Source organism: Nannospalax galili, unplaced genomic scaffold, assembly GCF_000622305.1.
Source record: "Nannospalax galili isolate Female #2095 unplaced genomic scaffold, S.galili_v1.0 scaffold200, whole genome shotgun sequence".
Lineage (NCBI taxonomy): Eukaryota > Metazoa > Chordata > Mammalia > Rodentia > Spalacidae > Nannospalax > Nannospalax galili.
In genome coordinates this window covers 29,624-94,596 of record NW_008345373.1, presented here as the reverse complement: position 1 = coordinate 94,596, position 64,973 = coordinate 29,624, and the positions used below count along the sequence as shown (strand labels likewise).

The 64,973-nt window shown below is 51.5% G+C and overlaps 1 protein-coding gene across 1 annotated transcript; it reads left to right on the top strand.

Annotated features, from left to right (window-relative positions):
* The first annotated feature begins 6,288 nt into the window (after positions 1 to 6,288).
* Wdr1 (WD repeat domain 1) lies at positions 6,289 to 41,819 on the top strand. Its single transcript, XM_008841589.2, has 15 exons — positions 6,289 to 6,451; positions 6,690 to 6,811; positions 15,792 to 15,882; positions 19,129 to 19,276; positions 20,215 to 20,395; positions 26,308 to 26,385; positions 26,560 to 26,640; positions 26,945 to 27,178; positions 29,402 to 29,489; positions 31,350 to 31,506; positions 32,800 to 32,887; positions 35,322 to 35,432; positions 38,049 to 38,222; positions 38,499 to 38,643; positions 40,740 to 41,819. Exons 1-15 carry the CDS (start codon positions 6,436 to 6,438, stop codon positions 40,844 to 40,846), a joined length of 1,821 nt encoding a protein of 606 aa, XP_008839811.1. The 5' UTR covers positions 6,289 to 6,435; the 3' UTR covers positions 40,847 to 41,819.
* Positions 41,820 to 64,973: the final 23,154 nt, after the last annotated feature.

Here is a 64,973-nt window from a genome sequence, read left to right as displayed (position 1 = left end):
CTGTCAGTTCTAGTTTTCCACCTAGGGACTAAGTAAAAAGTACTTCATGTAGCATGTACGTATAAACCGTTGAAAAGCCAAGTACTGGTTTTTATGTTAAGGTAAAGGCCTTTCTGCATTTGAAGAGCAGGGTTTTAATCTATTTTCTAGAACTATTAAACCTGGCTAATTTGCTCTCCAACTTGAATTTTGATATAGGGAGAGGATACAAGCACAGCAGGCTTCTGTTTTGGGAGCCGCACTGGTTCCTGGGCCATGCAGGGACAAGCTGCATCAGATCTCAGGAATTCGCTGGCACCTTTCATGAAGTTGGGCTTCCTGAAGCCTAGCCCTTGGAGGCAGTCACCAGCCCCTCAATCTTGGTCTCTGACTCTGCTGAGCCACCCCATGTTTGGACCCGAGTCTAGGCAGGCTGACAGCCTGCCACTGAGACCTGGAAGATGGTATCCAGGCAAGAGCCAGGTCCTCTGAGGGAGGGATGTGGATGGAGATCTTTCATCCTCCCACTTAAGTCGTCACCCAGAGAGGTTCATGTTTCACCTCAGGCAACAGAGGCAACAAAGTTACTTGCCCCTACTCATTGAGAGTCGGATGCCTTCTCATGTAACAGCTGTCTCTTACCAGGTAACTTCTGAGAATCCCTGCAGGTGAAGGCCCTCACCCACTCCAAGGGCCTTAGAAAAACAATCTAGGTCACCATGTGAACCTCCTTAAATTTGGAAACAGTCTTTCCTTGGTCAATTTATTGCATAGTTTGGGGCAAGTTTTTATGGCCTGGCCCTCTGAATAGTATTAAATTTTATGAACACCAAAACAGTTGTAGATAGAATCTCACAGAAAACCTGTCCTTTGAGGACTTGGATCATTTTGGGGAGGTTTGTGTTCCTGGGGCACTGGTCACTCTTGGGTTAGCTTGGAATAAACTTAGAAATTTTCTTCATTAGTAGCCATTGTAGAAACTTGGAAACATCTCACCCCTAGATAGGGCTTGAAGTATGATTTCACTGATGTCCAACCTGGTGAATCAATGAACTTACTTGGGCTTACTTTACAAAGCATGGGCAAGTGCCTATTACAAGACCACTGATGACTCCAAAACAGCCATACCCATTGAAAAGCCTCAACCGCTTCAGGAATCACTCCTCCCTCCCCCCTTCAGTTAACCTTCCACTCAACTCCCGAGATCATGAGATTGCATGCAGCTTGGGCAGAATTATATACAGCAAATAGGACAGGGAATGACTGAACTGTCAGGGTCCCCACCCCTTCCTATAAGGTACATCAACAGGCCTGGATCTAGAAGGTCTCTTGCAGATAGAGCTTCTGAGAGCATGAAAAATGAATGTGCTTAGGAGACAGCTTCAAGAGTTACAATCCAACATTTCTAGTGTTCTTATAAAGGGAGACAACTGTGTATAACATCCAGTGCAGATTGAAGCAGATGATTATGCACTAAGCCATATAAGCTTGGGAGAGGCCTGAACAGATAAATTCTGCCTCAGGCTCAGAAGATCCCCCCCCCCATCCTGGGCTTCTATTCTCCTAAACATGTCATCTATTGTTTAAGCCACCAAGTTTACAGTGTTATGGTGACCCTAGTCAACCTATATTCCATATCCACATGCAGACCTACAAACAACCCTCTGCTGGTGGGGAAAGCCACAATTTCAAGAGCAGATCAGTACCCACCATTAGCAGAGCTCAAATGGAAGGGCAAAACTACACCCATGCTATTCCTTAGGGTCCATCTAGGGGACAGTTCGCTCATCCCTTCAGGGGGCAAGAGAAAGGAGAAGTCTATGGTGTCCAGCACATCAGCCCTTCTATGGAGTCTAAGGGGTGTAAGCCTGTGCCAGCATCTACCTGCTTTGTGCTCTGGAAAGCAGGCCTCTGTCCCATATTCAGAAGCAGACTAGAGAAAAGGCTAACAGGCCTTAGAAGCAGCACCCAGGGGACAAGAGCAGAGGTCTATAAGTGAGGGGTAGGCAAGTTGAGGTGGGTTTCTAGAAGCTTCAGGACCCATCCCTGAGATCCTCAGCTTTCCCCTAGGAGAATGCAGAACTAAGGCTTGAACAAGCATCCCTCGAAGCATGCTGATACCATGAGGAATAGTTTCTCCAAACAGGGTTGGGTGAGGGACCCAAGAGTTGATCAGAAGTCCAAGTCAAGACAGGCTAAATTCTCCACACAGGCAGACTAGCAGAGCCTCCATGTCACCAGTCACAGGCATGGGTGTGACTGAGACCAGACACTGCCACAGGGTACAGAGGTACCACAAGGCTGGGCCCTCATACAATGGGCACAGCCAGGGCATACACCAGGGCCAAACAGATCAGACACAAGTGACTACACACGTCTGGGAGCCAAGAGAGTTGGCTCTGGCCTAAGGGAGAGGGGTAATTTACCTTTCAAGCTACTTGGCTAGGAAAAAAAATGCCCCCAGCTTTTCCCACTCAAATGGTTAAGACGAGGGTTTAAAAATCACTGCCCTGTGTCTTGGGCTCTGAAGAGGGCAGACCCAAACTTGAGTCCTGGTTGCACACCACTTACTGGCTTCTGAACCTGATGCCTGTCCTGCCCTAAAGCGAGGGCTGAATACAGCTTGGCTCCCTTTAAACGCTCAATGCGTAAGAGATCAGAGAAATGTCACAGAAATAGCCCTAGGTAAACAAGGGTGAAGGTGAGGCAGGACTGTCACCTGGCCTCAGGCTACCATTTACAGACACACAGGACAGCGCACAGGTAAAGGCTTCAGCCCCTGAGCTGCTCACAGCTCAACATGCAAAAATAGTACGGGAGTTTTCACCATTCCTGGGTAGGTGGGCCTGCTGAGCTGTACAAGTCAGCTAGGCATGAGCCAGAGTGACCAGGAAGCAGTGTTCCTCCGGTTTCTGCCCTTCCCTCAGTAATGGGCTGTTACCCTAGCAAAGCTGAAGTAGACCCCCTTTCCTCCCAAACTGCTTCTGGTAATGGTATAGTAACAGGAAAACTAGAACAGCCAGCTCAGAAAATTGTTATTGAATTATGTCAATGCTGTTGTAATGAAATAGCTTCTTCTAAGTATGCGCTGATTTTTAAAAATCCACCCCCCCACCCTGCAAAAAAAAAGGCTACGTAACCAAGGGCCTTGCAAGGCTGGGATCAAGTGTACAGCCATGTTCACCATGGTCAGACCTCTAGCATCCCCACTGGCAGCCACATGAATGTGTCTTGGTACAGATTAGAGATGGCGCAGTGAGGTCGGCTTGGAGGGAGCGGACCAGCCCTTCCAGAGATCAGAGGTGGCCTCTCTGAGCTCATTTACAGAAGACAAAGACTGGATGGAGGCAGGGGTACCGAAATTCCTTTGGGGGCAGGTGATAAGGCAGTGACAGGAAGGACTAGGGAGACCCAGTCTACACAGCAAGCTTCCAGAGGATGGGGTGGTGGGGCACCAGCCTTGCTCCCCGACTCTGCAAGTGACGCAGGGCCCTTGGGCTCATAAATCAAAGACAGGGAAGAGAAAGCCCTCACTCCTCAGGTCTTGGACCCATAATGAAGGCTGTAAGGAAACTGATGGGCCTTGGACGTTCAAAACCATCTCATTGCACCTTTCTGTTCCCAGAAGTACAAGTCTTACAGCTCTGGTGTAGTCTACATAAGCAGGGAAACAGCTTAAAGAGACCTCTCAGCAACTTGCTCAGGACATGTGTCCTGAGCCCCCACTCAGTCCATGAGAAAACTCAATCCACCTGAAACTCATTTTCCCTCTTTCCAGCTGGGAGCCGTTAACACAAAAGGCCAATTAAGGGGTTACTGTCTTGCACGAGTATTTCAGAGTTGCTCGTTTTAAGAACTTAAAACTTTTAGAATAGTTTTTGGCATTTTATGCTGCCCATTTCCCTCACAGCAACATATTATATCTTGAGAGCTCCACACTAAATGTTAGAAACAAATGTGGTCTCTGCTCTCAGAGGGTGAGGGCAGGGAGAAACTCCAGTGAATACATAACAGCCTGTGAAGTATAATCTGAAAGCACTGGCCTTAAACTGAAGCATCAGGAATGGCCTAGAATCAGCAAGTGCAGAGGCAGGTGCTAGGCAGGGCAGAACTTCCCAGGGGATTTGAAATCAAGAATGGAAACTCCAGGACTTCATGGGCTAAAGAGTGGCTTGCGAAGTGGTTAAGACTAAGCCTCACTTGCTGCAATGGACTGGTTCCGCGCATGGAAAGCTGAGGGACTCAAGTAGACCCAAGAAATGTGACTCTTGGAGCTGGGTAGTGCTAGTAAGATGGGAGCTGAGGTGCAGATTTTCAAAAGGTCTGGGTTTGGTGAAGGGTTGGATGTGGGGGATAAGGGCAAGGTCACTGTGGGGAAGGAACATCCCAGAAGCCTGGTGAGGGATGGGAAGGCAAGGTCATCATCATCTGCCGGCCTGTGCTTTGGCTTGTAAAGGTGCTCCAAGACACTTTCAGACATCATGGGTTCAAAAGGGGGCGGAAGTAGCCAGGCTGATTTGTAGAAATGGTGACTTCTATCACCATCTGGTTAAAGGTTTCCATGGAGAACACACAAGGCAGATTGGCCACACCTGACTGCTCTCTAAGGTTAAGAGAGCTCAGCTGATGGCCTGGGGAGGAGCCAGGTGAGCACACACCTGGATGCCCTCTAGCATTCAAACCCTGAAATCTACAAATTCCTTGAATCCCCTAAGTGATTTTTATTGTGAACAGTTGCCTATAGATACATGTTGGCCCTCCAAAAAATGCAAGTTAAGCTAAAAAACCCAGAGACCACATCCTGCCAGGTTTAGGCACTTGATTTGTTTGCTTTGTAGTGTCAATGCCAACGCTTTATGCTCGAGCATACTATAGGGTGAGCTTGAAAGTTTGAAGAGTTACCCGAGTAGCCAATTAAATGCCCATCTTTGTATTGCTTACTAAGTAGGAACTGAAACATGGTTTAAAACATTAAGAATTTCGATTATCTAAAAACGTTTCTGATGAACTCACAGCCTACACTATCTTCTGTCCCAGAAGCCTAGGAATACATCTTGCTCTTTGAGAAAAATATTGTTAGCACAGCCTTAGACCGGCACCATCTGACACAACTTCCCACACAACCACAGAAATGTTTTCTGTCTGTACTGTCCGTTATGGTAGAGCTCAGAGGAAAAGAGGAACTGGTTTTTTAAAACGTAATTGTAAGGAAACTTAAGATAGGCCCAGGATGCTGGTGGGTACAGCTTATGAAACCGTTTGAGCCTTGGCATATTCGTCAACCAGTACCACAGGAGTTCGGACCACACAGTGGCAAGGTTGCAATTTATAGGTGGGGGCAGGGGAATCTCATTCAAAAAGCAATGAATGAGCACGAAAGTACTTTCGGAGTTAACCAGAGTGATCCCTTCATAGGCAGACCCAGGAAGGCAACAGAAGGTGTCAGAGGCTGAGGATAGAGTCCTAGAACTTTAAGAATGTTGCGGTGTCAGAGGCACGAGATTAGCATAACACAGTCTGAAGTAACAGCTAGCATTCTTATTCAAGAATCTAAGAGCTCCTGTGGGCTTTAACTTGATAGTCTACCACCCTGTTACCGAGACGAGACAGGCAAGATTAGGCTAGAATCCAACTAGATAGGACACAGGTGGGTATCCAGGCGAATCAAGAGCCCTGGGCTGCAGGATTGAGTAACAAACCTGCCCAGGCCTGAAAACAAACCCGGCTACAACTTCCAGAGCAGAACCCGACATTTTCCCACTTGCAAAGCCCACTCCCAGGTTTCTACCTAGGCTTACGCGCTTTCTACGCGGCCTTGGTGAAATTTGCTTTTCCCGAGAAGTACGGACAGAATTCGGCAAACTGCCCCTGCTTTCAACTCCATCCCCCCGGATGCTTTACTTTAGAAGGTTTGAGAAAGCAGAGTAGGTCTAGTTAGGCACGTTTAGTTCCCGCTTCTAAGCACTGCTAGCAAAAAAATGCTTCAAAAGAGCCACGTGCACCAACACTGCGTTCAAGGCTTTTCCAAGCCCCAGGCGCAGAACCCGCGGAAAGCCAGAGAACACCGCTCAGCCCCAGAAAATACACAACCTTCAAAACCCGCTCCCTTCCTGCCGAGAGCGGTCTAGCCCTCCCGGCCGCCCGCACCGCCTTTTATCAGGAGCCGCGCCGTGCGTCACTTCCGGGGCTGCCCCGAGGGCGGGGCCACGCCCGCGCAAACTCCTAGGGCCGCAGCCGCCGAGCCGAGTGCTTGACTATATATGGTCAAAGCTGGGGGCGAGCCGCGCCGGGGCCGCGCTTCCGGGTTGGGGCGTCCGCAGCGGCAGCGCGCAGGGCAGGCGCGAGCCGGCCAGGGAGCCCCGGCCTCGGCACGCCCGGCGCCGCCTTCCGCGCAGTCCCCGGGCTCGGTCACTGCCAGGTCCCCTTCGAGCGCGGCGCGGAGACGAGTGGGCGAGGATGCCGTACGAGATCAGTGAGTGCGCGGGGCCGGGCAGGCGCTGGGTGCGGGGCGGGGACCCCGAAGTTGGCGCCGCGGGCCCCGCGCCTCCGGGGGCCCGGCCGACCAGGAAGTGGCGCTGGGCCCTCCCGCGGGCCGCAACAGGTGACGGTGCGGACCGGCCCGGGACGCCGGGTCGGGGGGAGAGGCGTCCTCCTAGGGAGGGGACCCCGGCCGCCCCCCCCATGCACCCCGCTTGTCTGTGTCCCCGCAGAGAAGGTGTTCGCCAGCCTCCCGCAGGTGGAGAGGGGCGTCTCCAAGATCCTCGGCGGGGACCCCAAGGGCAGCAATTTCCTGTACACCAACGGCAAATGCGTCATCCTGAGGAACATCGACGTGAGTACTCCCTTCGCCCCGCGGGGTGCTACCGTAGGAGCCCCGAATTCTTCCCCTGCGGCCCCCTCAACTCTCAGCCCATTGGCCTGGGGAGGGGGAGGTGCGCCACGCCCCTTGAAGCCCTGGAGCAGCTGCTCCTCCCCAGATCTGGGCTGGGCTGTCTGGTTCATCCAGCCAACCCCCCCATTAATGAGGCTCCTTCCAGTTCAGCCCTTACAGCAGGGGCTATTTGAGTTTGGGGCATCAGAGAGATAGGTCTGCTGCTGCGTGGTCTTGGGGTGCTTGGTGATTGGTCTTCCCTCCCTAAGCCCAGTTTCCGTATTGGGAAAATAGAGATAGTGAGTTGATCTCCCCACCCATCACCACTCGCTTCCCCTGGCTGTCTGCTGAATGGGCCAGCTGGGTCTCCTCCTCGAGTCGACTGTGCCTGGCACAAATGGAGCGTTTCGTACATGGCCTTTCCGCTTAATCATCCTAATGCCCTCGGCCTCCCAGTGTTCCAGAGCCCAGACCAGCCGCTGTGGCCCAGCCTCTGTAGAAACAGGAACTAGAGTGTTCCTGAGTCCTGTGCTGGCACCCTCTCCCTAGGTCACCTCTTTGGGACACTCTTGTTCATGTTGTTCTCTGATTGTTGAAATGAAGCCAGTCTGCTTGCTGGGACCGCCTCTCCCTTCCAGGATGGCAGTTTACTTCCCCCTCAGCCTAAGGCATGGGATGGAGTGGCAGCTGGGGGTGGCAGTCTGGGATTGTGTGCTGATTGTGGTAAGGGGCTGGTGGAAAGGTGTAGACTTTTGATTGACTGGCAGGGCTGTGGGCTTCAGCCCCTGCAGGCTGGGAGCACCCTTGGTGGGTTGAAGATGTGGCTCATCAACATCCATGTCCTGGGAGAGCTTCCTAGCTGGCCGAGGTCTGGCAGGGAGCTGCAGGCCTCAATTTGTAAGGGAAGCCACACTCTGGACTGCCATGGCTGACTGCTTTGTCCCTGTCTCTGGTAAAGCTAGCCAGGTTCCAGCCCTGTGGTGGTTTTTGCCCTGCTAGGATTACAGAGTAGCTCATATGAGGGGGAAGGGTTGGGTTGTGAGCCTGTCTTGAAGATGCTAAGAGCTAGTCCTGTAGATTCCTAGAAAGCTGATCCAGCCACCATGGAACTGGCCAAGTATCACCAAGGGCTTAAAACTGAAGTGAGGTCCTGAGATTTTTAAGAAAGCAAAAAATGGGGATGATCACAGTAGGAGCTCTCATGGTTAGACCGAGAAGATGACTAGAGCATTTTTGGGAACACCAAGCAGCAGCAAGTATCTGCTGTCGTCCACCCCCCCCCGCCCCCCAGAGCCTCCTCAGTCTGTAGTCAGGAGGGCTACGCAGCTATGGGGAGTGCTACCCTTTCTGATGCTATTTCAGGGGCTCTTCCCCTCGCTGTGTCCCAGCGCCAAGGCCCTATACCACTTCCTGTGCTATTACCCTCTATTCCCTGGGTTTACTATACCCCCTGAGGGTGCAGCCTCTTCCCACCTGGGTTAAGTTCCTGCCATGCCTCTCTATGCCGAATGACATCAGGCGCTTGGTAGTTGGCTGATGGGCTAGTCCTCAAACAAAGATGGGTTAGATTTTTATTAGGGCAGTGTTCCTGGGAGAGAGTGAAGTGTAAGTTTTCATGAACATGTAGGATGCAGGAAGGAAGATGGTCTGCATAGGATCCAAGCTCAGGAGGAAGCAGGAAAGAATGGGGCTGGTGCCACTCCGCAGGCCCGCTCGCCTCCTCGCTCCTCAGACTCTACCACATACACTTGGACCTGCTGGTTGGGTGACCTTTGCCTGGGTATTCCTTCCTCCAGAGGCCACAAGGCTCGCTTCCTGTCTTCTAGGCTTCTGTGATGTCACCTTTCTAGAGGGGCCCCCCTAAATGTCACTTGTACAGAGTCCAGCCTTCGCTTTTGCTCCTGAAGGCAGTAAATATGCAACATTGCCCCTTCATGTGCCAGAGGTGCTCTCTTGTCCCTAACTGGACCTTGGCTCCAGGAGAGCAAGGCTGTCCTGTGCCGTTGCAGGTCTCTATACTGGAGTGCTGGCACACAGCAGCTGCTGCCAGAGGTGATCGGTGTTACTGAGCTCACTGCGCTTACTTTTTTTTTTTTTTTAACCTGATACAGGGTCTCACCATATAGCCCAGGCCGGCATCAAACTCAAAATACCCCTGCTTCTGCCCCCCAGCAGCTGGGGTGTCATGTGCCACACCACATGTGGCTTTGCTGAACTTAAATTGTTACTGAGCTCACTGCGCTTTCTTTTTTTTTTTTTTTTAACCTGATACAGGGTCTCACCATATAGCCCAGGCCGGCATCAAACTCAAAATACCCCTGCTTCTGCCTCCCAGCAGCTGGGGTGTCATGTGCCACACCACATGTGGCTTTGCTGAACTTAAATTTTATGGAACCACCTTTTGAACTTGTCAAGAGTACTTTTGACAACATTCTTACTGGCCTGCCTGACTGCCACACTGCTTTGGAAACGTGGCTTGTAGGAAAGGGATATTTCTTTTTTTAATGGGTACTATAAATTTTTCAGATTGAATTTTTGTGCATTTCATACAATACATCTTGATCATATTTAGACCCTCTATCTGTGCCTCTTAGAGTCCCCCTGCCGGATTTCATGTCATATATGTTAAAACCATCTATGTTAAGACTCAATAGTCAAGTTTGTGTCCCCAAATGTCCCTCAGTGTAAGTCCATCCCTGGAGCGTGGTCAGTCTATCTAGCATCACTCCTTAAAGAAGACCAGCTCTCTACCTCACGATCAGCTGCCAATAGTTCCTCAGCTAAGGTTGGGGCTTCCTGCCCATTTGCCCAGTTCTGTGCTGGGGTTTCGTTTAGTTTGAGTTTGCATGGGTTTTGCGTGTATGCCATCACCAGTGCTGTAAGTTCGTATGAGCAGGTTCCCAGCTGCCTGGAAAGCTCTTTCCTTATGAACATGCACCACCTCTTAGTCTTCCCACCCCTGTTTTGCAATGGTCCCTGAACGTTCACTCCAGGTGTGTGAGGCTTAACAGGAGTCCTGCCTAGGGACCTGCACTCTGCAGTCGCTTACTCTCTACTTTGTGGTCAGTTAGAAAGGGATATTTCTTATCTTCCCTTCACCATGTCTGGTTGACTCATGTAAAGGGGAAATTCTCTTCAGGGTTAAAGTATGTGGCAGAGGCCCTCTAGAAACTAACATTTGAGAACTCCAGAACTGAGACTTAGGAGAGCGGTTCGCACCTTGACAGACAGACGTGAGGAACACTAAAGACGACACTGGGTTCCTGGATTATAGAACTAACGTAGACACTTGGGAAACTTGGTTCCATACAATCAAATTTCAGGGAGTGAGATGTGTAGTAATTGGACAGTTCACTGATTTGTCTCTTTGGACCAGTTGAAGGAGGTTGAACTCAAACCAACTTTCACATGATTCCATCTGTTAGCAGCACATGCACAGGTGGGGAGTGGGGTGGGGCTTGAAGACTGACAACTCTGCAGATGCATGCTGCTGAATCCCGGGACTGCCAGCCTGTGGAGGTACAGGTTAGAAGGCCTGCCCCATGGAGCACACTGTCATGGGAGCAAAGTGAGCTCCACCAACAGAAGGAGCGTCAGGCAGGGTCTGTAGATGTCAGTTGGGTGAAGCTAGAGTAGCGCTGTGACGTGGGTAATGGAGGAGACGTTGCTGGGAGGTCTCTGGGCAGCTAGTGGCAGTGTGTGGCTCAAGGCTGCCCTGCAGTAGCTCAGCCCTGTTCTTTTTTTTATTTTTTGAGAACAGGCCTCCTTATGCAGCCCTGACTGGAACAGAGATCCCCCTGCTTCTCAGTGCTGGGATTAAAGGCACCACACCCCGCCTCCCAGCCCTGTTCTTAGAGCCACTGGAAGCATTCAGAAGTAGGTAGATGGATGGTAAGGTGACTGCAGTGGACGTTGTGTCTGTTTGCCAGGAGGCCAGGTGGGAAGCTGCTGGGAGGTAAATGCGTTGTTCAGAAGCTCATCAGCTAGGGCAGCCATCCCTGGGTTCTGGATATTTCTAGTACACATCCACTAAGCTGGGATCTTGATGAACTGTGAGTCAAGACTCCCACCACTGCTTCCTGGGAGGGCAACTCGACTCCACTCTTCCCCTAAGAGATACTTGGCAACATATAAAGACATGGTTGCTGATATTTAGCTGGTAGATGTTGCTGAGCATTCCATAGATCACAATACTCTCCTATAACATACCCAGTCCAAAATGCCAGTAATGCCAGGTTTGAGAGCCCTGTTTGGTAACACTCACACACCGAATTAGCCATTTTATAAGACTGTTCAGAGTGCTGTGGTGCATGAGGGAACCACTCACATCTGAGTGGTAAGGACAGCTGCTTACAAGGTGGCACATTTGGGATTTCAGAGGAGGAGCAGGAGTTTTTCCAGAACAGAATTTAAACAGGTACAGGGTGCAGGGAGAGTAGTAGTCAGGAAGCAGGTGTGAGCTGCACGTGGCTTAGCTGCGTGGCTTTGGAGAGGAGCAGGGAGGGCTATCACAGTCAGCTTCAATGTAAAAGTGCAGTGCAGTGCACGCATGAGGCTAGTGGGGAGATGGCCATCCTTCCTGGTTTGTTCTCAGTGGGCTGTAGATAGGAAGGTACAGAAGCAAGGTGTGTATCTTGACATTGCTGGTGATGGGGACTGACTGAAGCTTCCAGATCACACCAGAGTGCTCCAGCCCCGTTCCAAGGTGTCCTCAGAAGTGACCACCCTACCCTTGCTACAGGCCCTGGCTCCACCCAGCATGACAGCCAGATGTCTGTCACCATGGCAAGCTGATTCCTGGTATCAGCCGTGGTAGGAGAATGGAACCAAATGGAGGAAGAAAGGGTCTTCCTCCCAGAACAGGTCTGGGTCACATCTAGCCAGTATTGCTGTGCCTTGACTTTTCCAGCTGTGCATTAGGGTAGTGTCAGGCGCTTTCAGAGCACAGGTGGACGGCTCCGCCCAGTGTCTGTGAATACAGGGTCTTCATGGTGATGGTGAGTCATGTGAGTCCTGCCTTAAGGTACTCCACTTAGTACAGAAGATAGGTGGGGTACCAAAAAGATGTCTGGCCCAAATAATGTGGATGTTGGGGCTGGGCAAGATCACTTCAGTGTGGAGGAGTTGACCTTTGCCCCATCTTAGGCTACAACTATGAAAGGGCTGTTGGGGTTTGGGAAGGAGGAACAGGGAGACTTTCCAGCAGTGATTGGTGAAGGATGGGCCACATGAAGGGTGGAACAGGAAAAGACTTTGGACCCTGGAGGGCTGGTGATTGTGGTGTGGAGCAGGAGCTGGGAAAGGTGTGCTGTCTCCTTTGCGCAGTCCGGTCAGTCCGTACACCCTGAGTTCTTGGATCTTGGCTGGTCAGCCTGTGAGCCACAGCGGATGTTCACTGCTGGGGCGGCACAGCATTGGGGTGGGGGTTCTGAAGGAGGGAGCAGGTCAGACTCAGTTCTGTTGTTAAAATGGTATGGTCTAGGGCCAGGCATAAGTTCTGCTCTGGAAGCTGGAAGGCTTGTGTACCACTTTGGAACTGTGTTACTGCCGTAACGGGGCTGCCCTTGTCACCAGCCCTGCACGTGGTATACACAGGCCTGGCCATAGCAAGATCTGCTCCTAGGCCCTGCCACCTCCAGCCTGGGCGTGCTTGTGTCTACCTTGCCCGGGTGAGTGGAGGGCTTCCCGGGCGCTTGTGGTTTCCAGACCTGTGGCAATTGAAGAAGCATTCGAGAAGCCCTCTTTTCAGCACAGCACTGTGGTACAGTGACTTAAAGGTTTAGTTTGAAGATGCCCTGAACTGTTTGCATGTGCCAACAGGTTCTGACTGGGCTGTCAGCTGAGTTAAGAGGACGGCTTGGGCTTACCTCAGGTCTGACCTCATCCCACCCCTTCCACCTCCTGAAGGCTGAGGGAGCTGTGGCAGGCCGTGCTGCATGTTGCATCTCCTGGGAGCTTGTTCCCAGGATGCATTTATACACAGTATTCCCAGAAGAGAGGCCTGTGGCTCCAGGGCACACAGGAGGCTGACTGACATGTCTGGGTGTGGCTTAGTGGAAAGTAGAGGGATTGGTTGGATAAGTGGTTGTCACTAATGCTACAAAGGACAGGAAGAACTGGATTGAAGGTGTGAGCAGTGGGAAGATAAGGTCTGGAGCTGTGAGGAACACTGAGCAGCCCCAGTGGAGAGCTGCACCTGGGAGGACTCAGTTTCCATGGGGCGGGTAGCACCCCCTGCTCTGCCAGGAGTCCTGTGTCCTCTGACTGCTGGACACTGTTCTGAATAATGATCCCAGACCCCTTTGGAGGCCTGGACCCTCCACACAGCAGTAGCCATTCCCTGATGCTCCTGACATTGGTGCTAGAACTCTTCCTATCTCCTCGTCCCCATTCCCAAGACTGCAGGAGGGGTACTGGGAGACAGTGCCTATCGGGGCGGGGTAAGGGGTGTGTGATCCCTGGCTTCTGGTCTGGATGGAGCCTCATACAGAGGGACCTGGGGCATCCTGCAGGGAAGCCATCGGTTTCTAGCACTAGGAGTGGCTCCTGTTGTGAACGGAGGCAGGTGGGAGGCGGCTGCTGACTCAGATGTAAGTCATTATCTGTAATTTGGAGTCTCTCCCCCAGTTGTATTTAGAATACAAACGGGAATGTTCCATGAGGGAGAGTGAGTGATTCATCCAGCCCTGGGGTGAGCCCCTTGGGGCTTTACACACCCCTTGCGGGGCCCTGACCATTTAGGGTCAGGAACGGTAGGACAGAACTTCCTCCCTTGGCCTCTGCGTCCTCTTCCTCTATCTTGGGAATGCCATTTCCCACCTGCTTTTTTTCTACCCTGAGAAGGCGGTGCAGCCCCTGAGGCGGTCACCCCATTTCAGACCTAGTGAGGGGTTAGCAGTCCTGTCAGCTGTAGGTGGGGATAGGCCTGTCCATAGTGTAGGGGAGACCTGCACTCACCATGGAGCCTGTCTTCCCAGGTCAGACAGGTGCTGTGAGGGAGAATGTTGTGAGGGTGCTGGTCAGAATGTTAAACATGAGCTAATTGGAGTAGGAGGAACCCTGTTAACCACATCATTGTAGAAATCCCCTGCTGGCCTCTGACAGGCCTGTGGTCCCTCCAGGCCAGCCCATGGCAGTGCCTCAGCTGCTCTCCTTGGGGCTGCCTTTTCTAGAATGCCTTTGCTGTGTAAGGGTCAGGTAGGGCGTGGTCTTTCGCTGCTTTTTCATGACTGGGGCCTGGAGATCCATCTTGTTAGGTGTTAGTAGTTTCGTCCTTTCTGTGACTGAGTAGTGTTGTGTTGAAAGCTGGATGTACCCACGTAGTTTCCCTGCTCACCTCTTGTCCTGGGGCTTTCCTGGAGGCCTTCTGTGGATGTGCCTTTTCTTTTCTCTTGGTGAAGTACCCAAGTGTGGAATTGATCCTGAGCATGTTTTTGCCCTTACAAGTAATGCCAAGCTGTTTTCCAGCTGTGACACTTCACATTTCTACCCTCCATCCTCACTACACTGTGTCCCTGTCTTCTCATGGACTTCCAGGGATGCAGTGATGGATCCATTCCCCCAAGTACTTGTTGTCATGCTTGCTTACCATTCACAGTTCCTTTGTGATTTCATTAGCAAGTGCTTATTCCAAAATGGACTACCAATCACATTTAATGAATAATGCTGTGTTCAGTCAGTGAAAGACTGCCAACTTTCCGCACCCCACACCATGTATAGCACATTGTTTGCTAGGTGCTGTGATGGCCTTCGGGACGGCACATTAAGCAGGTCACAGAAACGTGGGAGAGGAAAGGGCATCGGGGCTGCAGTGTGTGAAGGGGCGGGCTGACCAGCTTTCCACACAGGCCCTAGGGGTGCAGTAATTGCTTTGGAAACTTAGAAATATCACGGGAGGTGGCTTGGGAAGCATCATAGAGGAGGTGCGTTTGAGATGGGGATGGTAGTAGCAGGCAGGGGGATGTGGACTGTCAGGAGAGCAGTGCACAGAGATGAAGTGTGTTCAAGGCACAATGCCCTGCTGGAGGTCGGGTGGTCTTACTTTGTGGAGTGGGGCCAGTGTGGCATCCCATGACAGGAATAGACAAGCCTCTGAGGTCTTGGGAGGAAGACAGGCAGGACCCGCAGGGAAAGCTACTCAGACGCACGCATGCACGTACACACCCCACATACACACCCTGCTTCTAGTCGGGAAGTGGACTCTTCCCAGAGAGCACTGGTCTATGGAAAGCTGACGGCAGGAATCAGGACAGACAGACAGCCTCATCTTTACTCCTTCAAGAAAGCTTGACTGAAGAGGCTAAAAGCATTTGAATGTGAGGTGATTGCCTGGCTGTGTGTGTTTTGGGAGGGGGGTGGGGTGCAGACATCTACTTGTAGTAAATGGCATGGCCAAACCTCATGATGAATGGAGATGTTTCTAGTGCCATTGCTGGCCCCATTCTTTCCTCAGAGTCCAGCCAGCTTTTAATCTGTGCTATGGGAAGGTGTGGGGTTTCTGTCAGAAGTCCTCAGCCCCATACCTGCTCTGCTCCACAACATCAGGGCCAGGAGCTGTCTTGGAGCAGATCCCAGGGGGCTTTTGGGTAAGATCGGCCCTGCACAGAGGAAGCAGCTTGGGGGTCAGACGTGATGGGCTAGGTGAATTTGGTATCAGCTGACAGCTTCCCACACAGACCCATGGAGTTTCTCTAATGAAGCTTTGTTTATGTGATGTCCCAGAAGTCTCTGTTCACAGTGGGAGTATGGAAAAACAGGAGGTAGAACCTGCCTCTCCTTCCATCACCAGTGGGCTGGGGTCAAGTGGGTAGGTAGCTTACGATCTTTTTCTGTGCCAGTCTGATGTATTGTGTGTCCTTTTCCCCTGATCATGGGTTGGGGAGCTCGCTGCTCCTGGTGCCTGTGCATTCCTTCTGTTCATCCTGCACCCTTCTCCCCACAGAACCCCGCCATTGCTGACATCTACACGGAGCATGCCCATCAGGTGGTAGTGGCCAAGTATGCACCCAGTGGATTCTATGTCGCTTCTGGAGGTAACTTCACGAGCACCCCTGGACGTGTGGTGTAGCCTCGGTGGTGCCTGGCACTAAGCTGCCTGCTGGCTTGGGAAGGTGGGGAAAGGAAGGCTAGTTGAAGGCTCAGAAGATCACCTTTAGTTAGGGTTGAAGAGAAAAATATAAACCACCATAGAGCCCATTGCAGACCGAGAATGGGCACTGTAGTTCACAGTGTTCCAGTAAGTTCCAGCTCAAAGTCAACAGAAACTCTCCTCTGAGAGGCCAGGGGCCTCTGGGTACCTGTCCTGTGCTGTTAGAGCGTGGTGTGAGTGCCTGCCGGAGTGTCAGTATACTCCCTGCTCCTCTCCAGCCAGCCTCGGAACTGGAACTGCGTTGGCATCGTATTTGAGGACTGGCCTGTGACCCCTGCAGCCTGGGCTTCTTTGTGGCTCAGTGGACGGCTGGGGCTGTGAGGGGGACCGTTGTTTACATTTGTAGGAGTGTTATTACGTACAAGATGGAGGTGGAGAAGATAGAGGGGTGCACCTCACTTCATTCATTCAGACACTCCAGCAGATAACTTAGGGCCTTCTTAGCCTTGCTTCCGGTGCAGGGAGGGTCATGTGACGAGCGACAGTGGGGACTGAGTGCCCAGAGCCTTGCCCAGAACAGGGAGGACCAGGAATTTTAGGTGCTGTAGCCATCTTTGTTGCCACTGCCCTCGCACCCTTCCTGAGCTGTGTGTGTAGGAGATGGTGAGCTGAGGCCTGGGAGGGATCCTGGCTCAACCCCTTACCAGCTGGGTAACTTACCTTCTTGTACCTCGATTTTCTTTCTATAAACTGGGGCTACAAGTACCTCCCTTCCAGGGGCTGGGAAGGCTCCAGTGAAGGGATATGCGTATGGTACGTAGTAGCACAAGTCCTGCTGGGTGACCATGGCGACTGTCACTGAAACTGCAGTGCACTTCAGAGAGAATGGGGTCCTGTGCTGGTAGGACAGTAGGTTGCTGTGGGCATTGGCATTACAGTTAAAGACTGAACTGGGACATACTAGGCTTGATGGCTTTTGTGTTTAGACCTGCTCCAACTCTGTAAAACCTACTCAGATCCCATGATTTATTATAACTTTGTGGGTTTGGTTTGGTTTGGTTTGCTTCTGGTCTTGTTTGCCAGAAAAATGTCTCTTACACTTAAGTCCCAAGATTTGGCTGAAGTTCCTTTTTAAATTTTAATATAGAACAGGGTCCTCTGAGAAATTTCTTCTCAAGAGGAGGGTTGCTGGTGAGAGCAGCCACCCAGCTTGACATAGCTGCTACCTTGTCAGCAGCATGCGGAAGCTTGTGGGCCAGGCCTGCCTCCCCCATCCCTGGGGGGGCTTTTGAACAGGACTGAAAGTGATGGCCTTCAGAGAATGCAGGACCACGTAGAAGGCTGGCGCAGATGCCGTGGGAAGGGACAGTCGCAGAAGTGGCTGGTATTGGTATGGCTTTGATGGTCTCTTAAAGCACCCTGGTTTGGTGGCAAAACCAAGGGAACACGTGGGTAGAGATCACATTTCCACGTCTCCAGTGCACTTCTGTGAGTAGAGCAAAGTGATTAAGGGTTACAGTAGAACATTTGCTATAGTAGTGAAGGCCCTGAGCTAAAAATAGTGTTTGGTTTAAATTGAGAAGGGAGTAGGGAAGTTTAAGAAAGCCTGCTGTACCCGGTGTTACCCGGTACTGGTGTGCCCAGTGGGTTTAAGACCCCACTACCCCATGAACCTCCACATCTCCCTCCCAGCTGGGGCTCCAGCTCCCTTCTAGATCTCTGGATGCTGTCAGTCTGTTTGGCCAACAGCTGCTAGAAGCTTCTGCAGGGATACTGTGGGAGGGGTCTGTGTCTGTGGGACCCCTGTGGGAAGGTCCTCTGAGCACAGGTCATTGCCAAGGCAGCCTCCATTCTCTTCAACAGCATCTTCCTGATGCTGACCTGTCCCTCTGTCCCCCGACACTTGGCAGCGATTCCCAGATAATCCTCAGGGTGGAGCAGGGGCCATGAAGCAGGATGTCTGATTGGGCCCTATGCCCAGGACAGGCTTTCTAAAGGAAGACCTATCTGCCTAGTGATGAATGTGGGAAGCGAGACTGCCATGAGCTGAGACCTCCTTGGGGACTAAAAGCCACTCCACTCACCCCTCCTCCCTCTGTACCACCCGTGGTGTCTGCCGAGCAGCTCTGTGCTCAGCACTATACTTGTGGGGTGTGCAAATGATGCAGGCACGTGGGAATGGCTGCTGTATGAAGTGCTCCCTGTCCTATGTGGAATGGCTGCTGTGTGGTTTATATGTCCCAACTGATCTTGGTGGTGGTCCTCCTGGGTATTTCCAACCCTTCATGACCCTCCTGGGTCTGGACATTAGCCCTGAGTTTACGTGTAGTGAGGGGACTCCATAGTTCATGGCCCACTTGTAACAAGGACTGACTGCACTCTGAGACTTGACATGTGTGACTTCTTTTTGCCCTCACAGCAGTCCCACAAGATGGCCCTGTTCATTCCCCCTTATAGGTAATGCTTTTACAAAGAGGCCATGTGGCCCTAGTGAGGCCCATGGAGCCTCTATCTGGCAGAGGCCAGATCTGATCCCTGGACACTACTGGCTGCTGCCCTCCCTTGGCTCTGTTGAGCCCAGAAAGCAAGGCTGTTTTCAGCCTCTGCTACTCTCTCCAGTACTCCCTGAAATGACCTGGCATCCTTGGGCAAAGCTGCACCCTACCTGCCTGCTTAAAGCCAGGTGGGGCTTGTGAACTCAAAGAGTTAGGGTGAAGCATCCCACGGCGCAGGCACTGCTCATTTGGGAAGGGCTGGGTCAGGGCACGTACTTGGCAGGGTTATGGTAGGCCCCAGTATTGCTTTCTTTGCATCTGCTGGCAGCGCTCCAGGGAGAGTAACCTGCACCGCAGTCTGTGCCATTCACAACGCCCACCTCATCTGTCTCACAGAGCATCTTAGCCCCAGCTCGTACGCATGGGGTGGCCCACATTTGCGGGAGACTGAGACTGCGAATCTTCCCCGACAGCTGCCGCGCTGCAGGAGCCAGGTGGCCACAGGCCATTGCAGCATCGCAGGTTGCTCAGCTCTACCTGAACCTGACAGGAGAGGCAGGCCCTGCCGCACACAGTCAGTCGACTCCGCACGTGGAGGGTTCCGTGGAATGCCGTGGAGGCTGTGTGTATGCTCCTCAAGTCATAAGGGAAACTGCGTCAGTGAAACGAGGCTCACCCACCCTGTTGTCCTGCAGATGTCTCTGGGAAACTGAGGATCTGGGATACCACGCAGAAGGAGCACCTCTTAAAATATGAGTACCAGCCTTTTGCTGGGAAGATCAAGGACATTGCCTGGACTGAAGACAGTAAGAGGATCGCCGTGGTCGGGGAAGGAAGGGAGAAGTGAGTTGTTCGTCTTGGTCCCTACCCCGCCCCCACCGTTTGACCCTTACCTGTCCCTGGTGGGAGGGGACTATGGTAAGGTCTGTGTCAGTGTGGACGAGTGTAGCTCAGCTGACAGCTCTCTAGCTGCCTTCCGGTGATGTGACAAGCTGGAGCCCTTGGGTCCCTTAGAGTTGTGACAGAGACTCCACATCAGGCAGGGCCTAGGCACCTTCTCTCTCCCCTCCCTGATGTCCTGAGCCCTTCACCCCCTGAACTCAGTTGTTAAACCCATATCCCAGATGACAGGAAAGGGCCGGATCTTGAAAGTGTTGCTTTATTGGGGGAACACTTGAAGGTGCAAGAGGGTCTGGATGTGTTTTTTTTTTTTCCCCCACTAGCTAGGCATGTCACCTGAGGTCCCCTGAGTATAACAAAGGGGCAGACAGATCCTGCTGGGGTGGGACTTGTGGCCCACAGGGTCAGTGCTCCAGCCCAGGTTTTCTCAGTGCTCCAGCCCAGGTTTTCTCATTCAGCAGCAAATCGTAACTACAGCAGTACATGGTTATGAGTGCCAGCACAGAGTCGGGCAGTTCTCGCACCAGGAGATGGTGCACTGTATTTCTTGGTTCCTCCAACAAAACTTAGAGCAGCGATGAGGCCGGAAAGGTGGTCAGCTGCAGCTGCTGCTCAGGCACCTTCCTTGTTCCCGTGCTGGCCCCGCAGACATGGACAGGCGGTTCCTTCCCTAATGGTGTTTGGTTGTCCTACTGTTCTTGTATGCCAGCGGACATACAGCTTGAAAGGCCAGCACCACAGACTTTCAGGCATGTGCTCTGAGTCTCCTGAGCTAGACATGCAACGTCAGCCCCTGGCCTGTGCCCCAGCAACCCTGCTGTCACTCCTCCTCGACTTTCTGGGATTGACTTTTTTTTTCTTGACTCTTCTCGTGGGTAAAGGTTTGGTGCTGTCTTCCTGTGGGACAGCGGTTCCTCTGTGGGTGAGATCACAGGACATAACAAAGTCATCAACAGCGTGGACATCAAGCAGACCAGGCCCTACCGGCTGGCAACAGGGAGTGATGATAACTGTGCTGCCTTCTTTGAGGGCCCCCCATTCAAGTTCAAGTTTACAATCGGCGTAAGTGGACTCTTTTTTTCTTGCAGTGGTTTTTGGGTCAGCTTTGTGGTTTATAAGAAGTGTCAAGGCAGATGTGTTCAGATGCTGATGCAGGAGTGTCACAGTCTGTGCTCAGTACTGTGATGTGTAGAAAGGACGGTTCAATGGAAGAAATAGAGGTGAGGTTGTTCCTCTGCCCCCAGCCCTCATAATCCTGGCCCCAGACTGGGCACGAAGGGTCTAGCAGGAAAGGTGTGTCCCAGGACTATGTGCTGTGTGTGGTATGAGGGTAGCAACATCTCCAGCATCCTTGGCTCTGTGAACCTCAGACCTGAGCCACTATATGAGCAGAAGTGCTATTTCTAGGACGTCTGGATGGGTCTCCAAGGTGCCTCTGCAGAGGCTGTGAGAGCAGAGATGGCCCTGGAGTAGTTGCACCTGACTGGAGAAATGGCTTCCATCCAGGGAAAATGCACCCTATGCTTTGTGTAGCATTGTTGGTGTTGGGTAAATGGCACATCTCAGGGTCCCTGTTCAGCAGTTGCCCTGACTTGGCCAAGTGCCTGGCCTCATGTCTCCCATCGCAGAGTGATGGTGTGTAGGGCCTCAGCATCTGAGCTGACCTAGTAGTGCTCCTTGCCCTGTCCTTGCTCCCAGTAGTCAGGCTGGCATGCTGGAATAAGGGTGTGTGATGGGGGTAGTGGCTGTGCAGCCCCAGGCAGCCCTGCACCAGTGTGCTGGTCCTGGCTTCCCAGTGCCCCTGTGCACAGACCGTGGGAAAAGCAGCCAGCACCAGGCTGATAAGAAAAGATGAGTAACCACGTTAAACCAGGAAGGGCAGACATATCTTTGTCCCTTGGAGGTAGTTGAGTTTGGGGCTCTTCCAAGCTCCTTAGACTCATCCTTCAGGAATGTCAGGAGTTTCAGTGCCCGAGCATCACAGGGGATTAAATGAGATAATGTCCTTAAAGTGGCTTGCTGAGGAAGACTGTTTATTTTAGTAACGTAACGCAGCAAGTCATAAATAACAGGCCCAGCATCCCTGGCAAAGGCAAGAACAGGACTCCTGCAGTGGGCACTTTCCAGAAATGGCTTTTGGCCTGGGGTACAGACAGCTACCCAAGGGATTCCCTGTTCGTAGTGAAGTAGGCTCTGTCTAATCCTTGAGGAAGCTCAGTGAGGTCTGGCCAGCAGTGTGTTCCTTCTGAGCACCCTGTAGTTCTGAGGCCCTGACTGCCGCAGCTGCTGCCTAACTGGTAGTTAGTGGAGGCCCAGCTATTTTGGGAGCTTTGTTGAAAGATATGACTCAAGGTCAATGTTTCTTGAGCAAGGATAGATGCTCTGTGGACTGTGGGGTGAGGAATGCTGATCCAGCCAATTGCTGAGCTCTGAACACAGGGAAGGGACGAAGTAGTAGTTTCTATGGCAGCCAGAGGCTGTCCTGGCTGTTTCCAGTGATGCCGTCTGCCTTCCCCAGGCCTCCCACACACACTGTTTGAACTCTTAGCCTTGGTCTGGCCTGTTTGTGGGTGGGGGTTCCCTGCCCTGCCCAGGGGTGATCTTTACTTTCACACTTGGGTTAGACGCAGCATGAAGCAGCTGAAGGATGCTCAGTGGACCAGGGTTTGTTCTAATGAGCAGCCTGTGTCCATACTCTCCAACAGTGTCCACTCGTTAGAGGCCTAGCTCTGATAGTCTCCTGTCACTTTCCGACCCTGGTACATAGTTCCCACACAATCCTGGTTCCTGGGGAGGCCTAGGAGAGGCAGAAAGGGCTATGAACTGAGGTGGAGAGCTCCTGGGTGATACCTGGCTCAGAGCTGGCTGGCACTGCAACCTTCAGGCTGGGTGTGCCTCCGGGTTCCCCCCGACCAGGTGCTGGCCCCCTCTCCAGAGCCCACACCTGTAGGGAGAAGTACTCAAACCCTAGTGACTGCCTACGTGGTCATTACCAGAGGTGGTTCAGGCTTCCATCTAAAGTAATTACTACAGGCTTGACTGGCCATAAGAGACAGGGCTCTTTGACACACCTCTGCCCAGAGAGCCTGGTAAGGTACTGGCGACTTGAGTCAGTAACTGCAGATATGTGTGACCTTGACCTGCTTGTTGGCAAGAATGAAGCTGCCGTTGTGGTACTGGACAGTGGCTGGCTGCCCTGCTGTGACCTCCCCCCTGCTGTGACCTCCCGGCTTGTCGGGTAGAGTAGGGTAGACTAGACTCTCTGATTTGCCCCAACTGAAGGGCAGGTGTGAGGTAGGTGGGAAACAGTGGGGGACATAAAACAGGTGAGGCTGTGTGGTAAAGGTCCGGGCTGAGTACCTACATGTGGGTTCTAATGCAAATCTGAAGCTGGGTGTGGAGGTTCAAAAGGATTGACCCTTTTCCTAGTGAAAGTTTTAAAAATTCAAATGTGTGAAGGGTTTTCCTTTTTAGAGGAAATCAGTTCTTTTTACTGTGAAATCCAAATTGCAGTCTTTGGGCCCCAAATCTTTCGTAGCCCATGAATACTGGGCATCAGGGTTACCTATCACTTTCTCCATATGTCTGTAGGCCAAGTGGCCTGTGCTTGCTAGAGCCTTCATCCAAATAGGCAGCCCACAGACCTCTCTGTCCTTGTACCCATCCATCCAGACCCACATCGGCCCTCTACCCCACAGCCTGTCCAGGTGAGAGACCTTTGGGGCGTGAGGTGAACAGAAGCCCTGTGGGAGCTTTTCTTGGGCACCATGGCAAGAGAATGCATGGCATGTAGCTAAGACAGGGCATAGTCAGGGGGAGAGTTGACAATCCTGCCTCCAAAAGAAGTTGCTTGGAATTTCTGTACCATGTGTTCTGCAGCCGCCCTGCGATGCTCCAGCCGCAAGGAAAACACCCAGAAGGAAGCACAGGAGGAGGCAGAGGCCACGTCTCCACCTTCCACCTTGTTGGCTCAAGTCTGGGAGTCATGTTGCTTTCTCATTGTTAGAGCTGGGTATAGACTCAGGCTTCTCTAAACTGAACCGAACCTGGGTTCTCCTGTAACTAGACTTCCCCTGTGCCCTCTGACACACTTGGGTGTGGTCCATGGTTGAAGGTGGGGTGGAGAAACATCTTTGCTGGAGTAGGTCCAGTTTTACCACCCTGTGTTAGATGCAGTAGCTAACCCTTCAGGGTCGCAGGAAGGCAGGAAGGAGGTAGAGGAGGTTGCAGCCCCATCACATTCTGCCAACAAAGGACAAAGGCTTAGGTTCCCCAGGGGTCCCACCGTGGGCATAGGGGCAGGGTGGACTGTTTCCCGGCTGCTGGCCTTGAGGAACTTTTGATGCCACATGCATTTCTCTGGTAGATGCATCTGGATGTGTGATAAAGGCTGTGGGTCTGCCACTGTTCCTCTCCAGCTTCCCACCACCACCTACATCAAGTCAGTCTTTGATTGCTTGGGTGACCAAGATTTTTGCAGCTGTATCAACATCATGGTTCCAGGTGTTAGCTGGATGGGACAGTTGGTCCAACCATGGCCTGTGCTGGGCTAGGCCAGGAGGGGCTACTGGGCACACAGGTCACATCAGAGTCGGGATAGGCATTTAGGAAGGCTTCTGCAGAGGACATGAGCTGACCCAGGTAGTTGGCATGTCCACAATAGGCCACCTAGAGCCTAAGTCCTGTAAGTCCGTGAGCTTGAATTTATTCTTTATTCCCTAATTGTTTCAAGCCTGTTTCTTTGGTAGCTAAAAGAAGATGGTGATGGGGAAGTGTAGACAATGGAGGGGAGCATAGTAGGAGGTGGAGGGAGGGTTCTTGGGGTCCTCATTGACACAGCTTACTCCTGAATTCAGTGAGCGCTGACCACAAGGGCCTTGAAATAGTCACAGAGGTCCATCCACACAGGGACTCCTGAGACTGAACCTTTGAGGGTACAGTGTGATCCATCTGGGTGGCTGAGGCAGAGATCAGGAGTTGAGTCTGGCTTAGTAAGTGGCAGGGGTCAGACAGCTACATGAGGCAGCGAAGCCTCTGGGCTGGAGACATTTTCCCAAACTCCATACTGCTGGGCCTCCCTGTGGGAAATGCTATTTTTAGCCCTCTTTTTCTTTTGACTAATGGGCTACTGCTGGCTGATCCCTGTCTGCAGAGGGTCTATTTCAGGAGCAGATAGTCTCCTGCCCATGTGGTGTCTGTATCTGGAGAGCTGGAGGAAGCAGCTAGTGGGCTAAGGCTCTAAGGCAGATAGGATGCTGGTGTTCACGTAGGCCCCACCACACAGGATTGCCTGCGTTGTCCAGCCTTCACGTGGCCCCGTGCTTATAGCCATGCGGTCTCTTGGACATACAGCATCGACTCTGCCAGCTTGTGCATTGGATAAGAGAAGTTCCCAGAGGTAGAGACTTTGAAGCTCAGCCACAGACTTCTGTTTGAGGCCCCGCAGCCTGGGTGTCCAGTCTTGCTTCCCAGGAACATCCTGCTTCTGGCCCAACTAGGCATGTAATGGGCACATCCATGTCTGATCTCAGGGAACCAGTGACATTGGAGTTGGTTAGAGGCTGGAACTGAGCAGTGGCTGTGTACCTTCCTCTAATTTGTGGCATGCTCCTTACAGTGACAAATGTCAGTGCCTCCCTGAACCACCCTGTCATCTCCAGGCTCTGCTCCACGGGGATGAGTACTTTGGGCCTCCCAATTCTTGAGCACCATACTCCCCTTGTCCAGGCTGATGGGTCCAGAGATGAGCTGATTCCTTTATCCCCTTTCTATAGAATAAGCAGTACAGGATGCAAGGAGCTAGTAGTCTGAGATCCAGGAGGAGAGTGAGACACGTGCTTGTTGAGGGCATAGGGCTAGCTCAGGGTAGCTGAATGCTCTGGTCTAGTTGTGGTGTCATCAGTAACTCCAAGTTGTTTGACCCAACCCAAAGGAGGTATATATTCCATCCAGCCCCCACCCCATGGTCAGTAAGGGTTTTGACTCTGAGCCCTCCTTCCACCATCTTTGAGCCCTATGGCTGATAGGTCCGTGGCTCTGGCCCTCAGTGTACAGCTGGTTCCTTTGTACCAGAGATGGATTCCAGAATGGGGTGTAGTCGACCTGCAGAGTTAAGGGTCTGACTGTTCGTGTGGCTCCCAGCCAGAGCATGCCCAGTCCGGCTAGTGTAGGGAAGACAGTGCTGGGCAAGAAACTGGAGCCCAGATTTTCACAACTGACGTAGCTTATGTTACCCAGCTTCTGTGGTCCTGGTTGTCCCTGTGGCCCCTATATGTGGACCAGTGACAGGTGGCAACAGTGTTGGAGCTAGAAGCAGTTAGGGCCTGTGAGACCCTAACTTGGAAAGACTCTGGGTTCATGCCATGTGGTAGGTTGTGCCTACTAGAAAATATAGTGAAGTGGGTGAAGTTAGGCCCTAGAACAGGATGGAGGTATGAGAGGAACTGGAACGCAAAACAGCAGGTGAACGCAAGCAAACACAAGCAAGAGGTTCTCTGGCTTTAGAGCTGGTTCCACAGTGCCGTCGGTGCCTCCTAAGACTGGGTATAGCCCTGGCTCACCCAGGATACTTCTCAGCCACTCCAACTCTTGCTCCTGATGAAGGTCACAGTCACTGCTTAATTTCTGTGAAAAGTCATTTGTTCTTCATCCAACACCCGCAGAGCTGGGCCTTGACTGGGCCTTAGAGGAGAGGTCTCGTGGTCTTGGCTGTCTCAGAGCCCAGCAGTCTAATGTATACGTTTTCTGGGGGCCCCGAGGGAAGAGGATGCATCAGGGGACACTTGATAAGGGTGGCAAGCCTGGCTGAAGAGTGGCCTCAGACAGCAGTCAGCAGGAGCAGCCAGCAGGCTAAGCTGACCCCTAAGGCAATGCCTGGGAGTATTTGTGCGCTCTGGAGGTTCCTATGGACTGATGATGTTTCACGGAGAGCTTTGTCAGTCTTGTCAGGTATGTAACAGGCTTTTCTCCCACAGGACCATAGCCGCTTTGTCAACTGTGTGCGGTTCTCTCCTGATGGGAACAGATTTGCCACAGCCAGTGCTGATGGCCAGGTAAGGATTGGGGCAGAGAAGGGAGTAGTGAGCAGCAAGTTCATGGGCGCTCTCCCTGCTCTCCACATCCCAGGGTGTCACTAAAGCTCACAGAGACGCTGGGTTATATGGCAGGCTAACTACTGAGGGAGTTAACGCCACACCTGGTATTCATATCCATTTGTTTCTTGGAAGATATACATCTATGACGGGAAGACGGGGGAGAAAATATGTGCCCTTGGAGGCAGCAAAGCCCATGATGGAGGAATTTACGCTGTGAGTAAATTGTTTCTTGACTTGCTGGTTTTAATTTGGCCAATTCCATGTTTACAGCCATCAAAGCTTTGAAATTAGATGTAAACTTGGTGTCAGCTGCTGAGTGTTGAGCCGAGGCACAGAGCCTCAAGGCCAGGGTCAGGTGGGGGAACAGCCAGTAGCTAGAGCAGGAACCCCAGGGCTGGGTCCATCCACCACCTCCTGGGCTTTTTCTATTGGGCTATGGTGGCCCCAAGCAGCAGCTCTGGGGGGCCTCGTCTCACTCTGAAACCCTCTGACAAGAGATACTGTTTTACTGGAGTAGATCAGTTGGAGTCCTGATAGCACCCATTTGCTCTCTGCCTCTGGAGACAAAACCTCTAAGATTTGGGATGTCAACGTCAACTCTGTGGTCAGCACGTTTCCCATGGGCTCCAACGTTCTGGACCAGCAGCTGGGCTGCCTGTGGCAGAAGGACCACCTCCTCAGTGTCTCCCTTTCTGGATACATCAACTACCTGGACAAGAACAACCCCAGCAAGCCCCTGCGGGTCATCAAGGTGCGTCTTCCCTGGGTAGTGGGCAGGGAAAGGACCCACGTGGCCTGCTGTGGAGATGCCAAGCCTTCTTGATGAGCCCAGACACAAGCCCCCTGTGCACTTGGGATCTGGGGACTTTAGGGCAGTGGCCGTCGCTCTCTGCTGCTAGGAGTCATTACTTCTGAGTGGCTTGGCCTTCCTCCCGGTTAGGAACTCTCACACTGTGCCTCACATGCCTGCGGGGTAAGACGAGGAACATTCTGGGTGCCAGGGCTGGTGATAGAGCATTGAGGGTGAGGCAGGGGACTAAGATGGTTGGGGTCCAACTGGGAGTGGAGGAGATGGTCTTGGGTCTGGACCATGGTGTGATTGGAACACGGGCATAAGTGTAAAGGGGACCCGGGACTCACATCAGTGGAGAATAGAAGCAGATAAAGTTGGAGGAGCTGCCAGGGCCCAGGTAGAAGCCCAAGGGCCTGACACACAGCTGAGCTTCAAAGGCGCTCTGGAGCTCCCTCTGGCTAGGTGCTGTAGCCACATTGTGCTCTCCTGGCTAGGTGGGCTTTTGCCTTCATCTGCCTCTTTGCCTCTCAGGAGAGCTACAGCCAGGTGGGGCAGAGGCAGCTCAGGATTGCCTCTGCCCCATCTTTCTGGCCAGGCCCATGGATAACGCCACAATTTTAAGGAAAGCTTTCCATAGCCAGCCAGCCTCCATTCTCCTCTCCTCTCTCCCCTCCCCCATCCTGGTGGCTGATCATTTCTAGGGCTTCCGTTTTAAACTGCTCCAATGGAAACCTGAGCCCAGCCCTTCCCTCACCACTGTAGCAGCTTACTGCTTGAACCTGTAGGGTCAGTGAAGGAAAGGGGCCTTGCTGCTCCCCCCGGCCCCAGCTTGGTGCTGGCCCTGAAGAGAGAATAGGCATATGACAGGGAATGGGTATAGCCTTGGGTGGGGTCGGTGGGAGGGGGGGTTAACACCGGAGCTCCCCAGAGACCGGCACTTGTATACTGGGCCTCCATTGTGATGGTGAGAAGTCATGCATGAGCTACATAGCTCCCCACCAGCACCTCTGCCTAGGAGAACACTGGGCATCGAGAGACTACCCATAGGTCTTGACCTGACTGCTGCTGCTCTGGGCACATCCTACCGCCAGTCATGTGGAGCCCTGATAGTGCTGCATGGTTAGCTCAACTCTGGGAATACGCTGGGCTTTTAGGTTCTCAGAAGGGAGACCTGTCCTAGCTCTCCCTTCAGCTGTGTGCATTATACCAGGTGGTGGCTGCCACTCTCATCCTGTGGAGGGCACCCAGCTATGCTGGAGGCCCAGAAGGAATTTGGGGTTGGAATACGATTCCCAGCCCTGGCTACCTGGCCTCCTCCCTGGGGAGTTTAGAAAAGGGCTTCTGCTTCCCAGAGGGGTTCACTCACAGTCACTGGGCTAGCTTTTAGGGTGCTCCTTCTGGCCTGTATTTTCTCAAGCTTGAGGGTACGTGGAATCCCCTAAGAGCACTGGCTTGTTAGATAACCCAGACTCAGGAATCTGACACTGGGGGCAGGGAGTGCCCACTTTCATGAGTTCCCAGGCAAGGCTGTTGCCCACAGGTCCCCTAGAATCTTGCTGAGCACAGGCTCTGATTCAGCAGACCAGGGCAGCCTGTCAGGTTGCTGGGTTGACCCCCTGGCTCAGTGTCTCTTAGGGGGTTGTGTAATGAGTTCCACTGAGAATTGTCACTGTTCTGTAAGTGCCATATTGTAGGGGCAAATGGGACCCACAGAAGCCCTAAAAGGCTGCAGGGAAAAAGCCCTGAGCATGAATAGGCTGGCTGGCCATCAAGTGTGAAAAATGCATGCTCACAGGGGTCCAGGGAAGGGTGAAGCTAGTGTTCTCTAAGCCCAGCTGCAGAGGTAAGAGGCCCCCTCTAGAGGATCCTGTGTCGTACACAAGGTCCCTTACCCCATCAGCAATGAGTAGTCATGGAAAGTAGGAGCAAGGAGAGCCTGAACCAGGATAGACCAGAATCCCACACCTAATCCCAGTCTGGCTGTCTCGCTCCTCATTAGGATCATAGGTGACAACAGGGGCAGTGCTTCCCCTGCTAGTGACTTGACTTGGTTTGTCAGCTCAGCAGACTGGGAGACAGTTAATTGTAGCTCATGACTTATTTGTGGGTGTTGTAGCTGCTGGAGCCCCAGAGGGCCAGGCATGCAGCCTCAGCTCACTCTGCCCTGTTGTCCCCCCACAGGGTCACAGTAAATCCATCCAATGTCTGACGGTGCACAGAAATGGTGGCAAGTCCTACATCTACTCTGGAAGCCACGATGGACATATTAATATCCTTTGACTCAGGGAGCTGGCACAGGCTGGCAGCAACTTGTTCCCACAGTACTAGAGGTAGGCTGGGCCAGCAGGTGGCACAGGCTCAGCTGCACACACTGGGCAGTGCTGGCCTCTGATACATCTGCCTGCACCTTGCGCCTTGACCACGCCAGGCCTTCCGCCACTCAGCCCTTCTTACCGCTAGCTTCACCCTTCCTGGACCCCTGTGAGCATGCATTCTTCACATTTGATGCGTGTTGCTTGATGTCTCTGAACTTGAGCTTCTTTCCTCCCTGGCTGGGGCCATCCCTGTGCCCAGCCTTTATCACAGCAGTGAAATCATTGAGTCTTAGGATTTGGGACGTAAGAGTCCCTCAGCAGAGACACTTTAACTGGGAAACTGAAGGCAAAGAAGAAAGGCGCCTTCTCAGAGCCACATGGCCAGTCGGCTGCAGAGCTCAGAGTCTCCGTGGCTCCTGATGCCTCCATCTGCCTTAAGAGGTGTAACTGGTGGGTGTATGCCGTGCTTACCCTTTGAGTGTTGGGATGTGGGTACAGAGCCTGGCACCCTCACACATCATGAGGGCAGGAGCTGTGTGTTACGCTCCACTGCCTGTTCTGAGCACACACTGTGAGACTGACCTCCATGTTGACAGCCTCCTGTCTGTGTGCCGCTCAGACCCTCCCAGCATGCCTCCCAAACATACTTTGTCTAGGGTTTCACAAGACCTCCCTGGTCTAGAGAGGATGGTGGAGAACGCCCCCTCTGCCACGAACCAAGGAGAGGTACAGCTGGTGGCCAAACAGGACCTAGGACTACTTGCATTTGCCTAGTCTTCAGCCGTTGGCACCACCAGTGTCCCTTTCCCATTGTTCGTGAACCCTCACTGGAGCTGCCTCTGTCCATGGCTGGCTTTCCATCCCAACAGCTTGTCAGCTTCTAATACACAGCGAGCTTCCGAAGGAAACAGTATCAGTCATCTGAAGTGAGATTCTCAGTTGTGTACTTAGGCCACACCCCATCCCTGAGCATTTCAGGCTGAGTCTCCCGACCACCTCTGGAAGGTGAGTCTCCCATGAGCTGTTTCAGTGTCACCTGACAGCAGTCAGCTGAGGAGTGGGGCCCAGCCAGCTCCCCAGGGTCATAGGCTCAGCTGCTGTTGCAGGAGAGGCAGAATGAACATTGGCTCGCTTGTAGAGTCCCAGCAGACGTGTGAACCATGGTGCTTCCTGGTCCCCCGTACGAGCCCTCCTCAGACGGCCTGTTCCAGAAGTGGTCAGGGATGATAGAGCACCCGAACTGAACTGCAAGGGGCCAGCAGTATTTGGGATTTGGGTTTTGTTTTTCCTTTCCCAGAGTACCTACATCAATTAGAGAGACCCATCTTGGAGTTGGGTCCCACATCTAAACATGAAATTCATTTGTTTCATGTGTGCCTTACACAGGCCCGGAGATGATAATATATAGTGTGTTCCGTGTGCATGTGTTTTTACTGCAACTACCACATGATGTCATGGAACTCCTGTCCACCTGTGGCATCATATCAACACTCAGAAAGTTAGGTTTTAGAGAGTTGTGGATTGAGGGTACTCAACCTGTATCGGCTATCATCGATTAATATGGCTGTGACCTGACACATTAGCCTGTCATGCATTCTTAGACCTTGTGGGTTTTTGCCTTGGCCCTCTGGCTTACATCCAGGCCATCCCATTGGCTCACACTGCCTTTGCTTTCTGAGACCCTGAGCTTGGCCATCCATGAGGAAGCCTGCGGTCCTTTCTGCAGTATCTTGGTGTCTGAGTGAGGGCTGGCCATGGCTTCCCCAGAACAGGCACCACCCATGAAGCCAGGCTTCTCCTTAACCACACCCCACATTACTGGGATTCAGAGACAGGGGAGAACGACTCCTTCTCTGGGAAAGGCCACACGAATCAGGTGTCCAGGATGACTGTGGATGAGTCTGGGCAGTTGGTCAGCTGCAGCATGGATGATACTGTTCGGTACACCAACCTCACACTGCGGGACTACAGGTAAGTAATACCGAAGGGAGCCAGGCCCAGAATGAGCCATGGGTGCCCATGATGGCCCCAGGGCAGGGGCAGTTTCTGTTGGCCCTTTCTGTTTGTTTTGGGGACATCGTTCTGTTGTCAGGTGCTGAGCTCCAGGACCTAGGTAACCAGGCTTGTAGGTGAGACTAGGTATACACCCTGTCCCAAAGCAGACAGCAGACTACAGTCCTGAGTCACAAGCTGGCTAGTCTCTCCTATCTCTTTTCTCCAGTAGAGGAGGTGAGCGGAGCCTTGGGCTGTTGGGAAGGTCAAGTGAGGCTCTAGGAGGCAGGTAGCCTGCCAGGTGCTCTGGATTGGAGGTGTCCTGTTTAGTTTCTCCGTGCCGTCCATCAACAGAGCTGAGAGTAGGAGAGGGAAGGATCTGAACCCTTGACTCAGAACACAGACTGTGGCCCTTGACCTCCATACCTCACTGTCCCTACACCAAGGACTATCCCTCCTTTGTCCTGTGCTGCACTTCTGGTAGAACCCATCATGACCCCATCCTGCTAGGAATGAGTCTGACCTGCAGGATGCTGGGCTGCCCGAGGGCATCTTTGTGAGACCCACCAGGGTGGGCCAGTCCTTGCTGTTTAGTCCTCACTTGTGTGGGTAATAGGGTGTCAGTTGTGAAACTGGGTGCTAAGGCTCTCCACCAACTGTCTGCTTCCTACTACCTTGTGACCCTGTTCCTAGCATGCCCCTCCTGAAGGAAGTACTCTGGCCAGGCCATGGTTGCCTGCTTCAGGAGGACTCGGGCACTCTGGGACCCAGCTATGTGGAAGTCTGCTAGTTTTACAGTTTTCTAGAAGGTGTGGATATAAATTATTCTAGATGGGTTTTAATAGCATTCAGCTAATACAAAAGGAAAATTGAATTATTAAAGATACTGAATTCTTAGTTTTCCTCCTGAGAGGAGTGGCTGTGGCCAGCAAGTAGGGCAGAGCTCAGTTTTGTGTCCCTGGGAAACTCCAGTCTTGGGCCTACAGTAGTGGATACAGCAGGTGGAATGGTGGTCTGTCAGCACTTCACATAGATGAATGAAACAGTCGGTCCCTCCGCTTTTCGCCCACTCCAGTTTACCTTCATGATACTCCTCAGAGCCCTGAAGGAGTGTGCCATCTTGTCGTCCTCTTATGTGTCAGCAAGTTGGCTCCTTCAGGATAGATTACAGCAGGGTTCCTTTTCCGCAGTCAGGTGAAAGGGTTTTGCAGTAAATGTATTGATAGCCACTCAGGTACTTGAATGTGGAGGTAACGGGTTCTCTCTCAACAGTGGACAAGGAGTTGTGAAACTGGATGTTCAGCCAAAGTGCGTCGCTGTCGGTCCTGGGGGGTATACCGTAGTCGTGTGCATTGGGCAGGTATGGCAATGTGGTAGAGGGTGTGCTGTCTAGTTTCTGAACCCCACCCGTGACCCTTGTGCTTTCCTTTTCTGTTGCTGTGATAAAACCAACTTGGGGAGGAAAGGGTTTTTTGGGCTCACGGCTCCAGGTCACAGTCCATCACTGAGAGCAGTCAGGACAGGAGCTCAAGCAGGAACTGTGGGGGAGTGCTGTGTGCTGGCGCGCTCTCTGGCTTGTGCTCCACCAGCTTTCTTAGAAGTAGAAAGCCCAGATGCTGGGCACGGGTGCCCACACCTTTGATTGCAGCATTGAGAGACAAGGCATGCCCGTGTCCCAACTGGGAAAATTGTCGGTTGAGGCTCCCTCGTCCCAGGTGGCTGTCGGTTGTGTCACATTGACAAAATAACCAGGATGACCCACTTGACATGACAGCTGTGGCCAGCGTAGGTACTGCATGCCCATGGTACTGCATGCCCATGGCTTCACGCGCACTCGGTGACGTAGTCCTTCCCACCGTCCTGCCAGCTAGTCAGAGCACTGTTCCCTAAGTGGGGGCACAGGAAGTAAATGCAGACCCTAGGGTCTGCCTGTAAAAGAGCTGGCCCCATCTCTAAGCACGAGGCCACGCTGCAGGCCCATCTGTCGACAGGTCTGAGGAACTCAGCAGTGCGGCTCTGTCGTCGTCACATCATAATCCTGCCCTGTGGAGTGGCTTGAGTCGCTTCCTCCCCCGTTGAGCTCTGGTATTCCCCCTGACAGAAGCATGATTTTTGAGAGTAAACTTAACATGCTCCTCACACAGCTTAGAGCTGTTCGGTGGTATTACCACAGAAGGGCAGGATGGGCCCAGGCCTCAGTTCTCATTCCCGTGCTGAAGTCCCTTCCTACCTTTTCCTCCGGGATGTTTGGAACAGAATGTCCTCTCTGAGATTCACAGTCGGCCTGCTTTGTGCTAAATTGTGCTCCTCCACACGTCCTCTCTCTGTAGGTTCAGGCATCCCGGCATGTGGTCAGGGATAGCAGCTGACTGGGGAGCCCTATTGGCATGAGTGACAGACCCTGCTGAAGAAAGGGCTATTGAGGGCCCACCCGCCCCTCCCTGGCTTGTGAAGCCAGTTGCTTCAGGGAGAACGAATTCTGTGTCCCAGATAATCAGATGTCCCTGCCAAGTAATTACTGCACTCAGCCTGGGGAGCCACGGGGTACAAAAGGGAGTGCACAGCGTGGGCCCTGGGCGTGCTACTTCTCATAGCAGAGCTGCAGGCCTCATCAGAGCACCTGACCTTGGTGGGCCCAGGGGTGGGCTTCCCTGTGGCAAGGCCTCAAGACAGGCAGTTCCCCTCCCAAGCCTCGGTTTGGTCTCTGCGGTTAAGTGGCCATAGGTTGACCCTGCTCTTCAGGCTGGTTGGGAAGATAGCGAGGCAGGTGAAAATATATTCAGCCTCCCTGCCATTCAGGAGGTGCTGGTGAGTGACCCCCCACGATGTCCTAGCGGGCCAAAACCCTAGCTCCCAAGTAGGTGGGGAGGAGGGGCTCTGCCATGTGCACTATATCATCTGCTGGTGGCCAATGGTGGAAGAGCTTTGGGCATGGACTGAAAGCTCTTTGTACTCCATCTTTTCTCATAGGGAACTTGGGGGAGCAGATCCCTGTGCCACCTAGGTTTAGAGCCCTCCTGATAGGTACACAGCCCTCAGTTGGTGGGCGTGAGCTGATTTTGCTTTCCGTTGCTACCTTGTTTATCACAGATTCCTTCTTCAGGAGGTATGGGCTCCTGGGTACAGACCGATACCCATTTGTGAACCCTCCCCCTAGCCTGTAGGGACTAGTACAGGATCAGGTCCCCATCTGTCTCCAAAGTCCTGTCAGTGAACACATGGAAGTGTCACCACTCAGGCTGGTGTGCCTGGGCTCAGTGCGGCTGTGTGGTATAACCCTCCCCAGACACATCTTCTGACTCTTCTAGAGTCTAGAGCAGGGCAGGACCCTGAGAACTCATCTGGGAGTAATCCCCTGTTGTACTGCCTACAGAGCTCCACCGCTGCCCTGCAGGACTGGACAGACACTTGGTGCTAGGTGTTCCCTGGGCTGGTAAAAAACATACACTAGACAGGCATTAACTGTTTCCTGTGACCTAGGATCTAAAGCCTGAGCCCTTGTGGTCATGCTGCCATCCCTGTGGGTGAGAGTTAAGTTCCTCCCTGATGCTTCTGCCCTTTGCCCTTCAGAGATTGCCACTCCATAGAGTTCAGCCACTGTACCCACAACTAACAGTAACACAGTCCTGATGAGGGTAGTAATGCTATGCCTCTGAGGCAGGAAAGGCCTCAGTCAAGATGAAGATTGACCCAGGGTGTGGCTTTGAGGCCAGAGCCCCCACTAGGGCTCGCCTCTCGTACCAACAAGCAGTGTCTTGGGCCACTGCTCTGACTGCTTCCTCTGTGTCTCACAGCTTGTCCTCCTGAAGGACCAGAAGAAGTGTTTCAGCATCGACAGCCCCGGCTATGAGCCTGAAGTTGTGGCCGTGCACCCTGGTGGGGACACAGTAGCTGTCGGAGGCACGGTAAGGCTCAGCCCTCCTGCCCTGTGACCGTGATATCTGAGCACTTTAGGGAAGTGATGGTCCTGGGGTATGAGGACTGCAGCTCAGCATCTCCCCTGCTGGCTGGGCACACCCTGCCTGGGCTCCTACCATTTGGTGTACTGCACAGGGCAGGGCAGCAGCCACGCCATCAGTGGTCAGCCAGCTGTCCTAACTCAAGGTGTCTGGGTGAGAGAGAAGTTAGGGGAGGCGTTTTCCCCGTAGTCACTCCATTTGTAGATCCTTACTGAGTATCTTCTACAAACAGCACTGGCTAGGCCACAAGGTAAGCAAAGCATCTACAGCCCTGCAGGAGGACCCTGCAGGCCCTGGATAGTGAGGATGGGTGAGTCATAGCAAGAGCACTCCTTGGCCACAGAGTTGCAGTTTGCTCTGCAAGTGGTTAGGGGCATGAAGGCAGCAGGTCCAACAAGGATGATGCCAGTGGGCTTCAAGGTGGTAGGACAGAGACAGGAATCCTGCTCGCACCTTCTGGGTACTGAAGTAAGCTGATGGCATCACGGTTTTCCTTGAGATCAGCTTCTGGTGGTCTACTCCAGTGTGATCTCCTGCCCCGTACTACCTGCAGTCTGTGTGTACAGCACAGACACCATCTGCTGGAGCAGGTGCTTCACAGACAGCTCGCTTCCTCTCCTCTGGCCATGCTGGGCTGGGGCCTCCAACTGATGGGTCTGGCAGCCGAAGTGAAAACCTTTAACTCTTGGGCCAAGTACCCACCCCGTGTCCAGAGTGCAGGGAGGTCCAGCCTGTTGAGTACAGCCACTGAGGCTCTTAGGAAGCTGGCGGTGGCCAGAGAGAGACATCAGGGACCTTTCTCACAGAACTGTCAGAGTTGGCAGACTAATCTCTGAAAAGTTCTTTCCTGGTGTGTGGAGTAGCATTAGATCTGTATAGAGCTGACCCTGCCTGACCACCAAGCAGCCACCTTCAGCCTCATAAACTGTCACTGTACCTGCTCCTGAAGTCTGCAGTGTACAGAGCCTGGGTGTCCACAGGATGGTGTGCCCCTGAAGGCCTGAGTAGCACCCTACCCCCAACAGCCATTCTTAGCCTATAGCCTGTGGCCACAGTTTGTACCAGTTTCTCATTCGGGCCATGCCCTCACTCCCTTCACCTCCTAGAGGAGGCCCCTGGCCCTGTGGCCTGGGTATACCTGTCATTACCAGTCAGGTTTCCAGGGAGACCCAGGTTTTCTGTCTGTGATTCCACTCTGGGACCTGCATCAGAGCCTTGCAGTCCTTGTCCCCAGGAGACTCCTTCACTGCTCCTCTTGGCTCTGCTCAGCAGTCCCACCTGTCGGTGCTGTCCCTTGCCATGAGGCTGTGGGACTCCCCCCCCACCACCACCGCCTGTTTTCAGACTGTTCTGGGGGGATCTCAGCCTGTCAATTCCTACCTACCCAGCCAAGCTCTGGCTGTTGATGAGGGAAGCACTGCCAGGGTCCTCTGTGGAAGGCAAGGCTGTGTTTGGGTTTCGGCCTGGTGTCCCAATTTCCTTAGACCCATGTTGCTGTGGGAGGTACGCCTTCTAAACAGTGGTGTACAAGGCATCCAAGGCTGGTGACAGGCCTTCTTCCAGGCCCACCCCAGGAGGCATCGGCAGTTTCCACCTTCCCTGCTGTCTTTTGATCCCAGGCCTATACCTTCCTCGGCCACAGCTGCCATCTCGCTGCCCTTCCTCAGTGCGCCATGCACACTGGACTGCGTTCCTTTCGGTGATGTGGTGACACTCTGGCTTTGGATGTCCCACAGCTTTTTGGCCACAGGTTGGACACTGATGATAGGTTTCCATGGTCTCGTGTGCTGCTGCAGCAGCCTGGCCACCCCGTGAGCATTAACTCCAACCACCGCCTGTGTCTGCACACTGTCCCTGTGGGTAGTATCAGCCCGATGCTTCGTGTGGGCATCAGGAGAGCCTGGCAGGGCTCTGCCTCTGCAGGGAGGACAGTGCTGGGGCTTTTCTCAGTGGAGACTGGCAGGTGTCCACTGCCCTGACGAGCCTCTACACATCCTGTTTACTGTCCTCGGCAGCCCTCAGTGCTTTGTTTCAGGCGTGTGATGCTTCTCCAGGGTAGGTCCTGGATGGAACCGGCAGTGACTGAGATGTGAGAGCCCTGGAACTGGTGACAGCCCTGTTGTAAAAGACACAGGCCTTCAGAGAGTAGGTGCACCCTCCCCTAGCTGTGCCTAAGAACATGGTGATGGGCTTCTTGCAGGAGATGGGCACAGTGCTGGTCCCTTCGGGAGCTCACAGTTGCTGGGAGCAGAGCAGTAGGCAGAGGCCCCCAGGAAAGCTGCTCAGCTGTGTTTCCTCCAGTTCGACATCCCAGGGAGCAGAGCAGAGTGCTTAGAGGAGGCTCCTTGGCAGCCAGCCAACACACAGAATCACACGTTGAGGGCTGGGATCTAGTCATTCTGCCTGGGTGAGGAGGAAGCCCTGAGCACTGGTGATGCACTTGAGGGAGTGTGTGAGGAGGAGTGAGCCTCTCCTGGCAACCAGAGGCCAGGGCACATGCTGGTGCCAAGGAGCAGTGGCAGAGTACTTCCTCGCTGACACCTGACCTGTCTCCTCCTGCAGGATGGCAATGTGCATGTGTACTCCATCCTGGGCACCACGCTGAAGGATGAAGGCAAGCTCCTAGAGGCCAAGGGGCCCGTGACAGATGTGGCCTATTCCCATGATGGAGCCTTCCTGGCTGTGTGTGATGCCAGCAAGGTGGTCACAGTGTTCAGCGTGGCTGACGGCTACTCGGTGAGTGGGGTGCAGGCTCCTATGTCCTGCATTGAATGGCACAGGTGCTGTTGGGGAAGACCTAGCTGGAGGCTCTTGGACCGCCTTCCTCAACTCGGTCCTCTTCTCCTGAGCCTTGGGCAGGCACCTGGTGGGTTTATACGCGGAGGCTGTGAGCCAAGAGTTCCAGGCTCAGACGTACTTAGGGATTGGGACCTTCCCCTTTCACTGAGAGGCTGGCTGGGAGGACACTCGGACCTAAGCCCTGACCTCCCTCCTCTGTTCATTCTGCACTAGGAGAACAACGTTTTTTATGGACACCACGCAAAAATCGTGTGCCTGGCCTGGTCACCTGACAACGAACATTTTGCCTCTGGCGGCATGGATATGATGGTGTACGTGTGGACGCTAAGTGACCCAGAGACCAAAGTCAAGATCCAAGGTGAGTCCCACCCCTGGGCCTCAGAGCCTGTTCAGTTGGGCTGTGCAGGCTACTCCAGAGACAGCCTCTGACGGCTGTTCCCAGGGTCAGGTAACCCTGGGGTCTCTGCTGTACAAGAGGTGACTGGTGGAGATGTGGACCTCGTGCTTCCCTCCGGCAAACACCAGGTGCTCTGCCAGTTTGTGCAGAGGGACCCTGAGGCATTCACTCTAGTGGGCACATGGGGTGATCCTGAGACACTGACTTCTGTGGGAACACAGGATCTCTATACGTAAGACACACGTGATGAAGGGTGTATGACATCTTCCCTCTCCGCCCCACTCCTGCATCTTTACCCATGTTCAGGTTGTCTCCCACTCAGAAGGGTGATGGAGACCACACTTGGCCACATCTGCAGAGGACACAGGCGTGCTTGTGTTCCACAGTGACTTGGGTTTACCGAGCCTCTCACTGGTCGGTAGTTCCGTGCTCCGCCGTTGAACGTGGCTGGAGGCCTAGGGGACGGTCCTACCACTCTCTCCTGTGCACTTGTCCACTTGCCATACAGAAGGCACGGCAGCCTAGTGTTCAGTGGACCGGGGTCCTGGCCTATTCTCTGACCCTGAGACCACCCTGGAAACTGCAAGTAAGGGAGGCCCACTGTTCTCTGATGTCACTGTTCCTGGAGAGCAGTCCAGCAAGAGGCCATCCAGGCCAGAGGGAGGAGAACTGTGGCAGCTTCTAAGTCTTGGTCTGTAAGGAAATTAATGTTTCAGTAAGAATCTGCAAGTTCACTGGGCGTGGTGGCACACGCCTTTGATCCCAGCACTCAGGAGGCAGAGGCAGGTGGATCTCCTAGTTCAAGGCCAGCCTGGTCTACATAGTTAGGACAGGACAGCTGGGGCTACAGGGAGACCCTGTCTTAAAAAGAACCCCCCTCCAAAAAAAGAATCCACAAGTTCACAAATAACATGGACCAAGAAGGAAATGTGGCAGGGCTGGTGGTATGGAGAATGGGGGCTGGCGACTTGTCAGTGCTGTGTCGCAGACTACCAGCCCAAGCTGCTCTGGCTGGCCATGTGCATGCCGGGCTCTGCACCCTGAGTTGGCATGCTTATGGTGCTGTGCCGAGGCCCAGCCTTAACCACGGAGGGAAGGCCGCAGCCTGTAGGGCCTCAGGTCCAGGATGGCCTGGGAACTGCCTGGGCTAGAAAGTAGGGAGCCTGTGCGGACCCTTTTCCGAACGGGGGTGGAGAAGGTGGGGGAAACTCCTGAAGATGTATAAGAAGGATGAGCCAGAGGAGCCACAAAGATGCATTGGGCATCTCACCACTGGGGTTCAGAGTGATGGAGGGGAGGTGGCAGTTGGAGGCCCATTACTCCAGTGTGACTTGTTGAGGGGACACCAGACAGGTCCTTAGTCCTGTTTCTTTTGTTCCTTACTTTAATACCACATATGATATGTATGTGTCCTGTGTCCCCACTTAAGTACCACTTACGGCACTGGTAATGGGACCTTCTGATAGCAAAATCCAAAGATCTCAAGTCTTCTGTCCAAAATGGCATAGCAGAATTTGCATATAAACCACACATCTTTGGGTACACATCCAACTCTCTAGGTGATACAACACCTAAAACGGTGTGCTGCAGAAACAGCTGGCGTGCTCTGTTACACCTCAGGGAGTAACAGGGATTTGTCTGTTGACTGCGTGGTACAGTGAGCTGTTTTCCATGGCTGGTTGGATCTGCACATGCAGAACCCACATGGACTGGGCACCCATGGGGGAATCTGTTGAGGCCTATCTGAATGTTGCTGTGTTATGTGGAAAGGATGATCCCCCCACCCGGGGTGTGGGGGGGGGACTTCAGTTGCTGGGACTTGGAGAGGAACCATTGGCATGGGTGGGCAGAAGCCAGGGGTTGCTTGCTGCTGATTCCCCTGCCATTAGTGCAGGACTGAACTCAGCCGCTTCCGCCTCCATAGCTGCAGACTTATCCTTGTGAATAAGGAGCAGGAGCCTAACCAGCAGCCACTGATTGATTGGTTTCTGTCCCACTGACAACTTCAGCCTGGTCATCCCCTCTTCCTCAAATCACATCACATCTTTCCTTCCTAGATGCTCACCGGCTGCACCACGTCAGCAGCCTGGCCTGGCTGGACGAGCACACGTTAGTCACCACCTCCCATGACGCTTCCGTGAAAGAGTGGACAATCACCTACTGAGGATGCTGACCGCTCCACGGACCGAATCAGGGACTAGTTTAACTGCCTTGGAGCACCCTTCTCTAACTTTCTGTAACACGCCCCTTCCACCTGCCCCAGGAGGGAGCAGAGCCTGTGCATACCCTCCCCTCTGCAGGGTGTCCATGTCTGTACGTGTCCTTCTGAAAGCTTTAGACAGAAACAGTTTGCACATGAGAAATAAAGCAAGCACTTAAACAGCGTGTGGAGCGTAACTAAAAACTTACAGCCCACCAGACCTTGAGAGCATGGAACATTCCAGGGGCAACAGCCTCCAAAGCACAGACCCCAGCCCCTGTGGCTCTTGCTGCCTGGCAGGAAGCTGGGCAGGGCACAGACCACAGTTCCCCTTTCCTGTGCAGGACACATCTGCCCTGGAGAGGAGGGGCTGACGGTGCGGACTGCCATGTCAGTGTTCTGTGTAGAGCAGGTGTCTGTTTCTCAGTGTGAGTCCTGTCACGTGGCTGCCTCCAGGGAGCCACCCCGGATTCTACCGGGACATGTAAACCTTGATCTTGTCAGATTTTGTGCTTGGTTTTAAAGAATGGAATCATGATTATTTTTTTTTTAATGTACCTTGACTGTTGTCTGTCATGTTCCCAAGTTGGCGCGCTGACAGTGCCATGTCCAGATGTGTAGAGCCCTTGCTAGCCAGGCTGAGGTGTCCTGGTCACATCACCATGCTTCAGTGTTTTCCTGTCTCTCCCCTTCTGGCCCCAAGAGCAGAGATGATGGGCAAAGCTGGTGCCACTGTAACTGGTCATCGTTTTTCTCTTTTCTTTTTTCAGTGAAGAAATTAAAAGTAAGTATAAAGCATTGTGATTTGGAGTTTCTTTGCGTGTGTCGGAATCACTGGTAAATGTTGGCTGAGAACAATCCCTCCCTTGCACTTGTGAGAACACTTTGAGCGCTTTAAAGAGATTAGACAGAAATAATTAAATATCTTTTCTCTCGATTGTGGATCACTGGCTTTGTGTGGTGGTGCTTGGGGGGGAGTGGGGAAGCTTTAGGGGACCCTTGTGGCTTTTGGTGTCTCAACAGCCGGCAGCTGCGGCAGGGTCCTGGAGAACCCACGTTGTAGCCGTCACATGGAAGGATTCCTGTTTCCATACCCCACCCTGATGCTAGACCCCACCTGGCCTGGCCTGCCTCCTTTCTAGGGCCTGGGTTTCATTTGTAAACTCTGAACATTGGGCCAGGTGACGTCTGGGTCCCATGTCTCCCCTTTGGGTTGTAGTACACAACTGCTCTACCATTGCCCTCTGGTCAGAAACTATATTGAGGTGTTGAGAACAACTCGGAAGCCCCCAAAGTGACTAAAAGCAAAAGGCACTCTTGTGTGGAAGACATCAAGTTGTGTACAAATTCTCAATCCTGAGGTTTCTCAGGAGGTTCTTTGTGATCGTGAACTGTACCTGCAGCTTGTGTATAAAGGGACTGCAGAAACCTCGAAAAGAAAGTCAAATTACTGCAGAATGTCTCAGACTCAAACCTCCACAGAGCAGGGTCAGAAATATCATTTGGAGTTGGGAAAAGATGCCTTTCCTGTCACAGGGGAAACCGATTCAGTAAATGGTACGGAGGACGCTGGGCAAACCCCGAGGGAGGGTGGCTGACCATGTCCTTATACCAGGTTGACTTAAACGGAGATCAGAACTGAGAACTTCAACGTGTGAAACCATTTGCTCCTAGAAGGAACCATGGAGAATTCAGTGGCAAAAGATTAATACATGTGTGTGAGTCTACGTGCATTGCATGTACAGGTACACCCCGTGCAGAGCCCAGAAGAAGGCATTGGCCCTTATCATTCCACACATTCCTTTGAGACAGAATCTCTCCCTTCCCCAAACCTGGGACTGGAGTTCTCAGCTAGGCTGGAAGTCAGCGAACCCCAACAGGCCTTGTCTGGTACTCTTGCTGTGAGTAGGATTATGGGGTAGGTGTGACACCCAGCTTTCTGTGTGAGGGCTGGGACTTGAATTCTGGTCCTCATGACTGCACAGCGAGAGCTCTTAACCACCGAGCTATCTCTCCATCCCCCAAGTACGTTTCTAAGGAAGATGGAAACCGAATAGTAAAAACATTTGGCTATGTTAAGCTTTTTAAATCCACACTGGTAGAAAAACGCAAGGACAAATGGCAGGCACTATTCCCAAGTACATGTCACCAGGCCACAGGACGGTAGGTTTGTGTCATGCTTGGCAATTTTTTCTTTTAGCATTTTGAATTTTTTTTCGTGGGAACAATCCACTTTTCAAAATACAGGATTAGAAACCAAGTTACGGAATAAGTCCCATAGAATGGCACCAAGCTCAGGACTGCCGATGAAGCCCAAGAGATGGAGTTGGGGTGCAGGGTCTCATTCCTTACCCAAAATTAGTTCAAAAAGATCTATGCTCATGATCTTTATCCATTTCAACAAGGGGGAGTTTTACAGCAAGGAAACCAGAACCCGAAAAGTCAGGATGAAAGCCCACTCGGGATGTACAGGCAGCATCCGTGAGCCAGCAGCTTGCTATTACACGCCTTGGCACCAAGTTGTCACTTTTGTGGGAGGTGTACATGGAAGTGTAGTGGGACCTGCCCTTGGCTCCACATGGGGCCAGGAAGATAGTGCTGGGCAAGTGCATTTTGAAGCTTCATCTGCCTGAACAGTAGATTCTAAGACCACTGGGCTGCACTGGACCCATTCGGACCTGGTCAAGATGAAGGCAGGAATGTAGCGTGGCCATACGCCCTCCGTCAGGCTCCTCCCCTGGCCCAAGGCCACGTGGAGGCCTAGTTCCTGCCCTAGGGGAGCCAGTATAGTAAAGCTGGGCAAAGCCAGGGTGCATGGATTCCGTTTTGGGCCTCAGGTTTTGCAGTCCCTTTATACATGAACTGCAGGTACGGTTCACAGAAAACCTCAGAATAACTTGGGTGATAAAATGAAAAAGCCCAAGCAGCCTTGTGAGCCTCTGCGATGCATTACACCGCCTGTTTCATCCTGCACTGCCCTTTTGGAGGATTCACCTCACACCACTAATACTTATTCTCTTACCATGTTGCTAAGGATGGGACCCAAAGTGTCTCACATGCTAGGCAAATGCTCTCCCCTGAGCTACACCCCATTCCTGTACCTAATGTTCAATAAAGGAAGGAATCCTGCCTTTCCAAGCTGCCTCTTCAGGCTGTGGGTTAGAGGCACAACTAGCATTGCTTTTCCTTTTGGACCTTAACTTGCTTTGCACCTGAGGCTTGCCTTCAAGCTCTGATCCTGCGTCTACCTCCCAAGTGCTGGGATTACGGCACACACCACGGTGCCCGGCTTTGAAAGTGTGGGTGTGCAAACGGAACATAAGAATCTGTTGGGATTGAACACGACTGCCAAGCCTCAGTGCATGAGCTGCTGATTGTTCACTGGTGTGGTGATGTTGGTCCCTAGACAACCAGGTGTGAAAATGTACCTCCAAGGATCCTTGGGGTTTGGTCTTCTGTGAATTTACCCAGGAAGTGACCCAGGACCTGTTAGAGCCAAATGCCCCCAACGTGGACCTGAGAGCTGGGGATCCCTTTGAGATACAGGTCCTCCTGGAAATTGCTGAAGCCCCCAAGAGGTAGTGATTATATGATGTATTGATCGAGAAGTTGAAAACCAAGCAAAGGAGTTATATAGTACTGCCTCTGAAAGAAACTTGTAAATCCACTACTTCTCAGCATAACACACTTCTGTAAGAACAGTGTTTTCCCTTATAAAATTAGAAGGGTGGCACCCTTACATTTTAGAAAATGTCTAAATGGCATCTCTAATCTGAAACACAGTGTTGAAATCAATGCAAGTCTGATCTCATACACATACACAGTGGAGGAGCACAAGTATTTTGATAGCATGGTTTGGAGACTTGATCTCATGTTTTCTTGAATTTTTATTACAGTGTGTGTGTGTGTGTGTGTGTGTGTGTGTGTGTGTGTACCAAGATCAGAGGACAGCGTGTGGGAGTCAGTTTTCTCCTTCCACTGTGTGGGTCCCAGGGATTGAACTTGGGTCATCAGGCTTGGTGGCAGGTACCTTTACCCACTGAGCCGTCTTGCTACCTTCATCTTTGACACTCCCCAAACTGGACAAGTGGGAGCTCAAAGGTTCACTGCCATGTGGAAGCTGAAGCTGCAGCCAGGACTCCCTGTCCTTTGTTGGGTTAAAATCCACCTTGGACGCATCTTTCAGCCATTTACAGGTTTGTGACATTATTTGGTTATTTGAAAAAGTGGTTCATTTAGCTGAGCATCGATCCAGTAGTCGGTCTCATCACCACCAATTTCATCAAAAGCACCATTAAGAAGTCTATTGGGAGGTGGGAGAGGGCAGAGAGATGCTCAGTGGTTAACAGCACTGCCTACTCTTGCAAGAGGACTACTCAGGTTCAGTTCTCAACACCCACATGGCAGCTAACAACAATCCATAACCCCAGTTCCAGGGGCTCCAATGCCCTCTTCTGACCTCTGTGGACATTGCAAAACCCGGATGCACTTACACACATGCAGGCAATATACTCATACACATAAAAAAAATTTTTTTAAAGAAGTCTATTGGCAATTGAGCTGCTGGGAGGAGAGTCTGTTTTCCTTATTGATGTGATGTCTGGTAGGTTGACCAGACTACAAGGGATAGAGACGTACCCAAAAGTATTTAGGAAACAGATTGGACTTGATAGGCCTTTAAGATAAATACAAATAATAGAAGGCATAGGGGGACGGTAAGTGGGAGGGAGGGGGAATGGGGTCTAAATGTGACCAAATACATTGTGTGAGATTCTCAAATCAATAAAAATAAGTTGACCTAGCTGAAGTGAATGTTCTGGGTCCTTGGGTCTCTGTTCCCAGGGCCCTTCCTGTAAGCACCAGTCTGGTTTGCAGTTTGGTCCCACTATCCAGGAAGAAGGAGAAAGCTTGGAGAAGGTTCCCTTGTGGTCCTCGTGGCTCCACCCCACAGTGTCCAGTCCAGTTTCATAGGGAGCCCTCAGCCATGTGAACACACCTTCCTTGTGGGGTCCCAAGGGCCTGGAATAGGAGGTGGGAAGCACAGCCCAGGGGAGGCAGCAGGCATGCCCACTCAGCAAATTCTAATGGTTGGTGGGCGCATTCGTTTGGCTTGAGTCACTTGGGGCAAATCTGGGGCTATTTTTGTTTTTGCTTTTTCCTGACTGTTAACAGTAACCTTGGATGGTGAAGCACATTGTTAAAAATCTGTTATCTGTTGCACATGTTGTCTTCACGAGCGAAGGTTTTTCTCAACACCTTGCAACTCAGACAGAATGGAGAGACATTGATTCCTGGGATGGGCATGAACTTGTTTCGGGTGGAGACTGCAGTGGTCACAATGAAAACACAAGGGAAGGCCGCAAGCCTTCCTAGTAACATGGTCTGATCCGAAACTCAGACCTAGGCTTTTACAGCTGCTACACAGTTAACACTGAACAAAGAGGAATTCATTTTAAATCTTTTTTATTTTTATATGTATAAATGTTATTCCTGCATGTGTGTAAGGGCACCCATGTGGTGCAGTGCCCACTGAGGTCAGAAGAGGGTGTCAAGTCCCCTGGAACTGGAGTTAAGGATGGCTGTTAGCCACCATGTAGGTGCTGGGACTCGAACCAGGGTCCTCTGCAAGAGCAGCCAGTGCTTTTAACCGCTGAGCCATCTCTCCAGCCCGAGTTCATTTTTAATACTAACCTGCCTAACACTTCTGTCAATTGGAGTTCAGATAAGATTTTGTGTATGAAAGTTTTCCTGAAGAAAGTTCGACAAGCACAGAATGAAATCAACTCTAAAAAGCAGTAGTTTCTTTATAGAATAAAAATGAACTTCAAAATTACACCATAGAGAATCTGATTTTTAATTTTTAATTCTTTTTTTCCCAGAGGGACGGAATTTTCCTAAGAAGAAAAGCAATGCCATTTCTGCTCCAACTCAAGCCCTGAAGAGGCAGTTTAGTAAGGCTGGTGATTTCCTTTATTAACTTTAAGAGCCGGGCTGGGTGTAGCTCAGCAGGAAAGCACTTGCCTAGCATGTGAGACCCCCTGGGCTCCATCCCTAGCACCATAAATAAGAGCCTAATTATTGTGCTGGGTGGAATGAGGGCTGTTCCCAGTAATTCTGGGAATCCACCCAGTTTCCACACAGGGTTACCTCCTCCTGGAAATTCCCTCCACTTTGTTTCCCAGTGAGTGTGATTGGGGGGCATACTGGCTGGAAGCATGGGTACTCGAGCTCCAGATTTTGTGACTCAGGCCAAGCATCTTCCAGTGCAGATGGTTCCCTCCCTGGTGCTCAGCCTCTCTCTCCATTAGCTGATTTATTTTGTTGGTTGGTTGACTTGCTGTTTTTTATCATTATATCTAATATTGTCTTCAGGACAAAGGGTTCTGCAGATTAATAATGAATTAGTTTTGACTACTCACTGGAGGCCACGTTTCGCAAGACACCCAGATACATCTGAATCTCAGATGAACAGCACCTAATTTTTAGTAAGTTTATCCCAAACACTACTCGAGTATTACCCAGTTCAAATGGAACCAGGCAGTTCAGAGTTGTGTGGCAGTAGACTGTATACCCAGATTGAATCGCTTTACTGAGCTGTTTGGCTAACTGTAATAACCTTACATAGATGTATTTATTTCTTATACTCGCTCCTCAAGGTGTGGGTGTTGTCCCCAAATACCACATGCTGGAGCTGAGAGTGATTCAGTGGGTAATTTGGGATGAATGACTGAACTTCGGAGGGGGTAGCATACAGACCTGAAAATAGCTGTCTAACCCAGACTCCTCCATGGAAGGGCTTTATGATTTCAGACCAAGCACAGCATCTGGACGGAAGGGAGGAAGATGGAGAGAGAGCAGTCCTTGGGCTGCTTCGGGATACAGCATGCAACTTGTGCCTGTGAATGTGTGCAAACAGATGGCAGCTCCAGGAAATAGGCTGGAGGTGACAGAGCAAACGGACCATTTGCGAAGAAGCTGGGCAGTGAGGACAAGTGCCTGTAAGCAGCTCTCTCCCGGGAAGCAGAAACTAGTGCTGACTTCAAGGCATAGGAGCCTCCCACTGACCAAACCCAGCAGGGGCCTGGCTCACAGCCTCTGCATCTGGACAGTCCCCCTTCGCAACACCTCTGGGTTGCCTCTGCTGATAGTGGCAGATCTGTACGTGGCCTCCATGGAACCGGATAGTCCCAGCCCCAGTGTTTGGGTGCCAACATCTTTAAAGGGCATATCTCATCTCCATGCTGTTACTTCTCCATGTTGTCGGCTCCCCCTCCAAGGTCCTATCTGTATTCTAGAAAGGAAGGTGAGGGAGGAAGAAGGGGGAGGGCGATGCAAATGGCGAAGGGAGCCATCTACCTGGAGGGATGGCTGTGTCTCTATGTCTCATTCATGAGAGGTGGCCCAGCACAAGGAGGAAGTGCCAAGGCTGGGGTTGTGGTGTCTGAATAGAACCAACAAAGCCAGTGCAGGTTCGGCCAATGAGGACACACGCCTCCGCCTGCTACTGTGCAGCTAGGGCCCCGTGACCAGCAGGGCAGCGGGCACACCTACAGACAGGCAGGAGCAGGTTCGTCCTCCTGCATATCCCTCCCTTCCCGCCTTTTCTGCCTCTCCCCCTTTACACCGCAGCATCTAGTTCACTGGGTTGAGAAGCTGTAACCCAGAAACCTCTCATCCTCTGAAAAGCGGGAACGATGGGCGAGCACAGGGCACCCTGGGAGGAGGGTGGAGCCTACCCACCAGCAGCGCAAGCAGCATCGAGATGTGTGCAGCCGCCTACCTGGGTGAATGGCGGGGCGCCCTGCAAGTGTGGCAGCGAGATGGGGCATCTGCGCACCTGGGCTGAGACCGCGGGCTAAAGGAGACTGGGGCGGGGCCGGAAAGCGTGGACTGGCCCCCACGCTGCCAACCTCGCAGCAGGGCGTGGTTTCTTTGTAAATCATTCCCTCACTCCCTACCAAAAAAGGACCATGCAAAACCCCAACTAAAAATGTCTTATGTTAGTCTGTGAGCCTTGGGGCCTTGGGAGGGCGCGCGGAGCCTCCCAAGAAGGGAAAAGGGAAGAAACTTTAGTGCCACAGAAGTAATGCTGTTACTATCTGAAGGTTGTGAAATACACGTCGTTAAAATGAAGCCACCATAGCAAATGACCACAGCCAGCGTCTCTGACCTGGAGCAAAGCTCTCTTTCCTGCTGCTCAGCCACAGTTGCGAACGCGTCTCCCAGGCTAGTTGGCATGTTCTTTAGGAACCCCACCCCTCACTTTATGGCGCACAGGTGTGCCAAGTTTTCAGCCCTTGTGATATAACTCAGTGATAAAACCTAGTGTAATGATTGACAAGCTGATTGGATTAAGTAATGCGTAGGGTATTAATGAGGCTCGGTGCTGAGTGTCACTGTGAGGACATTTCCAGAGGGGAGTCACGGGGTGAAGAACTGCCCTGAGAGTTCATGGCTCCAACCTCTGGACTGGATCCCCAAGTGAGAAGGGAGAGAGGAGGAAATGAGTGCTGGTGTCCCCTTCCTCTGCTCCTGATCCCTGAGTGGCCCAGCCCCATACCCTCAGCCGTGAGCTCCGCCACATCTGCTCCACCATGACAGACTGTACTCCCTTAAACTGAGCCAGAATCCTGCCCTTAAGTAGCTTCTGCTGGGCACGTTGTCACAGTGAGGAGACAAGTATCCAATGCACTTTCTCTGTACGGTTCTTGCTCTTCTCAGTGTTCCAACCTTGGCCTTGAACTGGAGTGTGTTCTCTGTTTGCAGCAAGCCAAGGCGGCCTCCACCTCCCTCTAGACCATCCCTGAGGGCAGCCTCAGCACTACTGACATTGTGGGTAGGACAGTTTCTCATGATGGGCTCTGTCCTGAACCCTGCAGGATGCTTACAGACTCCTCTGCCGCACACACCCAGACTCAGCACAGTTGTCAGTAGCCCTCCCTAACTCAGATATGATACCAGAAATGTCTCTCAGGGAAGGGTCACTTCTACTTCTAAAGGGCTAGGTGGTGGTGGTGGTGATGGTGGTGGTGGTGGTGATGGAGGTGGTGATGGCAGTGATGGTGGTGGTGGTGGTGATGGAGGTACGGTGGTGGTGGTGGTGGTGATGGAGGTGGTGATGGTGGTGGCAATGGTGGTGATGGTGGTGGTGGTGATGGTGGTGGTGGTGGTGACGGTGGTGATGGTGATAGAGGTGGTGGTGGTGGTGGTGATGGTGGTGGCGATGGTGGTGATGGTGATGGTGGTGATGGTGGTCGTGGTGGAGGTGGTCGTGGTGGTGATGGTGGTGGAGGTGGTGATGGTGATAGAGGTGGTGGTGGTGGTGGTAATGGTTACGGAGGTGGTGATGGTGGTGGTGGTGGTGGTGATGGTGGTCGTGGTGGAGGTGGTGATGGTGGTGGTGGTGATGATGAAGGTGGTGATGGTGGTGGCTGTCAGGTATAAAGGCTTTACAACTTTATGATTTTACTACATTAATTTGAAAAGTATGAATTAGCTATGAGGTCTCATGTATACGCTTAGCTCATGCTTGAGCTGGTGATGTGAAGCGGGTGAGGCAGGAGAATGGCACTGAAAGGACTGGGCAAAGCTGCAAAGGCCACAAGACCTGATTGCCCTGGAAGAGGCAGGGGAGCAGCTTGAGGACATGGGGAACAGGAGCTGGGGGAAGAGGACACAGAGTGGAGGCTGGGCGGGCGGAAGTCTGGAAAGAGCAGAGAAGCCAGGCCTGGAGGCCAGAACAGCTAGAGAGCTGCCCAGCCTTTGGGACCAAGGGCCTCAGACACCTCGGGCTGGGAGCTGTAACCTTGGGCGCTCTCACGCGCTGTGGTGCAGAGGAGCCCGGGACTAAGTTAGAAGGGCAGCACTGTAGAACCCAGGAAGGCAACACTGGAGGCAGCACAAGACCTCTAACGCCAGAGGGCGCCACCTGCCACTGCTCCTACCTGCTGAGCCTAAGAGCCGGAAAAGCTGCGAAGACCGGACTCTCCACCCAGGGTTTTATCTGCGGAAGCGAAAGGCCCCGGGGAGCTGATCCGTGACGGGGCAGCAGCAATAGATTATTGTACTTCAACTGAAGATTCACCCTTACCTACTCAGAGGGGCATCCCAGCTTCACCGTGCAAATAGAATGGTAAAGCAGGAGGAGAGCTCTCGCTCGCTCCCTCCCTCTCCCTACCTCCCTCTCTCCCGCCTTCCCTCCCTCCCTCCTTCCTCTGCTCTCCCATTCTCTCCTTCCCCCTCCCCCTCTCCCCCTCCTCCTCCTTCCCCTCCCCCCAATCAGGACATTCATCTTTTCAGACATTGAAGCACCTGGGTCTCCAGCTTCGACTTCATAATTTATACTCTGCACATCACTCACCGCCCCCCAGGCCTTCATCCTCACACTGGGCACGGCACTGTCAGCTCTCCAGCCCAGTTCTCAGGATTTTAAACTAGCATTGAATCCCACTGGCTGTCCTGGGTCTCCAGTTTCTGGAGCCCTATCCTCCAAAGTGGTGTCACCTAATCCCCATCATAGATGCTTTCTTAGGCATTTTCTCTATCCCCATTGGTTCTGTTCTGTTCTGGAAAACCCCAATGGAAACAACATTTAATATGATGATAGTCCTCCCATATTTTCTTCACAAATTCTGTACATATTGTACTTCTCTTTATGGGGTAATTTTCAAAAGGCTCCTTTAGCTTAAGAGAGTCTACAAATGACCCAATTTAATAAAATCCTCAAGATACAGAAACGTTTGACCCACAGGCAACAAAATGCAAAGATTTTTCTTAATTGTGGAAAAAAACATATTTTATAACTTACTGCCAATCTAAAGAAAACCTAGACTCACAAAGTCTCTCCAGTCTAAATCTCAAAAACTTGTTCCCAGGGAACCCAGATTTCTAATTGATTTGAGATCATAACTTGGTAACAAACAAAGTGACTGACTGGAGTCTCTGTCGTTTCTTATTCAAAGGAATACATAGATTTGATGTGGGACTATTTGGGTTTCTTGAGAACAAAAAGCCTTTCTTGCATCTTAAAAGCTTGATTTGCCAGGCTTAGGGTCTGTGCTTGCTGGCCATCAAAGTTGCCTGGGTCAGAGGCTTTCACATGCCTGTCTTGTGGTTGAAGAATAAAGTGCATGGACCACAGAGATGAGTTTTAAGGAGGAGTTTATTATAGATTCATAAGTAGGAGCTTAAGAGGGAAGGAGGGGGAGGGAGGGAAAGAGAGAGAGAGAGAGAGAGAGAGAGAGAGCCCTACCCTACCTGACCACTTTCTATCTTCTGTTCTCATCAGATTCAACCCTCTAATGGAAATCACCACAGGGGAACAATTTACTGTCCTGTGAACCCCCAAATAAAAACAAAATGCAAAATTCACTAAAAGCTGAACCACCAGAAAGACAAGGTCACTTTAGGAACAGAGGCTGTTTACTGGGACGTAGCACTTCTTTGCTTCTTTGATAAGGTTTACTTGGCTGGCCAGAGTGAGTATACTCAGCATCTCAGTGGAAGATCCCAAATCCAGCAAGGTATCAGTTTTGAAATAATAATTATGTAAATGTGAGTAAGAGTCAAATTTTCACTAATTAAATACTGAAGGCAAAACTGTAATGCTGAAACCAATCCAAGGAGTATCTAGGCATACGTCTGTCTGCATCTGTTTCCATGCGTCTAGGCATACGTGTCTATCTGTTTACATCTTCATCTTCATCTCTGTATACACAGCTATGTATGTATGATGGTGTTTTGAAATGTCTGACTTGAGCCCCCAATTTTAAAAAATCCATCCACTCCTGGCGTGCAAACTATTCCCCTCTCTCCTCCTGGGGCTGCCTTTCTTGAGGATGCTGTCTTTTACACAGGGCATCTTGTCCTCTGCTTCTAAGCACCTTCATGAGGGCAGGTGATCTTGTGTCTGAAGCTTCTCAGGCACCTTGAGCTTTAGCGACCCACTGGCAGGAAGTCATGTGTCTGAGTCTTTGGAGACTCCTGTTCATCCGGCAGCTGTGTGCACCGCGAACCTCAACTGGCTTTGCAGATGCACTCAGCTGTGAGAGCAGGGCAGGCATGGTTTGTGGTTTCACTGCAGTGTGGAGTTTAAGGGATTCTAGGACAGCAGTGGGGTGTATGCTGTGGGGAAGGGAGCCATGGGAGCTCCAAAGGAAAGAACTGAGATCCAGCCTGGAGTGGCAAGGGTGGGGGTAGGGGTCCAAGGGGGCTACCAGCCCCTCTTGAGTTTCAGTGCAATCCTAGGGTGCGGAGGCTGGCCCATTACTAGCCATCCCCCATACTAACTTTGATGCTGAGCCCTCCCTCCCTTTCTGGAGGCCTCCTGAGGTCCCTGCTTGCAGTGCTCAGCTGAAGACTGCCAGAGAGCAGCTGTGATTGTGGCTGGACAAAAGCTGAGAGACTGGGGGACTGCGGGACCTGGGCTCTGGCAGGCCCTCCTTCTCTGCCTCAGCCAACAGGCAGCCTTGTCTACCGGCCGTCTGCCCTTAGAGACGGTTCTGTTTGGAAAGCTCCCAAGTAGGCCAAAGGGGACTGTTCCCCTGGCTGGCACTGGAATACTAACTTTGATGTTGAGCCCTCCCTCCCTTTCTGGAGGCCTCCTGAGGTCCCTGCTTGCAGTGCTCAGCTGAAGACTGCCAGAGAGCAGCTGTGATTGTGGCTGGACAGAAGCTGAGAGACTGGGGGACTGCGGGACCTGGGCTCTGGCAGGCCCTCCTTCTCTGCCTCAGCCAACAGGCAGCCTTGTCTACCGGCCATCTGCCCTTAGAGACGGTTCTGTTTGGAAAGCTCCTAAGTAGGCCAAAGGGGACTGTTCCCCTGGCTGGCACTGGGAACCTGCTGTGCACAGCAGGAGGAGTGCCAGCCTTTGATCTCTCCTCCTTTGTTAAGAGGACAGGCTGGCTGGAGCTGTCTGCAATTATCTTGTTTGGGATGAGCTGAGGAGATATTCTTTCCCTGCAGGGATCGCCCACTCCTGGGCAGAGCTCTTGTACTATTAAGCCTTGAGCATTATCCCTGCCCGTGAGTGGGAGGGGGCCTGACTCCGGCAATGGCCTGGTTTCTCCCTCCCCATCTTCTCTAAGCTTCCCTCTCAGCTGCTTTCTCTCGGACAAAAAGGAAAAATGGCAACCATTCCCGCCCAAGATGCTACAGGGTGTGCCTCCCTCACACACGTTCTGTGTGTCTGGAAGCAGACAGAGGCTTTGCCCACATTCGGGAAGGGTAACAGACACCCCGTGCACTCAGGAATCTGTTCCCACTGGAATTGGACACCTGCGCATTCAGTTACGTCTCACTCTGCATATGTGCATTTTGTAACTGTTTCTAAGCCTATGATGGGTGTCACCATTTTAACCTTTTAAACTGTAAAACAGTTTGCTAAAATCAATTCATCTGGATCTGAGCTAGGGCAGGCCAAAAGCACCTTAGTTGCACAGGCGGCCAAGTGAGCCTGAGGTGAGCTCTGGACTAACACAGGTGCCCAATGACTGGCTCTGCTTTTGAGATGTCAGAGTTGCCATGGCGGTCCATAGGCTGCTCTTGTAAATGTTTGGATTTTGTAGAAATGATTCCGATGCCTAGTTCTGATTTGAAATAAAGGAACTTATTTTAATCTATCACTAATGCAAATAATTGATATTTTAACAGTATTCGCTGTATGCCAAGACTATTATCTGCAAAAGCCGACCCTTCTCTAACTCCTGTGTGAAGTTCAGTGCTTTTAGTCCTTCACGTCTTCCGTTTCTCCTGGGCAGCGTGCGTGCGTGCGTGCCGATGCCTAGTTCTGATTTGAAATAAAGGAACTTATTTTAATCTATCACTAATGCAAATAATTGATATTTTAACAGTATTCGCTGTATGCCAAGACTATTATCTGCAAAAGCCGACCCTTCTCTAACTCCTGTGTGAAGTTCAGTGCTTTTAGTCCTTCACGTCTTCCGTTTCTCCTGGGCAGCGTGCGTGCGTGCGCCTGCGTGCGTGCGTGCGTGTGTGTGTGTGTGTGTGAGTGCGTGCGTTTCTCTGCGTGCGTGTGTGCGTGCGTGCGTGCGTGCGTGCGAGTGCGTGAGTGTGTGTGAGTGTGTGTGTGTGTGTGTGTGCGTGTGTGTGACTGCAAAGACGCTGTCATTCCGTTTCCCGAAGATGAAACAGAATACTGGGGCTCTATACTGTAAAGAAAGGAAGTTCATTTAACTCCGAGTTTTAGAAACTGAAAATTCACAATCAGATGGCAGTCTCTGGCAAGATACAAACAGGAGAGGTGAGAGCTTATGGTGAAAGCTCCTGCCTGTGGGAGCAGTGAGCAGGCACTGGTGGGAGAGGAGGGGACCAGAGGCTGCATGTTCTTTGACAGCTTGCTGCAGAGAGCTAATCCAGCCTCCTGAGAGAGAACAGTCCTTGCACCTCCAGTCATGGTTAACCTCAGCTGTCACTCTCTGTACTGAATAAACACAGTCTTGATCTGTGGCAGTTTGGCACTGCTCTCTTTCTCTGAACCTGGCTCACCCCCACCCCCCACAAAACCTAACAGGCTGAGAGGTCTCACTTTATGGTGGGCAGGTTCTGTGTTTCTGGGCCTGTGGTAAGGTAGCACATCATGGCTGAAGGATGTGAGGAACAGAACTGCTCCCCCAGGCTGCCAGGAAGCAGAATCTACCCTGGAGGCTCTTTCCTTTCCCCCTTTTTAATTTCATCCATGTCCCCAGACTATGGGATGATGCCACCCACATTTTGGGCCAAGCCTTCCTTCTTATGTAATTATTTCTGGAAATGTCTTCACAGACTACCCAGAAACGCGATTTGCTAAGCCAATGGAGTTGACAGCAGCCTGCTGGCAGGATGGAAGCAACTGTTGGGCAGGGAACTGATCGAAGGCTTTATAGTGTGGGGATAGGGGCTTAGGTGTGTGCAAGTTAAGACAGCTGCAGAGGGAATGTGCACATTAGGACTTCCTTGAGAGGTTTACGGCCCCCTCTTTTCTGGCATGTTTGCTCCAGTTTATCTTGAGAAACAGATTATGGTCTCTTCTTCCTGAGACCATTTGTTCAAGCTTATCTTCAGAAACAGGCCCAAGATATGGATGCGGCTAACTGTTAACAGTGGGGCAGGGACAAGACATCTGTCTCAGGGAACTTCTGGATCCTATCAGAGCCCATAAGCCAAAACAAATCCTGCCCCCTAGTTTATGCCAAGCATTTTGACACAGTCTGGTGAAGTCTGACCAGTGCACTTCCAAACACAGCTGTACTACAGTATGATTTCAACAAGAGCTCCGTGGAGATGAACCACATCCAAACCACAGCACTGACTTGCCCTAAGCAAGAAGGAATTGCCACAGGCAGATGGCCATTGCACGTGGGTGCAGGCCTTCTAAACGCCAGTCTGCCCTGCAGGTTTTATCTCCACAATCCAGTGAGCCAGTTCCCTAAAATAAATCTTGCCTTCTCTGTCTAGATTCCTAGAACTATACACACAACTGGTTGGATTCATTTCTCTCAACTCTCTGACTAATACACTACATAAGAACTGGCCTCTTACAACAGAGTCCTATGTGAAGCATCCACTCCAGGCCCTCTCTTGAGAACCATGACTAGACCACAGGTGTTCCATCAGGCAGGGAAGAGCTCAGCCTAGCTGAAATCGACTTGAAGGCAGAAATAACCCGGGTCACTTTGTATGGGAATGACCTTTACTGATGGACACAAGCTGGACTAATGACTTCTAATTCGCTGCAGCAAAACCATGTGCTCTTGTGTCTTGTGACCTTGGCACCTGATCTCCTGTCCTAGGCAACCTCAATTTGGTACACCATCCCAAAAGATAATGAATGGATGAATGTGTGTTTGCTTGAGAACACATCAAAGTACTACAAACCATGTACCACACCTGTCTCATTGGACACAGTGAAGACTAGGAAAGGACTCATGACCTTGGATGATGAATGTGAGCTAGGGATGAAAAGACTGACCAGAAGATCTGTTAAGATTTAGGGTGGAGCCAAACCTATACTTCCTCAATGAAGTTGGAGGAAACGGTTGGAATAAAAATGTTAGTGTGGCCTAGGGGACATCTGGGGAACCAGTGTCATCTGGATTTGGGCCTACTCTTAAAATCTTAAGATTCAGGCTTTTATTTTGTTCAGAATAGTTGTAATGTTGGCATTAATTAGTAACCCCGTGGCTTTGCCCTCCATAAGGTAGTGTATGGAGACATTTTTGTCACTCGGAGAGGAATGTTTCTGGCACTTGGAGTGATGTTGCGCATCTGTGATGGTAAATCTTCATTGTCAAACTTGATGGGATTTAGAATCACCATGGAAATACCTCTGGGCATGTCAGAAAGTTATCTCCTGACTGGTGGAAGTGATCCTACTAGAAGGTCCAAATCAGTATAAGTATTTACTGCTCTTTCGGCATCTACACACTGTCCCATCATCTCTGTGTGCTTGTGTGTTGGCCCATTTATCCTTGAGACAGCCTGATGATACAGGTGCCACATTAGTTAGGGAAGAGGCAAAAAGCAGTCATTATCTGCTTAAGGTTACAGTAAACACAAGTTTCTGTCATCATTCTGGAAGCATCTCTGATGAGAAAGCAAATGGACAAGTTGAAAGCCACTGGGAGGAGCAAGGACAGGGTCACACCGGCTGTTTAGTGTTCAGGCTCTGCTCTGCTGAAGGATGCAGTACCGAGCAAGCCAGGCCCTTCTATTCGGGAACATTCTTCCTGGGTTGCTCCTTCTCATTTTCTGTTCTGGGTTTGAATACCTTTTTTTCATAGTCCTTTTGGGGCCTCAGTTTCTCTAAAGTGCCTGTCCGTGCCCCTACACCTTGTGCTGTATTACAAACCTCTATCCAGGACCTGTAGTTGATGGGTATTTCATCCTTTGTGAATTGAATGACATTGTCTCCTCCATAGAGACACCAGCTGGCATTCCCGGGGACTCTGGGCTCTTGGGAATGCTGGATGTGTGAAGCTGCAATAGTGCTTTGCACATTTCAGGGAGCTTTATCTAGTGCAGAAGGTGAAGGGCAGGACATCAAGAGCAGAAGCAGCGACCAGTTAGGGCCGGGTCTGGTAGCCTGTAATTGTGGCCTCCTGAAGAAGCTGACGCAGAGGATCCTAAGTTCAGGGCCAGCTTGGGCCACATAGTAAGAGCCTGTCTCAAAAACCCAAGCAAGCCGGGCATGGTGGCACACACCTTTAATCCCAGCACTCGGGAGGCAGATTCCAAGCAAGTGTCAAGTAATTGCTCAAGTTTGAAACTAAAAAGATACTTAATTCTGGCTGGGTGTGGTGGTACATGCCTTTAATCCCAGCACTCGGGAGGCAGAGGCAGGCGGATCTCTGTGAGTTCGAAGCCAGCTTGGTCTCCATAGTGAATCCAGGACAGCTGGGGCTACAGGGAGATCCTGTCTCAAAAAGACCCAAAAAACCCAAGCGGCAGGGATGCTAGAGGAGCTGCACGTCCCAGTGGGGCTGAAGGGTGGCCCAGCATCAGGAGAAAGCCTAGAGAACAAGGCAGGGCTGGCTACGACCGGCTACGACTGGCTTTGCCCATGCCCTGTGGAGATGCACTTGGTCCTGTGGCTCTTGGAGGGTTTGAGTACGGATCACAGCTGTGATTTGTAGCTTGGGGTGTTCCCTGGAGGCACAGCCTGAAGGCTCTTCTGAAATTCAGAGAGGAGGAAGCCAGGCCAGAAAGGGCGCGTCTGCATTGATAGGAGATGATGAGCGGATGGACCTTTTTTATGAACCCCCCAAGGAGCATTTAAATTATGGCTCTACTAACTAGGGTCTAAGCAGCCTCCTCGGGTAAAGGAAGGGAGACTTGACAAAGTGCTGACCGTCCTGGATCCAAGACTTGCTTGTATCTTTCTGTGAGCTGGGGCATAGCCTGACTCAGAAGAGAGCTCCATTTCTCTGCACAGTGTTCTCCGGGTCGGGGACCTTGGGTTCTGCATGGCTCTACCGGCACCTATGCTCAGAGGTGAAGAACACTGGATGCCTTTGCAGAGGACCTGGGTCCAGATGCCTGCATCCACATGGAGGCTACTAACCATAACTCCAGTTCCAGGAGATCTTGATGCCCTCTTCTGGCCTCCCAGGGCACTGCACAAACATGGGACACTTACACGCAAACAAAACACGTATACTCATAAGATAAAATCTTAAAACAACAACAACAACAAAAAAGGAATGGGACAGGGAGAGGGCTATGCGCCCGGCTGCAGTGAGGGTGGAGGGTGTCAGAAGCTCAACATGGGATTCTCCTGTTCCAGGGCCTGAGCATCCAGAGTCAGTACAAGGTCCTCCCAAGGGAGAGACAAGGGGAAGACATGGGAGACTCTTGGCTTGGGGAATGGGTGTACCCAAGTTCCAGTCCTGACTCACCTCAGTCCTTGTGATAAGACCTTGGCACATTATCCAAGCAATTCTTGACCAGCCTTTGGCTCTCCGAGGTGCCTTTACAGGAAGAGCTGAGCCCAGGCAAGCCCTTTGCCTATGACCCATCAGCACACAGCAGGAGCTCAGAACCTAGTCTCCTTCCTTCTAAGTGCCCAGAGTGCAGGGGTCTGAATTCTGCTTCATGGCCGCATCTGCATTGTGAGATGATTAACCCAATCACTCACCTGTCTCCTTATTTCTCTATGAAAGTGTGAAGGAGAAACAAGGAATATTGATTCCCAGGCTCCTGGGTGAATTTTAAGCTGTGCAGTTGTCTCAAATGAACCCATATTTAACTCATATTAAAACAGATTTTAAAATGAGGTTTAAAAAATTACCATCTAAGAAGCTAAAACCATACAATACACTGGCTCCACTGTTCGCTTCCTCTGTGCCTCCATGCTCTTCAGTCGTGCCACTGAAACCGAGGCAGAACACAGATGGCATCTTTCTAGTGACACACATCTCTAGGGGACGCTGAAGACCAGGCGCAGGGCAGGAGGATCTTGCTACCCACCTGATTAGTTGACTAGGGTTTCTCTGGAGCCCCTGTAACCATCTTCCAGAAGTAGTAGTGGGTTTTCTCTTTTCATACATGAGTACCAAGGGAAGGGGGAGGGAGGGAAGGAAGGAAAGAAGGGTTGATGCAAAAACACAACTCCCATCTCAAAGGAGCTAAGAGATGCTTTATTCTGGAGCCAGATATGAATAACCATGGCCCAGGAACACAGACTCCGACTACCCCATGTATTAGTTACTTTCTATTGCTGTGATAAAAACACTGACCAAAACTAATGTGGGGAGAAAAGGGTTTATTTGGCTTACAGTTTATAGTCCATCAGCAAGGAAAGTCAAGACAGGAACTCAGGGCAGTAACCTGGAGCACAGACCATGGAGGAATGCTGTTTACAGCTTGCTCCCCTGGCCCATGCTCAGCCTACTTTCTTATACAATACAGGACCACCTGCCCAGGGGCGGCACCACCCGCAGTGGGCTGGACCCTCATGTCACTCAACGATCAAGAAAATGTCCCACAGACATGGCCATAGGCCAATCCAATGGAGGAAATTCTTCAACTGAGGGCCTCTCTTCCCATGTGTGTCAAGTTGACAAAGCTGTCCAGCACACCCCAAACTCCATGTTCCAGCATGGAAGCAATTTCGTGGTGTTTTTAATAGTTAATAGAACAAAAGAAAAGTCATAAATCAAGACACTTCAAATACATTGGTGGAAATATTAAGTAGGCAGATACAGCAAAAGAGAAGCCTCAGCTGCAGGTCTCAGATGCTATCTGGTGGCATTCTTAGCCCTTTGGTTGGTGGAAGCTAGGGCTTTGTTAAGTTAATACATTCCTAAATGGTTTTGTCTGTTAATTACAAAATGTTAAGTCAGAAACAGAGGTGGGTGAGGGGTAGCTATTTAGGGGCTAAACATGGCCCGGGATAAATTGTGAATAGGTGCTAAACCAGCAGCATTCCAAATGCTCCACAGTCATTGACATGCTTTTCAGTTAGTCAGACTTGCAGGAAGTTCAGTCCAAGATGCAGATTTTATCTGGAAACTTTTGTTCACAGAAAGAAGGAAAGAAGGAAGGAAGGAGGGAGGGAGGGAAGGAAGAAGGGGAAACGTGGTTGCAAAACACTATGGAGGAACTTAGACTGGAATGTGGGACCTGTCTTTCATCTAGGGCTTCCAGAGCACCTGCCTGCTGACCACCGTTCTAATCACTAGCCCAGTTTTCAGGGTAAAAATGCCAACAATTTCAGAATATGTTCACAGACCCTTTCAGAAAGGTCCTTGCAACAGTCCCTCACCCTCTTGAGGCCCATCTTCCTCTGCCCATGGGCCCTGTACTCACTGTTATTGTGTCTAACTCATTAGCCACTGTTTTGAAAATAGGCTGGGTTCCAAGGAGGTGGCTCATGCTGTCCAGATCTGAGCATTGTACAAGACCCTATCTGGTACATCTCGGCCATCCTTAACCGAGCTTGTAGTCCTTAGTCATGAAGCTTTTGTTGAGTGCTTGCACTGAGTCAGCCACTGTGACGGCTGTGGGGTTATAGCTGTGAAGGAGACGGGAGCAATGTCACAGCTAGGGTGGAGCTCAAGTGATCCTGGAGAAGGCAGCTGACCCTGGTCAGCAGAAGGATGGTGACAGAGAGAGGCAGACAGGTGGCCGGGGAGGGTATGGTGCCATGGAGGCTGTCCTCCGGGTACCAGGAGAGGTCAGTAAGTCATGAATGGACAGGAGAAGGATGAGGGTCAAGAAGACAGCCAAGCTCGAGAGCAAGGTTGAGATGCATTGTGGGTCTAGAACCAGCGAATTCCTTGACGGCCATATGAGGCTAGGAAGGAAGAAGATGGTCTGGGTGGTCCTGGAGATCTTAACTGAACAGGAAGCAGCTGGGGCCGCTTGGTGAGGATTAGGGTCAGCCATGATGGGGTGAGAAGGGGAGAAGCCTAAGAGAGATGCTCAGAAGCCCGGGGTTGCCCCAGTGGTGTTGGGCACACACTTGAAGGTGCAGCTGTCTGGACTAGTTTTGTCTCATGTCTGGTCTTCCTTTCTGATTAGTATGGGGGAAATCCATTGGTCAATGGATTTGAAACTCCAAAACTGTATGCCAAAATAAAGACCTTCTTTTTATAAGTTGACTTACTTCAAATATTTGTTACAGTAACAGGAAGCTGACTGAACACCTGATGTCCCCTGACTTACAGCCGACATCCCCCCACCTCTTTCTCTGTCCTCACATGACTCTTTTCCAGTGTAGCGCTGTCTTCTCTTATGAGGACATTGACAGACTGGATTAGGTTCTATGCAAATGAGTTCCTGTTAACTTTCTTATCCCTGTAAAACTCAGCTTTCAAATAAGTTTGCGTCTATAAATTCTGGGAATTAGGATTTAGCACATCTTTTTGAGAGACACAATTTAATCCTGAGCAAGTATAAATCCTAAACATCTCAGCTCGCCAGGCTGCTGTGGAAATTCAAAAAGAAGCTACATGAGGATAGTTTTTATTTTTTGAGGCACTATCTCATGTAGCCCAAGCTGGCCTCAACCTTGAGATGTCCGTAAGGATGACTAAGCTCATCTTCCTGCCTCTACCCTGGAGTGCTGGGATTACAAATGTGTGCCACCATACCCAGTTTATAGGGTGCTGGAGACTGAATCCAGGGGTTCATGCATGATAGGCAAGCACTCTATCAACTGAGCTACACCCCCAGCCCCAAAGAGAGATTTAAAAAAATTTTTATTTATTATGTTTATGTATATGCGTGTATTGTCTGCATGTAGGTAAGTACACCCATGTGGTGCAATGCCCAGGGAGGTCAGAAGAGGCTGTCGGATCCCCTGGGACTGGAGTTACAGACCGTTGTTAGCTGCCATGTGGGTGCTGGGATTCAAACCCGGATCTTCTGCAAGAACAACCAGTGTTTTTAACCGCTGAGCCATCTCTCCAGCCCCCCAATGAGAGACTTTTAGAAGGAAACTGCGGCAAATTATTGCTGTCTACAGTGGATGGGTGGCTGATCATCTCCTGCAGAGCTGGGGTGGCATTCATTCAAATGGAGGTCACAAGGCAGTGAACGCAGTCATTTTGAACTGGAAGGTTCTGAGACATCTGAATTTCTCTACCAGAAAAGCTGCAAAGACTAGGTGTACCATAAATCCAACAGAGTCTACTTAACAAATCTTCAGGGTTGTAAATTAAATTCATGGAGCCAGCCACATGAAATGTGTGGATCGTTATTGAGATGTGAAAATGTCCCAGTATTGATTATGAGCTGCATCACGCAAACCTCCACAGGTGTACTTGGTGATATGTCACCAAGATGATAGACTTTGCCTATTTATAGAACCATCTCACAAAAGATGGGATCATTTACCCACTTTTTCTAAGGTGATGGTGATGGCAAACGTATCCTCTGAGCTGTTTTAACGCATGCAGTTCAGCAGTACCAAGTGAGCTCACACTGCTCTGCAGCAGAGTTCTAGAACTTTCCATCCTGCAGCACTGATACTCTATATCCACTGTCCTAGGTGGCCTCTCTGGTGCTGTGAGAAAACACCATGACCGAAACTTGGGAAGAAAGTGGTTTATTTGGCTTATAAGTTACAGTCCATCGTTGAAAGAAGTCGGGGGCAGGAACTCAAGGCAGGAACTTGGAGGCAGGAGCTGAAGCAGAGACCACTGAGGAACGCTGCTTACTGGTTTGCCTGCCTGGCTTGCTCAGTTACCTTATATGGCCCAGACCCACCTGCCCAGGGATGGCACCACACACAGTGGGTTGGAACCTCCTTCATCAATTAGCAGTCAAAACAATGCCCCACAGAACTGCCCAACAGGCCAAGCTGTTGGAGGAAATCCCTCTTCCCAAGTGTCTCTAGTTTGTGTCAAGTTGACAAAGACTAAGCAACCAGCATAATGACTGACTATGCATTGATCCCCTCTCCTCTTCCCGTCTATGATTTTGATACTTTGGATACTTCATTATTTGCTCTTTTGTGAACAGCTTGTTCTTTGTTTCATGTTCTTGAGATTCATCCATATTGTAAAATATAACAGGAATTTGTTCTTTTTAAAGGATGCGTAATAATCCATCATATGCATATACCATGTTGCTAGACTGGGTTGTTTCTAGATTTAGCTCTTATGAATGATGTTGTGACTAACAAGGACATGTGTCCTTGTCACATCTCTTTGGCACTCTTTGTTTTGAATTCATTTGGATACAGATGTAGAAATAGGACTGCTGGATATATGGTCAATTTTTAATGTTTTAAGGAACTTGCATACTATGTTACACAGTAGATACACTTTTTTATTTTTCTCAGCAGTGTACAGGGTCCCAATTTCTGCATTTCCCTGTCAGCACCTACTACTTTCTGTAGTTTTGATTGAAGCCATTCTGATAGACATAGGGCAATATCACATTGTGACTTTGATTTGTATTTTCTTTTTCTCTTTCTTTCTTTCTTTCTTTCTTTCTTTCTTTCCTTCCTTCCTTCCTCCCTCCCTCCTTCCTTCCTTCCTTCCTTCCTTCCTCCTTCCTTCCTTCCTTCCTCCCTCCCTCCCTCCCTCCTTCCTCCTTCCTCCCTTACTCCCTTCCTTCCTCCTTCCTTCCTCCTTCCTTCCTTCCTTCCTCCCTCCCTCCTTCCTCTTTCCTCCCTTCCTTCCTTCCTCCTTCCTTCCTTCCCTCCTCCCTCCCTCCTTCCTTCCTTCCTTCCTCCTTCCTCCCTCCCTCCTTCCTTCCTTCCTCCTTCCTCCCTCCTTCCTTCCTTCCTTTCTTCCTCCTTCCTTCCTCCCTCCTTCTTTCCTCCTTCCTTCCTTCCTCCTTCCTTCCTTCCTCCTCCTTCCTCCCTCCCTCCCTTTCTTCCTCCCTCCTTCCTTCCTTCCTTCCTCCTTCCTCCTTCCTTCCTTCCTCCTTCCTTCCTTCCTCCTCCTTCCTCCCTCCCTCCCTTTCTTCCTCCCTCCTTCCTCCTTCCTTCCTTTCTTCTTCCTTCCTCCCTCCCTCCCTCCTTCCTCCTTCCTCCTTCCTCCTTCCTTCCTTTCTTCTTCCTTCCTCTCTCCCTCCCTCCTTCCTCCTTCCTTCCTTTCTTCTTCCTCCTCCCTCCTCACCTCCTTCCCTCCTCTTTTCTTTC

Coding starts and splice junctions, on each gene's coding strand:
- Wdr1 (XM_008841589.2), top strand. Junction 19,277..20,214: donor GTCGGGGAAGGAAGGGAGAA/GTGAGTTGTTCG, acceptor TCGTGGGTAAAG/GTTTGGTGCTGTCTTCCTGT. Junction 29,490..31,349: donor AAGCCACGATGGACATATTA/ATATCCTTTGAC, acceptor ACCACACCCCAC/ATTACTGGGATTCAGAGACA.